At 30.5% G+C, this 72089-nt stretch overlaps 9 protein-coding genes, 1 long non-coding RNA gene, 1 other non-coding gene and 1 pseudogene across 14 annotated transcripts; 8 read left to right on the plus strand and 4 right to left on the minus strand.

Moving 5' to 3' along the window:
- Window positions 1-360: 360 nt before the first annotated feature.
- LOC104644845 (uncharacterized) lies at window positions 361-2840 on the minus strand. The gene is made up of 3 exons (XR_011213258.1): window positions 2615-2840; window positions 1363-1722; window positions 361-608 (listed from the first exon to the last, which is right to left on the minus strand). It is a non-coding gene; the product is annotated as an uncharacterized lncRNA (long non-coding RNA).
- A 5587-nt stretch (window positions 2841-8427) lies between these two features.
- On the plus strand, window positions 8428-17507 carry RPB2-2 (RNA polymerase II second largest subunit). Of its 3 annotated transcripts, XR_011213067.1 has the most exons (28): window positions 8428-9095; window positions 9899-10120; window positions 10197-10484; window positions 10581-10778; window positions 10860-10924; window positions 11004-11090; window positions 11171-11291; window positions 11373-11417; window positions 11509-11646; window positions 11731-11803; window positions 11890-11966; window positions 12054-12161; window positions 12240-12356; window positions 12470-12625; window positions 12700-12804; window positions 13000-13125; window positions 13337-13414; window positions 13502-13597; window positions 13685-13800; window positions 13882-13951; window positions 14132-14185; window positions 14277-14420; window positions 14566-14865; window positions 15147-15569; window positions 15661-15761; window positions 16703-16879; window positions 17036-17092; window positions 17193-17426. XR_011213067.1 is itself a non-coding variant. In XM_019211262.3 (27 exons), the coding sequence occupies exons 1-27, from the start codon at window positions 8790-8792 to the stop codon at window positions 17281-17283; spliced, it is 3918 nt and encodes a 1305-aa protein (XP_019066807.1). In that variant the 5' UTR covers window positions 8428-8789; the 3' UTR covers window positions 17284-17507.
- Window positions 17508-20366: 2859 nt separating this feature from the next.
- LOC101253060 (uncharacterized) lies at window positions 20367-22744 on the plus strand. Its single transcript, NM_001346724.1, is given in 4 exon segments — window positions 20367-20654; window positions 20723-20863; window positions 21826-22066; window positions 22445-22744. Coding segments are annotated over 3 exon segments (519 nt in total). The 5' UTR covers window positions 20367-20491; the 3' UTR covers window positions 22041-22066; window positions 22445-22744.
- A 90-nt stretch (window positions 22745-22834) lies between these two features.
- On the plus strand, window positions 22835-24432 carry LOC101253358 (transcription termination factor MTERF5, chloroplastic). The gene has a single exon (XM_010315548.4). It carries the CDS (start codon window positions 23199-23201, stop codon window positions 24306-24308), a length of 1110 nt encoding a protein of 369 aa, XP_010313850.1. The 5' UTR covers window positions 22835-23198; the 3' UTR covers window positions 24309-24432.
- A 1615-nt stretch (window positions 24433-26047) lies between these two features.
- LOC104644907 (RING-H2 finger protein ATL39-like) lies at window positions 26048-26998 on the minus strand. The gene is made up of 2 exons (XM_010315769.1): window positions 26972-26998; window positions 26048-26452 (listed from the first exon to the last, which is right to left on the minus strand). The coding sequence occupies exons 1-2, from the start codon at window positions 26996-26998 to the stop codon at window positions 26048-26050; spliced, it is 432 nt and encodes a 143-aa protein (XP_010314071.1).
- Window positions 26999-36691: 9693 nt separating this feature from the next.
- LOC101253665 (putative late blight resistance protein homolog R1A-10) lies at window positions 36692-40866 on the plus strand (annotated as a pseudogene).
- A 2932-nt stretch (window positions 40867-43798) lies between these two features.
- On the plus strand, window positions 43799-44621 carry LOC101253976 (E3 ubiquitin-protein ligase RMA1H1-like). The gene has a single exon (XM_004251741.5). The coding sequence runs from the start codon at window positions 43869-43871 to the stop codon at window positions 44541-44543; it is 675 nt and encodes a 224-aa protein (XP_004251789.1). The 5' UTR covers window positions 43799-43868; the 3' UTR covers window positions 44544-44621.
- A 2968-nt stretch (window positions 44622-47589) lies between these two features.
- Window positions 47590-49769, plus strand: LOC101254277 (uncharacterized). The gene is made up of 2 exons (XM_004251742.5): window positions 47590-48074; window positions 49378-49769. Exons 1-2 carry the CDS (start codon window positions 47837-47839, stop codon window positions 49605-49607), a joined length of 468 nt encoding a protein of 155 aa, XP_004251790.1. The 5' UTR covers window positions 47590-47836; the 3' UTR covers window positions 49608-49769.
- Window positions 49770-52024: 2255 nt separating this feature from the next.
- On the minus strand, window positions 52025-52097 carry TRNAV-UAC (transfer RNA valine (anticodon UAC)). The gene has a single exon. It is a non-coding gene; the product is annotated as a tRNA-Val (tRNA).
- A 4151-nt stretch (window positions 52098-56248) lies between these two features.
- On the plus strand, window positions 56249-59725 carry LOC101254570 (polyol/monosaccharide transporter 3). The gene is given in 2 exon segments (NM_001329197.1): window positions 56249-56871; window positions 58090-59725. Coding segments are annotated over 2 exon segments (1560 nt in total). The 5' UTR covers window positions 56249-56660; the 3' UTR covers window positions 59439-59725.
- Window positions 59726-59916: 191 nt separating this feature from the next.
- Window positions 59917-62159, minus strand: LOC101254875 (IST1 domain-containing protein). 2 transcript variants are annotated; one of them, NM_001346504.1, is made up of 6 exons: window positions 61916-62159; window positions 61674-61806; window positions 61436-61539; window positions 61181-61352; window positions 60966-61100; window positions 59917-60848 (listed from the first exon to the last, which is right to left on the minus strand). In NM_001346504.1, the coding sequence occupies exons 1-6, from the start codon at window positions 61954-61956 to the stop codon at window positions 60072-60074; spliced, it is 1362 nt and encodes a 453-aa protein (NP_001333433.1). In that variant the 5' UTR covers window positions 61957-62159; the 3' UTR covers window positions 59917-60071. The 2 variants fall into 2 exon arrangements, with proteins under 2 accessions (NP_001333433.1, XP_069147926.1); XM_069291825.1 differs by lacking the exon at window positions 60966-61100 and having other exon boundaries at window positions 61916-62138.
- Window positions 62160-69215: 7056 nt separating this feature from the next.
- Window positions 69216-70624, plus strand: LOC104644846 (protein EPIDERMAL PATTERNING FACTOR 1). Its single transcript, XM_010315551.4, has 2 exons — window positions 69216-69434; window positions 70238-70624. Exons 1-2 carry the CDS (start codon window positions 69329-69331, stop codon window positions 70441-70443), a joined length of 312 nt encoding a protein of 103 aa, XP_010313853.1. The 5' UTR covers window positions 69216-69328; the 3' UTR covers window positions 70444-70624.
- The last annotated feature ends 1465 nt before the right edge of the window (window positions 70625-72089 follow it).

Here is a 72089-nt window from a genome sequence, read left to right on the forward strand (position 1 = left end):
TTATTTATGTTATTATCGTTTAAGAAAAGACTCATTTATGTCATTATTTTTTAATAAAGATTTTGTACAATTATTTTTGATACGTGACCAATTATAGTTCAGTCACGTCACTAATTTTTTTAGTGAAAAAAAAAATTCTGAATAAAAATTGAATTAAAATAACACACCCAAATAAAATTAGGAATATTTTAAATTTTGGGTGTGTGGCTCAATTTTTGATCAAAATTTTGAATTTTTTTCAATAAAAAAATTGATGACATGGTCGAATTATAATTGGCCACGTGTCAAAAATGATTTTGCAAATCACTGATAAAAAATGATGACATAAATGAGTCTTTTCTTAAACGGTAATGACATAAGTGGACCAAATTTTAACGGATGACATAAATGAGTCTTTTTTAAAAAATTCATACTTTGAGCTTTTTCCCTAAAATTTAACTCTAATGTTGATACTAAATCTGTTACATCAAGTTAATTAACCCTAACATTTCAGATTGAATCTCATTATCCCACGAATGCAGTAGGGTTTCAATAATATCATCATTTGAAGAAGATCCATTAAGCAATTCCTTCACTCTTCTATACACCATTGTTGAGTCCCCAATAACCTACACACAAATTAACAAAAAGATGTCAAAATGAGCTTTAGCTTAATTACTAAATAGGTTTTGGAATTCTAGTTCTTTTTTTTTTTTAAAAGACAAGAATTTTAACTTTTGTCAATAACTGCTCTATTCTTAATCAAAAGTTTCAGATTCGAGCTTTGAATATGAAATTATCTTTGATAGAGAACATTTTTTCCTCTAAAATGAGATTTTTCAACGCAAATTTGAATTAGTTCCTAAAGTGATAAGAAGTGGGAAACCAGAAAAATAAAACTAGTTCCTCCATTCTTGTTTAGTTGTCATGATAAGATATTTAAAGAAAAAAATAATTAGGAGTATAATTAATCGGACTAATATATCCGTTATTAATTCATTAGTCTTTTGTGTATTTATATGTCTCTTAATTCTTATATAATCCTTAAGGTCAAAGTTGGAAGAAAATAATTACTTCTCTCTCAGTTTTTTAAATTAACTAGTAGTTCCTCCGTCCATTTTTACTTGCTCATTTTGACTTATTACTTAATAAAACGATAAGTTTAGTATATCACGTATAAAGATAAAAAGAATAGAACATTAAGTTTACTCTTTTATCCTTCATAAAATAATCTATAATGACACAAATGATAAATTTCTAACGTTTGTTTAACCACAAATTAAATTTCAAAAGTTTTTTTTTTTGTTTCTTTAACTATGTGCCAAGTGAAGCAGTATCACATAAAATAAAACGAACCGAAAATCAAAGCATGCATATACTTACCTTACTTTCATGGAAAATTTGCATCATAGAGTTCCCATCTAGAGAAAAGTTGGAATTAATTACTTCAAAATTTTCCTCATGGAATAACCTAATTATGTTATAAAACATAACTAAGTTATCAAGGCCACTAATCAAGATTAAGTCCATTGTTGGGCTCATTTCTTGGACTTCAATTTGAGGTGAAGATAATTTGCTAATACTTGGATTTGTATCATGATTAGCCATGCATAATAAATTGGACCTCTTTTTAGTCCTTAATTTTTCCAATTGCATTTTGCTTTTCTCTAATTTGATTTCCAAGTTTTTTATGTAAGTTATTGATGCATCTATTTGATCTGGCAATCCCATTGCTTCCTGCAACTAATTTTCATGCAAACACATAAGTATGTCACAAGAGTACGATAAATAATTCTGATTTTAATCCTCGTGATATATAATTAACTAGTTCATTCATGTAAGAAATAAGTAATAAGTATCAACTAGTTGTGAAATATATAATCATCAAATATAGAGTAACAATACTCGTTTAACATATACACGTATATAATTAGTGGTGGAACAATTCATATTTCATAAATATTCATGAGTAAAGGGGTCAAATGTGCACATTTCAATTGTATTATTCAAGTTTATTCATGTATTTATTTTCATCTTTTGAGTTTTGTATTCTTTGACCTCTAACTTATATATGTACAACAACAAGTGATTTTTCCTAAATAATTTAAAAAAATATGGTAGTTAATAGAACACTAGAATTAAATGCTATTACAAAAAGATGATTTTATACCCCTTAATCATCCCCTAAATGCCTGAATGTCTCCTTAAATAATCTATTTTAATGAATTTTGACTTATTGGGTTATGTTGAAAAGGAAGGATCCTTATCTTTGGCTATCTCGTGTATGTTACGTTCTAATTCAAAATTTAAATTCGATGAATCCAATCTGACAATAAATTTTCAATATATATCCATTGTACTTTTATAGTATCGAGTTACATGTAATAAAATTCACAAATTACATATGTATCAACATAAGTTGTATTCGTTAAAACTAATTTATTTAGTGTAATTTCATATTAGTCAATTTTGAATAGAAAAAAAATATGATTTTTTTTATCTCTCCATATATAGCTAGAATCACACTCTCGCTTTTTTCCTTTTTCGGTAATCTAAATATACAACTTTAACAATGAAAGTTCAGGGTGTTTATTATCTGAGTAACAATATAATATAGAAACTAAAGAAAAAAAACCTGAGATGGATGAGGTGGGAGGAGAGAACAAAGATGATTAAAAAGGTTTTTCATATTGCTCCTTCTTTTCTTCTCCACATATTTTTTTTCCAATCTTGATGCTGAATTACAACCTTGCACACCACTATACATTTTCTTGATCATCATCAAATATATAATATTTCTTGTTATATAATTTTTTTTCTTCTATTTCAAGAAATTATAAAAATAATCTTTATTTTGTGATAGAGATTGGAGAGATATAATAATTATTTATAAGTTTTTTAAAAAAGGCAAAAAGGGCTCCACACCAAAAGTGTATAAAGTTAGTATAAAAAGATACCATAACGTAGTAATGTAAACGTCATGAGTTGAATGTTATATTAATTATCTCATCTCTCCTTTCTCCCCACTTTCTCTTCCCCTTTTCTTAATTCCTCGTAATCGTCGGTACGTTTATTTGGTACGTGAGATAAATATAATAATTATACAAACAAAATTAAATTAAATTTATTTAATGTTTAATTTGAAGTAATTGTTGATTTCAAAATTATCTTATAAGGTAGAATAAAAAAATCTCGTGAAATATCTCAAATCATTAGAATATTCTTGATTATCTTATTCCGGGTACGAAAATAATTCGTAAGTGGAGTTATATTACCTTTAAAAAGTTAACTAAAATGATTTGAATCTTTTTTATTTTGTTGTACACTTTTATTTTATTTTAAGTTCTAATTTATTTATTTTTAATCAGAGGATAAAATGCTTACAATTTATTCTTCTAGCTAGATTCTCTAGGTAAGAGATCACACTTCCTTTAAAAAAATCATATCAAGTATATATACCAACTTTTATATAACTAGATTTAACTTAACTTAAAAAGCTTTTTTTATACATAATTTATAATGACATAGACATTTAAGATTTACTCTATTTCCTTAATTTTTAAAAAATTTTTTAAAAATAAATTATTTTATATAATTAAATAATATCACGTAAATTAAAACGCACTAAACTTTTTTTTTTATTACTAGTGATGGTGACACCAAATTGTAGTTACCGTCCATTTTAGTAAAGCAAAGCATCAAATAAAAGTATGTGTTGGCTAAAATGTTCACATTATTCTGCTCAATGTAGACGAATAACTTCTCTGTCTTTTTATTAAGACGTAGAGTTGAGATCACAATGTTAAAATCATATTAAATATATATTTATTGATCATTAACGTCGAATGATGCATCATATTTTAATATTTCGTAAAGAAATGAATCTTAAGTGTAACATAATTCAAAGTTTCTACGAAGAAAATTGAATAATTGGTTATTATTATAAGTTAGTAAAAGTTTTAAATCATAACTAATGGAAATAAAAATGATTTAATTATGAAAAAATGGTTTGAAAAATATTTTAACTTTGATCGATGTTGTTGTTACGGTATCAAACTTTATGAAGGAATTTTTACCCTTGCACTCTTTAATAGTGTATTCTAAAGGTATATATGTACTCATGTGGATACATTACTATTTATAATGATGTATTATTTATGATGTTCACGTAAATACATATATACCTTTAATATACACTATTAAATAATACAGAGGAGTAAAAAATCTTTTACAATGTTTGATATTATAACAATACTTTAAATTTAAATTCAAATATATTTCAGACATTTTTTCTAATAATCATCTTAATTACAAGAATGATATGTTTCTAACTTCTTATTTTAATCATTATCTATATATATTGAACATGATGGGATAAAATAGTCATTTTAAACGGACTAACAAAAATATATTTTCTAAACAATTAAATCCATGAATAAATCTGAATCTTGATACAATTATTATCAAGTATATATATTAATTGTAAATTTGATTTATTGAAGTGTGAGTTTCTGAGATAAATAATGTCATATTTTTTAGCTTATTCATTTTATTAATCATCAATCTAAACTTTTTTTACTTTAAATAGATTTAAATTCATTACTTGAATATTATAATATTAAAATCTTTAAAAATTAATTTATCGAATAAAAAATTTTAAATCCATCTCCACGTAAAATTAAAAAGACAACTGTAGAAATTTCGGCTGAGATTTAAAAATCAACGGTCTTTCATGTTTGATTCCATTTATCTACTTTGTGATTATGACTCTTTAATTTTTTTTTCTAAAATGATAAAAGAATATATTAAAAATTGTTGTGAATTTTGATGTTATTTTCTACTTTCGTATTATTTTTTTGTCTCAATTTATACAATACTATATAATTAAATTTAAAACTTTTAACAAAACTTTATTATGTTTATCATAATATCTTATTAAAGTCGGCGTATACAATACTTTTTTAACTTTATTTAATAAATTAAACGAAAAAGATTATTATATTTATCAAAATGTCTTATTAAAGTCATGGTATTGCTTATTATTTAGTTGCTTTTTTTTTTTCCGTGATAAAATGTCATCAAATATTTATCAAATAAAAAAACATGAAATATCTTTTAAACGAATAAAAAAAAGAAAAAATAGCGTATAAATTAACATAGAGCGAATAATACTTTCATGTTAGTGGATGGTAGGGCAATTTGGAGTAACAAAGTCAACTCATAACATTATTACCCATCCGTTCAATTTATTTAAATTTGAGTGAATTAATGTTCAAACTTATTTTATTGGCTAATATATAAATATATATTTTTGAGATCGTTATTTAATTAATTTAATATTCACTTTATAAATTTATTTTTAACAAGTTCATTGATTTTGGATAGAAAGATAGATATTGTATTTGAAAATATGGTCTTGTTAAGACCAAACATCATATGATCTTTTGATATTTAATACGAACTGTCAAATATAAAATTTGAATTATTTTTATTACTAGAGTACAAATAAAAATTATTTTAATTTTATTTTTTTGTCAATAATAATTTTTTTTTATATATGTTTGCACCTCACTCATACATGACTGAATATATATAAAAAGGGGCAAATTTTTTAGATTTATGCGTCTAAATATAAAAATAATATTTCATTCTTCAAATTTCAACAACCTACGTGAAGAAAAGAATTGAAATTTAGGTATTGCATTTGAAAGTTTTTGCCACATGTAGTATTAACTTTATTTTTTATTTTCAATTTCCAAATCTACTTTAAATAAGCTCAAATTAGAAACATAAGTTTCATATATTAGTAAAAGAAGAAAAAAAACCTCCATGATCAATTTGATAATATATATAATAACAAATCATACAAATTCATTTAATAACTTTTTAATTTATTTCACACATGGATATATCCCGTTATACTCAATTCATTTTGGCATATTCAAATTTTATCCAATCCACTCATTTAACACTATTAAAACCACCTTTGCATGTGAACCATATATATATATATATATATATATATATATTGTGATGTTAATTTTTTTAATTTAAACATGTTATGTGATAAAACTTAAAACCAAAAAGTTGCTAGAAAGAGGAATTTTTGTTTTAAAAAATATTTAGAAAAGTTAAAACAGAACAAGTAAATTAAAATGAAAAGAGATACTCTCTCCGTTTTAAAAACAATGACTTTTTTTAGTCTGTTTCAAAAAGAATGTTTTTTTTTTATAACAACTTTTCACGTGACATGTTTAAGATCACAAGATTAAAGAACAATTTTGTACATTTTGATATAATTTTAATTTAGGATCATATGATTAAAAATTTTCTTTATTTTTTTAAACTCCGTGTCAAGTCAAACTAGATTATTATTTCTGAAACGAAGGGAGTATATTTATTTGAGGTCAATTGTTTTCCTTGTGCATTTCTCCACCCTTTGCAAAAGTTTTGTGGCTCGACTTTGTTGGTCCCCTTAATAATGGACTTCCACGGCTCTTAATTTCTTCAACTTTTAATGAAATGGAATAATTACAATTAGGAATTAAGTTTTTATTTATTCTATTCTGATTAGAAGCTTCTTTTTGATAAATTTTGTTTTTATCGAAGCGAGGTTGTTGAAGGTTTATCAAGATTAATGTTTTAATTTTATAATAGTAAGATGTGATTTATCATTTATGGACGTTTATAAGATCCATCCATTTAGTAGCACTTTAGGATGACAAAAGGGAGAGGTTTAAACGAGAAAAGACTTACGGTGGATACTTATGCACCCAGAAACGAGGAAGGACGTAGTAATTGACGAAATGCTTTGAGGAGTTGAAAATAAGCATAGATTCGGAGAGTTTCGAATAGGGCAACCTTTCGAACTGTTGTTGAATCCATGGGTAGGCAAGAGACAACCTGGTGAACTGAAACATGTTAGTAGTCAGTGGAAAAGAAAGCAAAAGTGTTTCCGTAGTAGCGACGAGCGAAATGGGAGCAGCCTAAACCTTCGTATATTTCAATATCTCTGATTTAGATCTGTAAAATTATGTTGAGTATATTATCGTTGTTGAAATGAAACAATGATATCACAACAAATATATTAATTGTTGATGGGACAATGCATTATTCAATAAATCAATTTGAAGATACATAAAATTTCACTAGGAGACTTCAAAATATGAAGAACAAATATGTTAATTAATTGTTGATGGGACAATGCAATATTCAACTAATTTATTTAATAATATACAAAATTTCACTAAGAGAGTTTAAAATATGAAGAAGTAAACATAAACATTACGCTCACTCAGATTAATATGTTTTTGGGAGGCTTCGAAGACAATCAACTGATGTACCTCAAGATTTCTAACATGATCGATTCTAGATAGAGCACATAAACAAAGCAATATTCAACTAATTAATTTTACAATACATAAAATTTCACTAAAGAGTTCAAATATAAAAAATATATAAATCGATTAAAAAAAAAAAAGAATGCAGATATACATGTACTATGTCAGGGTGATATTCTACCACTAGACCAATGGTGCATTTGTCCTTGAATCTACAATTAATTGTATTTGATTTGCAATATTTGATTTGAGTTTTACCAGAAGTAAACTAGAGAAATGAATTTTGAAACCATGTGTAGAATACACAATGATGGAAGAACTAGAAATTTAATAATACTATCAAACATTTTATTCATATTAGACTATTGTTTTGACAAAATGACCATAATAATCTACTCTTTTTTTAAGGATAGTTTTATAATAGTGCAAAGTGTTCGTATATTTTTAAATTTTTTTATGGACTCAAAGTACATCAAATAAATCAAATAAATTGAGATGGAGGAAATGATTTTATAAAAATCCAATTATGGTCAAAGTGATGATTTTGAAAATAAATCACAAGTACATAAGATAGGTAAAAGAATTTCAAAATTAAGATGTTTAGATTAAATTATATTAGAGAGATATATTGAAAATGCTTCTAAACTTAAGACAAATTATTAGTTTTATCTTCGAATTAATGACCGTTTAAAAACACTCTTCTACATAATTAATCATACTTAAATACATCCTCAATCTGTCACATGATATATTAAGCGCTCTCAAACTCTTGTAGAAACATGAAACTCTAACTAAAAAACCGAGAGAAATATTAAAAACACCTCAAAATTTAGCTAGAATTTAGATCTGTATTTCACTTGTATTGCAAGATTGGATATGTATTTAAGTTCAACCAATCAAGTTAAGAGGCGTTTTTCAGACGATCAATAGTTTAAGAACGAAACTAACAATTCACGCCGAAATTAAGCCTAAAATTTTACCCAACAATAAAATTTTAAAAAACACGTGTCACTCACTTATTTGATGTGAATAAACACTATGCATAAGCATAACTATATATAGAGATATAAGCATAACTATATATATAGAGATATAAGTTTGTTTCATTATACATTTTTGCTGCGTAACAGACTTACACTACTTTTTTTCTCCTATGAATCCTCCATAGCAATAGCACTATTTCTCTGACCTTATAACTAACTCTATCTTCTTCTTCTTCTCCGCAAAAATTGAAAAACCTAAATTCTGAAAACTCTCAGTTTCACTTCTGCATTTTCTCGGCGAATCGATCAACAATGGAGTATTTTACCTGAAACTCAAATTCTACGTAAATCGGACAAGTTTTCGTCAAGTATTAGGGTTTAATTTCCCCAAAACGTTAACCGGAGAATAATTGATGAATTATAAGAATTAATTGAGCAATTAGAAACAAAATTTAGATTCTCTGTTTGTTGAAATTATACTGGAATTATGATGTATGGAGATAATGAATATGTTGATGATAGAGATATGGTGCAAGTAGAAGACGAAGGAGGAGAAGGAAGAGGTGATGTTGATGAAGATGAAGATGAAGATGAGTCACGGGAGATAACTCAGGACGATGCATGGGCTGTTATTAGTTCATATTTTGAAGAAAAAGGACTTGTGAGGCAACAATTGGATTCGTTTGATGAGTTTATACAGAATACAATGCAGGAAATTGTTGATGAAACTGCTGATATTGAAATTCGACCTGAATCTCAGCATAATCCTAGTCGTCAACCTGATTTCGTTGAGGTTTTTTTGTTCTCATTTCTTAATGGTGCTTATTTTGCAATGTAGTGTGGTTTCTTATCAGTAGCATTAGCAGTATTCTTGTAGTTTCTTGTTCTTTGATTTCAATTATCACTTGTGCTTAAGTTATGCATTACACTGAGTACACTGTTGTTATTGGATTTGTAGTATGACTCTGCTTAATGTTTGTTAAGTTGCATCTCTATACACAAATTAGAGAATGACAGCTTCATCGAATTGATTAATTTGTTCTAAACAACTGAAATCGAATCGTGAATATTGGTATATGACATTTAGGTTGCATTTAATTTTGTGATACAACAGCAGCCCCTGAACCTCAAGCTAGTTGTGGTAGATTAAGTGATTTTTAGCTACATTTCATTCCTCGCTACACCTAGATTATACCTATCATTGCACTATCATACAAGGTCTACTAACATAGAAAGCTCGTGTCAATTACTGGATCAAATGCAAGTGTGTTAGCATTAACAATAAGTCCTTGGTTAATTGGTATTGCGTATGCGTACTGTTTGCTTCCATTATTAATTTATGCTAGGACGTAATATATTAAATTGGAAAGGATGAAATGAGGAGAGTAAAGAAACAAATTACTCTTTCACTTTACCTGTATATACTTTTCTTTTCCAAATTTTGATCTGGATAGGCACTCATGAATGGTAATAAATTTTAAAAATTACTTTCTGTTTTCTCACCATGTTATAATTCTGTAAATTTTAGCAGAATCTCTCGTATTACTCTTTGATGTTAAAATGATGATTTAAGTGTTTTTGGTTCTAATTTTGCAGACGATCTACAAGATCAAGTTTACTCAGATATACTTGAGTAGACCTATGATGACAGAGTCTGATGGAGAGACTAATACTTTGTTTCCAAAGGCCGCAAGGTTAAGAAACTTGACATACTCTTCCCCGCTATATGTTGATGTGAAGAAGGAAGTAATAAAGAAAGGTCATGACTATGAAGAAGTGACAGAAAATCAGGAATTTACCAAAGTTTTCATTGGAAAGGTAGCGAAATGTGGATACATCAACTGATAGTATTAATATTTTTTATTTGGGGATCCCTTAATGCTTTGAATTTCAGGTTCCTATAATGCTTCGGTCAAGCTACTGCAGCTTGTATAACCTGTCGGAGAAAGATTTAACAGAGTTGGGAGAGTGCCCGTATGATCAAGGTGGATACTTCATAGTCAATGGGAGTGAGAAAGTTCTGATTGCACAGGAAAAAATGAGCAGTAATCATGTTTATGTATTCAAGAAAAGACAACCAAACAAGTATGCTTATGTGGCAGAAGTTCGGTCTATATCCGAGGGCCAAAACAAGGCACCTAGTGGCATGTTTGTTAGGATGCTTTCTAGGTCTAATTCTAAGGTTGTAAAACTTAACTTATTTCAAGAATAGTTATGTACTTGTTGCCATAATTCAATTTGCATTAGTTCTTAAGGAACTTTCTCTGCTTTGTGACAGGGGGCGTATGGCCAGTATATTCGTGCCACTCTTCCATACATACGGACTGAAATTCCAATTATAGTAGTCTTCAGGGCATTAGGATTTGTCGCTGACAAGGATATATTGGCGCATATTTGTTATGATTTTGCTGACACTCAGATGATGGAATTACTTCGCCCTTCCTTGGAAGAAGCTTTCGTGATTCAAAATCAGCAGGTGGGTGTTCTAGTTTTGTTGAGTTCTTGTCATATTATCTTGTTATTTTAACTAAACTATTTATCTTATAAATTTTGGTAGGTGGCACTTGACTATATTGGCAAAAGAGGATCTACTGTTGGTTTCACAAGAGAAAAGAGAATCAAGTTGGGAAATACTTGATATTCAGTGCTGAAGCTTTTGTGTTTCTCGGTTTCTTAGAAGAACTGTTCATCTGTATTGTAGGTATGCCAAAGAGATTCTCCAAAGAGAAATGCTTCCGCATGTTGGTACTAGAGAATATTGTGAAACTAAGAAAGCCTACTATTTTGGGTGAGACAATGATCCTCGATTTGGAATTTGCAAAAATTGTCAAATAACTAATGAAAGATAGTTGCATTCTTTTTTACCAGCTACATCATCCATCGTCTTTTACTCTGTGTATTGGGACGGAGGCCTGAAGATGATAGGGATCATTATGCTAACAAAAGACTGGATCTTGCTGGCCCTTTACTTGGTGGCTTATTCCGAATGGTCTGCAGTTTGTTGTAAATGTTTTGGTTCGACAAAATAAGGAGAAGTTCCTACTTATAATAAATGTTGATATTTATGCAGCTATTCAGGAAGCTAACAAGGGATGTGAGATCCTATGTTCAAAAGGTTACTATCTTAGCTCCTTTTTTGTGCTCTATCTATTTGCATATATGGAGCTTCTGTTAAATAAAGCAATCTACGTTTGTGCACGATCCAGTGTGTTGACGGTGGAAAGGATGTGAATTTGCAATTTGCCATTAAAGCAAAAACAATTACAAGTGGACTTAAGTATTCTCTTGCTACGGGGAACTGGGGACAAGCAAATGCTGCTGGTACCAGGGCAGGAGTTTCACAGGTGAGCTAATACTACTTGTATATACTTTAATTTCTTTTTCATCGTTTTCTCTTGTTTCATTATTGTATCCATATGCTTACACAGGTTTTGAATCGTTTGACATTTGCATCTACTCTTTCTCACTTGCGTAGATTGAACTCACCGATAGGGCGGGAGGGTAATTTTCTCTTGCTCTTAGAATTGACTTCATTTGTTCCTTTCAGTAGTTTCTTTGTTATCAGTGTCTTATACCTTGGTAACCAGGTAAATTGGCAAAACCTAGACAGCTTCATAATTCTCACTGGGGAATGATGTGTCCAGCAGAAACGCCCGAAGGACAAGTAACATAATACACGACACTCATTTATTGATTAAGTTTGCATGATCTTATGAATATTATAACATTTCTTCTGCTGCTGATATATTAGGCATGTGGACTGGTAAAGAACCTTGCTTTAATGGTGTATATAACAGTAGGATCAGCAGCAAATCCAATTTTGGAGTTTCTAGAAGAGTGGAGTACAGAAAATTTTGAGGTGTGCAATTCATGGAAGATGCTCATGGCTCTCAATGTTTTAAATTTTGTGACAAGTTCTGATACTCTTTAACTTTAGGAAATATCTCCTGCGGTTATTCCCCAATCTACCAAGATTTTTGTAAATGGTTGTTGGGTTGGCATTCATCGTAATCCAGATCTGTTGGTTAGGACACTGAGACAGCTGAGGAGACAGGTTATATTACCACATTAATTTCTTATCTTTCTGATTTACATACTCTCGATTGTTTGTTCCTGCAAGTTTTAGATATTTGAGTTATGAGAAATTTGACATTTGTTCTCTTTTAGGTTGATGTTAATACTGAAGTTGGAGTTGTCCGAAATATAAATCTGAAGGAACTGCGCCTGTATACAGATTATGGACGTTGTAGTAGGCCGTTATTCATAGTGGATAAAAAGAGATTGAGAATAAAGAAGAATGATATTATCGCACTGCAAATGAGGGTATATACTGTTTAGCAAGATTGTTACATTCTATAATTATTCAGTCCCATTGATCTTGCTTGTGCTGATTTCAGGAGTCATCTGAAGATTCTGGCTGGCATGATCTTGTGGCGAAAGGATTTATTGAGTATGTTGATACTGAGGAGGAAGAGACTACAATGATCGCAATGACCATAAATGTAAGAATTCATGAACTACACCTAGCTATACAATGTATTATTCCTAGTACTGACCAAAAATTTGTTGCTGCCCTTCTTCGTTGAAGCTTAATCATCCATATCTTGAGTTTAGGTTCTTCTAAATCAGGAAGTGATAGAGTTAGTGTTCTCAGACTCAGAATTTCTATAAAACAATTTTCATGTTTAATGTTTTAGGATCTTACAAATTCAAGGGTGAACCCAGATGAGGCTTATGCTGAGACCTACACACACTGTGAAATCCATCCATCTTTGATATTGGGAGTGTGCGCTTCAATCATACCATTTCCAGATCATAATCAGGTGAATCAATATGTTTTGTGAGTCCCTTCGGGTACATTTGATAAAAAAATAAGTTACTGTATTTATGGTATGTCTTCGATACATAATTATATGTTAAGTCGAGTCTGTACACCATCTTGATCTACATTCCTTCTCAAATAGTATCTGTTTTCCTCTATTAAACCCTTCCATTGGCTTCTGCTTTATTGTATTTAATTTTGACATGTTGCAGTCCCCTCGTAACACATATCAATCAGCTATGGGAAAGCAAGCAATGGGGATTTATGTCACCAATTACCAATTTCGGATGGTAGGCTAGGTTTTCTCTATGCTGCGAGCTTTCATTTGTTCAGTATTAAGTATTCGCGTTCATGACTATTTATGATTTAAATAACAGGATACATTGGCCTATGTACTGTATTATCCACAAAAGCCTCTTGTTACTACGCGAGCTATGGAGCATTTGCATTTCAGACAGCTTCCAGCTGGCATTGTAATTAATCACCAGCTTATTGCTTGTTTTCATTCTTAACTTTCTTGCTTTATAGTCAATAATCTTTTCCTGTTGGATTTGCAAAAGAATGCCATTGTTGCCATTACCTGTTATTCTGGCTATAACCAAGAAGATTCTGTCATCATGAATCAATCTTCAATTGACCGTGGCTTATTCCGCTCTCTATTTTTCCGTTCATATAGGTATGTAAGTTTCATTTCTACTTCATATGGTCTGCTGTTTCTTCCTCTGATCAAGCTCCTGTCTTTCTTTACCATCAATAGGGATGAAGAGAAAAAGATGGGAACGCTTGTTAAAGAGGATTTTGGGCGTCCTGATAGAGAACATACCATGGTTGGTTCTTTATTTTGGTCACTCTCTTCCTCCCCATCCCCACCATCCCTCGTTCTAAGGACATTATTTAGGACAAACGAATAAAAGAAATAAACAATAAATATAATTGGTATGTTTTTTATAAGAGTAAATCTATTTTCTACTTTTATAATATTGGATTATGTTTATTATTTCTTGCAGGGAATGCGACATGGAAATTACGATAAATTAGAAGATGATGGATTTGCACCTCCTGTTAGTATCGCGAACATACACGAATTTATCATTCTGCTTCACTAATATGTGCTTGGAATTTTAATCTCTGGTAAGTTCTTACTGATGCCAGGGAACAAGAGTTTCTGGTGATGATGTCATAATTGGAAAGACCACACCTATTTCTCAAGATGAGGCTCAAGGACAATCTGCAAGATACACGCGCAAAGACCATAGTACCAGTCTACGACATAGTGAAACTGGAATTGTGGATCAGGTGCTCTTGCTAGTTATTTGTGCGTCAATTTCCTATGTCCTCCATAATTAGGGGAACTCATCTCTAAAAGAGAATTTCGCATTTCTTGTTGGCCATTTCATTTGTTAACTGTCTTGTTGATAAGTTGTTTCCTTGCTTTCTATAGGTTCTTTTGACAACAAATGCAGATGGATTGAGATTTGTCAAAATAAGGATGAGATCTGTCAGAATTCCACAGATTGGAGACAAATTCAGCAGCCGGCATGGACAAAAAGGAACCATTGGAATGACTTATACACAAGAAGACATGCCATGGTCCGCTGAAGGCATCACCCCAGATATCATTGTGAATCCTCATGCTATCCCTTCTCGTATGACAATAGGTCAGCTAGTTGAGTGCATCATGGGGAAGGTTGCTGCTCACATTGGAAAGGAAGGAGATGCTACCCCTTTTACTGATGTTACTGTAAGTTCACAAAGTCTCTTCTGGAAAACAAAGATTCATATAATTGTAAAAGCAATTAAGACAATACAAGTCGTCAGATTTCTATAATAAATGAGACAAAAACTGTCTCTGAGTTGATACATTTCAAGATGAAAAAATGTACAAAGAGGTTCCTGAAATACTGGTTTATCAAATGCTATTAATGGTTAATACTAATTCACGAATATGAGATGTCAATCACTTGGAAGTTTTTTGATTATTTTGTGTAAATTGAATATGAATTAACCATTCAGTACTTTCAGGTGGATAGTATCAGCAGAACTCTACACAATTGTGGCTATCAGATGCGTGGTTTTGAGAGAATGTATAATGGTCATACAGGTCGTGTACTGCCTGCAATGATATTCTTGGGGCCAACTTACTACCAGAGACTGAAGCACATGGTGGATGATAAGATTCATTCTCGTGGCCGTGGTCCTGTGCAGATTCTCACTAGACAGCCTGCTGAAGGGAGATCTCGTGATGGAGGACTACGATTTGGGGAGATGGAACGTGACTGTATGATAGCTCATGGAGCTGCACACTTCCTTAAAGAGAGACTGTTTGATCAAAGTGATGCTTACAGAGTTCATGTATGCCAGCAATGTGGTTTAATGGCTATTGCAAATCTGAAAAAGATGTCATTCGAGTGCAGATCTTGTAGGAATAAAACTGACAATGTTCAGGTACAATCCTCCTCTTCCTGCACCACTTGTTAAACTGCAATATCCATATTGTTAAAGATCGTAAAACTTGAAACATTTTCTGAATGTGTAGGTGTATATTCCCTATGCCTGCAAGCTTCTGATTCAAGAGCTCATGTCAATGGCAATTGCCCCAAGAATGCTTACAAAGGAACTGAAACCATCAAATCGAAAGTAAGCATCCTGACAGTACAACTTGTTTCAGACTCCGGTTCTGCACTTGGTCATCACATATCTACTTAACTAAATATTTTCCCACCATGGCATTAGCGAACTGTTGGAAAGAGTTTGGAGTCTGATAAGCAGTTGCACAAGTCTCTTTCGAATGGTAAACAAACATTAGTTAACCTGGATAATCTAACTTTATTTTATCAGACATTATCCAGAGCTAATAAACTTAGGTGCTGTTTTGACATGTTTTACTATTTTTCAAAATATTTTTTGATTATACATTGACCTGATTTTAAACAGCACCAAGTGAACTCATATTAACTTTACTTTTTAGAGACTATTCGTTTGGTTATCTCCAGATTAGCACGTTTTTTCAAATTGTCTGATGAAGAGTTGTTATCTTAAAGGTCATAATTAAAATTAAGACAGAAAAAAAGAGAAGTATCCACTCATACGAAACTCAATGCATTACTAAAACAGTAAACAGAAGGATAACCATAAGATTAACAGCAAAATAAGACTAGAACATGAACATTAACAACTTGATCAACAGCTTGCTCAATATGAAATAGAATCCAGCTTATCCAGTGTCTTCTCAATATCTTCTTTAAGACTACGAATTGCTACCTTAAGCTCCTCCACATTTTCCAACAATTCATCTCTTAACAACTGAGAAAAACTGCATTCAGCATTGCAGTGCTGCAAAATTAACAGAATATTAGTATAACAAGCCTACATCCTCAAGTACAATTAACAATCCTATCAAAAAACTGCTACCAAATAAAACACACAAAAAAGCAAATGTACCTTAGGACAAGCAAAGTAAACTTGATCCTCAGTTTCTCGTGGAACTGTTACTTGGGGCACATCCAGTAATTCGTTGGGGTTGGATGGAGAAACTGTTCCTGTTTCATTGGAGTCTGCTAATCCAATTCTTTCAGCAGATGCAGCATTTGGCTTTAGAAGTTCATTTGATGATTGAGGGGACAGACCATTGTTTTCTTCTTCAACTGCATCAGTAGATTGACCATGGATCATGCCACTGTTTTCTTCTTCCTTAATACTCTCCTTGGACATCACGTTCACAGAGACTAATGGTGCAGTGTCTATCATCATCTCAGGTACAACAACAGATTCACTCAACTCTACACTATCAACAACGCACCTAGAATTCTGAGACGCAAACGTTACATCTTTCGAAATTTCTTTATCTTGATCATTTATATCAACATTCAACAAAGACTCTTCATTTCCTTCATCAACATTCTCCATCACAGAATCATCAGTATCAACTTCATTTGCTTCCAATACTTGGACATCAGTCGCCACACCAGGTACATCCCTAAAAAAGAATCCTCGTCTTTTACGATATTCCAATATTGTAATTATCATTATGAAAAAATAGATGATGATACCTTTCAATAATTTCATCAGCCATCACATCATCAGAAAACAGCTCAAACTTGTGTTCAACTGCATTAGTCAATTGTTCAGTTTCCACTCCAGAAGATTCATGTTCTTGTGAAATTCCACTAGATTCAACGTTCTCCATTATGAAACAAGTATTCGTAGACAAAACAGGTACATCATTTGACACTAAAATATCCTCATTAGATGTAACATCCAACAAGGTCACATTATCAAAAACTTCATCAATTGTGTTCTTGACTTCATTCAACTCAACCAATTCCATAGAAACTGTTATTAACAAAACATGAAAAAAATAAACAGTAATTAAAAAAAAAAAAATATGTTGGAAGACTCTATTTAAGTTGGTAAAATTAGAACAGATAAGAAAATGTACCATCAGTTTCTTTTGCCTGTGCCTTAAATTCATTAGGAACTTCTACTATTATATTCTTGCCTTTGTCAATTTTCTTGTCAACAGAAGTTGATTCATGCCAAACAGCTCCTTTAGCCAATTCTTCAACTGGTATAGTCATTTTGACAACAGAAACTGTAGTAAACTCTGCATGGAAAAAATAATAATAATAACTTCAAGTAGAATTTGTTGCAAGAGTTACTCAAAATCTTTATTGTTTATTTACTTCACGTCAAGTTAAGATTCATAATCATGTTCATATAATAGGGACGGTATTAACTATTTTCATATCGTAAAAACATAGTGGAGAATCGTAGTGCATATTCAAAAATTTACTAATGTTATGAATGAATTATTGGGGAAGTTACACTCCATGAATGTATAAATACACTATTATAAAAGTTAATACATTTATATATAGTATAACATTATATTTTAGTCTACATGACCTAATATTTTATGTTTGGATCATTTATATTAAAGATGAGATAATTAAATTTTTGAAAAGAACAAAATTACCTTCATTTTGTTTTGCTTCCTTCTTCCTCTTGGCAGCTCTCCTCTTTTTTGAACCAGATGGCATTTTTGTTTCTAATTTTTCTCACAATTTAATTTAGATTATTAATAATATATGATGAAGAATTAGAAAGGGTTTTGTGTATATATAGGTAATTATAATAAGTCTCTTAAAATTCTGTGACTGTTTTAGTTGAACTAATTAAATAAGGACGAGTTAATGGACGGTTGATTGCACTTCTCATTAATCTTAATTTATGTGTAACTTTCCCTATTCCCTAAAATTGTTGGGAACATAGAAAAAGAAATTGGTGATGCAAATGAATTGAATATACAAAAAAATATATTTTTTTTAAAATGTGGAATCATAATTTATTCCTTTTTGTTCAACCTAAGAGGACTTTGTTGTGGCTATTTTTTTTGGTGTGTATTAAAAAATATAATGACACTAAGCAAGTCTTATATGACGAACTTAACTAAAAAGACGTTAACACGAGAAATTGATGTCTGAACTTCTTAATATGATATCACATACACCAACTAAATCAACCTTATCGTTATTTTGATTTTTTTTGCTTTACATTTCTAGGCTTAAGTGAACATTTTTCTTTAAAATTCTATTACAAAATAAAGGTATATTCTTATACTTCTTTTGTTTTAAAAAAAAGATTTTTTTTTTTAGTTTGCTTAAAAAAGAATGATTTTTTTTTGTTTTTGGTAATAATTTTCTACATGACATATTTAAGGCTAAAAGATTAAGAGACAATTTTATACATTTAATATAATTTTAATTTAGAAGCACATAATTAAAAGTCTTTTTTATTCTTTTAAACTCCGTATCAAGTTAAACTAAATATTTTTTTTTTAAATGGAGGGATTAGTACTTTGTCATCATAATATCTTTTTGAGTGTTTTCCTCTATATGTGTGTTACAATGAGGACTTTTACATTTTTGGCATTTGAATCGGTGTCTTTTATTTTTTGCATTTATTTTCCAAGTAATATTTAATTGCAATTATAATAATTAAGTGTTAAGAACATAATATGGTCCTTCTGTATATTGTGAACTCAAAGCACAAACAATTTTCTTTCTTTTATATAGTGAGATACCATTTGTCTTGCAATGAATATTTTGTAAATTTTATTTTATGAAATATAATCTAGTTAGTATGGCTGTCTCCTAACATAATTTTAATCTTACAAAAATATCATAGCTGAAAGCTGTCAAAATGAATGACCAACTTGCAATTTTTGTACACAAACATTTAAAACTAACTACTGCTATATAAAAAGATTTTATTTTATACGTAAAAATATTTACTTTGATATAATTTTTAAATATCTCTTATATATTTTTATAGTTTTATCTTTTAATGTTCTTTTTTCATGTTTGGAAGTTAGAATTCTTAATTAGTTATCGTCCATGTTGGTAATTATAATAAAGTTTAAGTAAAAATTAAATTAATACTAATATAAAAAGAAAATCAATTATAACACTAAGAATGACAATAATATTGAATATTTATTTTTTAGTTTTACATTGATTTAGACAATTAAAATACATGATCTAATTTACTTTTTTTTTTAATATTTAGTCATGTAACTAATACTTACTAAACTCATTTTAGCGTGATATAATACTTTAAGCTATGATCAATTTCATTATAACTTATTAATTTATAATATTTTATTACCAGAATTTTATTTTATTTTGCAATATTTGTTTTGTGTATTATTATTTTTTATTGAATATTTTAGTGTTATTAATCATATAAATATTTTTTTGTTATTTTCTTGAGAAATAATCTAGATAGCTGCATTTTAGGACTAAAGAAATATTTAAAATACAAGTAATAATATGTTTGTATGAATACTTTATTGAGAAAACCCGAGTTTTATTGATTTGGTTAATTTATAAATTCAAAGTGTAACACAAATAATTTTGTTTGATATTTGAAAAACTCGAACTAACCCAATCATGTACGCTCCTAACGCTACTTCTACTAGACTTATTAAATTCTCTACTTGTAATAAATTAGCGTATTTTGATAACCCTGTTGTATTAACGTTCCGTCTAGTTCTTCCGTTACCTTTTTAATTTTAACATATACATAAAATCCATGAGACTTGAACAGGCTCAATAATAATAATTAAACCAAAAGCGAATTCAATTCACTTTTAGTATTTTAATTTCATTTTTGTACAATTTAATTTATTCTAATACTATAGTAGAAAAAGAAAAGAAATTTTTAACCTTCCATTTGGCCAGATGGCTTCTCTGTTAATTGCCAAGTGTCTGCCTTCACCTCCCTAACCGCCTAAACTTCCACCGGCGATATTACTCCTCCTTGTATACCCCTTTTTCCGGCAAATCTCTTTCAAAATTTACGCAAAAATGGGCAAGGAATCAACGTTTCTCACAGCAGTACACTTGAAGAAGAAACCTATGAAGAAACACACTACCACCAAACGGAAGCAATTTTTCAACAAAGTTATCGATTATCTCAAATCTGATACTTTCATGTTTGCGCCTTTATGTTCTTCCAGTTTCTCCTCCGGTAAGTTATTCTCTTCTTCCTTTGATTAATTGATTTGATTTAATGGATTTTTGTTTCGGTTTTTTCAGGAATTGAGGAAGATAGTAAACCCTTGGAAGGGAAGGATGAGAAATTGGTTAGTAAAATTGGGGATTATTTGATGGCTGATGACTATATGTATGCTCCTTTGCTTATTTCTCAGCCCTGGGATATGGTTCATGTATCTAAAGGTATAATTTAAGCTTTAGTTTACAAATATATGATCTATTGTATTGCATTTGGGGGTGTTAACAAAGGGGAAAGGGAATAGTGTGATTTGGCTGCGGCAGGGGTTCAATTTCGTGCTCATGCCCTGTCAATTCCAGTAACCGTCCTACAACATATAAGCTACTATATACACGAATTGTATGTAAGATAATATATAAACTTAGCGTACCTACTTATATAGGTAAGACTTTTATGAATGGCATGTTCGTGCGTTGAGCTAGTATGTAAGATTGATAATATAAGAAAGTACCAACTCGTGAGTCCAATACTATGGATGGTCAGGCAAACCTAAGCTCACTTCAAGTGTATAATGAACTTGTGTTACTTGAAATGGAATTTTGGTGTAGAAGGAATGTGAGCTATATATGCTTTCCATATGCAAGTGGAATGTTGTTTTGGGGGAGCTAGGTAGAAGGAAAAGAGGCTCATACCTAAAGGTAGTTTGTCTTGAATAGGAGGTGAGAAGAGTTGAGAACAAAGTGGTGAAAGACCAATGGTTTTCTTTTGTTAAGATTGGAGATAAATAGGACTCAAGCTGATGGCTTTTTTCCCGACTCTGCTAGGCAGGGGTCAGTTTTTAGGGAAGCATGAAGAGTACAAGCAAGGGAGGCCTAGGATTCACTTTATTAATGCTAATGAGGTAACGGAAACAAAATAAGATTTAAGATTTTTGAAAGATAAAAAGTACATGTCATTTTTAAATATGGATGTATATTTTATCAGGTTTATAAATATATGTTTTGACAAGTTGCAAGTTGAGATGATTGGTATGAAATACAATGCTTGCTGCGAGCAGCACACACACTATATGTATTTTTTTGTTTTGTGTTTGTCTATGTGGGGTTATTTTGTCCCACCTAAATCGAATTGCAGCTCTTCGTTCTCAATCCATGGCTATTCTTTTTTCCTTTTTCCTGTACTCTAGGATCAGTTCCTATTCAAGAAGAGGTGGAGAAAAAGAGATCTGCTGATGTGCTAAAAGGAGCTACTGGAAAAGCGGATGAAGCTGGTAGGAAAACAGTTACTGTGGTTAGCAAAGATCACCGCATAGATGATTTTCCTCATAACAAGAGCCCTATGGTCACCCGTACTCGGGTGCGTAGAGAGACTGTGAAGCACATGATCTATCAAAACTGCTGACTTTTATTTGCGCCTTACGTCCTCAGGTCTGTAATTTCTCTCATCCAACTTCCAATGCATTATTTGTATTGTAATTAATGCACCCATAAGAACCCGACAACCCCCCAGTGTGGAGCCACTGTTATTTCATCTGTCATGTACTCTATGCTTTGGTTAGAGACTTGGATCAATATCTTTCCCTTGTGCTGATCATCTGGATGAGAATGATGGTAGCCCGTTACAGAAACTCTCGGCAGTTAGCAAGTTTTGTTGTCTAATCTGCAATTCTACTTTTGAGAGTTGAGCATGTCATGTCTTAAAGGACTATGCATCCATTTAGCTACGTACAACTTATGCGCATAATGCTAACGCCAACATATATCACTTCTCCTATATATTTGTGTGTGATTCCATTTCTTTTTCAGGCTGACGACGATAGAAATATAACCAAGCAAGCTTGTGAGATGAAGATTTTCTGGTCTGATAGTGAGCGGTGCTGCTGCTTAGCTAATCAGACTCGAGATTGTTTGTTTTTCTAGGTAGTTAGTTGAGTGTTACGTTTGTAATATGATAAGTAGGTACTATGCTTGTTTTATTTGTCATTTAAATTTGGACAGTTGATGACTATTGTATACAGTATAACACTGTAATAGGTTAACGAGGTACATATTTTTATGTGTCATTTAGGTTATGGTAGTTTAATGTGTCACTCAGGTTAATGTATACAATTTCTTGCATCTAATCAATCTTGTACCAAAATCCATTTTGTAGCTTTAACCGCTCAATTGAACAGCAACGTTCCTCTTTCGGATACAACTAGCGTTGAAAAGGTTGCCAGCAATATATCGATAACATTTGAGTTCAAATAGAGTCGATCACACAACATTAACATCTATGAAAAATTGATAACGATATCATCCTTGATTCTCATTAGTGACACTCAATATCTAAATTATTACCAAACACGTTTCAACTATCAATGTTCATTTTCTTATAAAAATTTCACCAAACATTTAGAGTAATAGTTCGAATAAAAAAGTCATCTATTTTAACTTATTTCAAATAATAGAACTCATTTTTTTTTTCATAAAATAATTAGACTATAGTTGACCCCCTTATACAGTGAACCAAACATTTCTCTTCTCTTCTTCGCAAAGTTGATAGAAAGGGGTGAACGAAATGCTCGTCAGATTCAGAGGCAAATGTGAAGCTTTATCAAGATTTCACTGTTTCAGTTCTGAATATCTCTACTCAACCTCAACTCGGAACAATTTCTTCGTGAAATACCTGATCAATTCACTCGGATTCTCCAAAGAAGAAGCATTATTAGCATCTACGAAGGTAAATTCATGGAAATTTTCAAAGAAAAATCCAGATTTAGTACTCAATTTCTTGAAACAAACTGGTTTAGACAACACCCAAATGAAAATACTGGTTTCAACATCACCCAAGTTTCTATTTTACGATGTTTCCAAAACCCTAAAACCTAAATTTCAATGCTTGATGGATATCGGGTTATCCGGGTCGGATCTTGTGAATGTGATTGCTAAAGATTCAACGATTGTTGAAAGGGGTTTAGTTACTCATTTGAAACCTACTATTAATTGTCTTAGAAGAACATTGGGTAGTGATGAAAATGTTGTTAAAGCTATAAAAAGAACATCTTGGTTGCTTTCGTTTGGTGGGCGGAATGTGATGGGAACTAATTTGTTGTTGTTGAAAAACTATGGTGTTTCTGATGATTCAATACAAAAACTTGTGCTTAGAAATCCGAGGTATATTACACAGAAGCCTGAGTGGGTTAAGGATTTGTTGCATAGGCTAGAGAAGGATTTTCGACTTTCGCTTGATTCGTCTATGTTTCCTTATGGATTTCATACGTTAGCCTCGCAAAAGAAGGCGAGGTGTGAAAAAAAGCTTGAGATTTTTAAGAGTTTTGGATGGTCGGATGATGATATACTCACCATGTTTAGGAAGTTGCCTTATTGTATTGCTCTGTCTGAGGTTAAAATTCAGAAAGGATTGAGTCTTTTTATGAAGGAGCTTGGTTTTGAATCTGCTTACTTAGCTTCTCATCCGTCAATTTTGATATATAGTATGGAAAAAAGGGTCGTACCTCGGATGCAAGTCTTGAAAATTTTGGACGAAAAGAAGCTTGAGAGGAGAAAGGTGGCTCTTTATACTGTTGTGAGCTTAAAAGAGAAAAAGTTCATAGAAACTTTTGTGCTGCCCTACAAGGATCAGGTACCTGATCTGTATGAACCACTCCAGAAAACTCTGGCTCCTTAACAGATTTAGTTTACGTTTTGATACTATAGGTGCTGAGATCTTTCTAAGTTTTAAATTGTTGTCCGAAATTCATTTTTGTCCTGCTAAAGCAATAACATCATTGAAGAATTGTTTTCATTTCAAACTTGTTTTGCTTTCTAGTGGACCTTACTTACTTGTGTTTTCTGGTGTTTCCAAGAATCATTTATATCTTTATGTCTTCTTGCTTTCAGTTCGCATTTGGATAACTCAATAGCATACCTAGTTCATTAGCTCTGAAAAATGAGAAACCACGAAACGGGAGGTCACACATTCTCTACTAAGTAGAAAGCAAGTGAATTAATGGCTACAAGGATTACTAGATTACCATGATGATATATGTGCTGGTTTCCTTGAAACGAGCGTCTATTGTAAACAACCTCCCTACCATCACAAGGTAGGGGTAAGGTCTCCATACACACAAGAGGAGGAATACTTGAACTTGAACAGAACTATAATTTCTGTGATTCTAACCATACCCCATTTGGCAAAAAGTTCATATTAAACAGCTATTGTTGATGGTTGTAGTTATTTTACGTGTATGCTTGTTAAGATTGTTGATGAATTGTATGCGAAGTTGCTTGACTCACTGAAATTCAGCTGATTTGCTTTACTAAAGAGAAGGTGAGTGTAATGACTATAGGATTTGATGAATTCTCGTCATGCTTTTTTAGGGAAGGTTTAAGTGGGGTTTTTTGTGAGGGAAATTTATGCTTGTGTTTGGAGAGCATTTTGGGATTGCTTACTAGAGGAAGAACCAGTGATTTTGACTAAAGCTTTATATCGTGTTTCTTTGTTTATAGAGGAAGAGCCATTGCTTACGTGTATGCTCGTCGTACTTTAAATGTGTTTCTTCATTTATTAGCTGATCATAATAGAGAAAAGAATGGAGGTTAAATTTTGAGGGAGTGACTCTCGTTGTTTTTAAAGAAAGGGAGGAGCTTAATCAGGCTTTTGCAAGATTTGGTTCATGTGTACCTGAGTTCAAAGCAATCTAGAGAGACTTGTTATTGAATCCGAAACAGTTTAGGGTGGATGGATTTGAAGATATTTTTCAAAGTTTTCGAAACTAAGACTCCAAGTTGGTATTCTTTGCTCTGAATAGCTACTGAGATGGAAACCCAATTGATGTTTTTTTCTTACACGTGTGAAGTTCGGTAACTAAATGAGGTGCCAAGTTTGGTTCTTAAAGAAGTTTCATGGAGTACCTGAAAGAGAAACAGTTTTGACTGACATTGTTAGGTTTATATGTTGTTTCTGTTCGTCCATCTGGTGAAATCAGATATCTTATCAAGATGGGTTGTGATTGTTTGGCTACTAACGCCCTGCAAGAAGAGTTATATCGAAGCAAACCTAAACCTTGTGTTGCTTTACGATTGGCTTTTCTTTGATGAACATTGAATCTCCAGTTCTATTGCTGGTAGATTCCATATCATCAGTGACATATCCGGGGCATAGAGGTTTGTTAGTGCATCTGTTTCGTATTGTTGGGTGAAGATGTTTCTGGATTCACCGCGATTATGCAAGATTAGTAAATAGAAGAAAAGTGCTTCAATAAAGATTTGAACTTTATTCCTATGCAACCTTATTAGGTTTAGATAGGTGCCTTAGTTCCTGTACTCTTGAATTTAGGGAAATGAGTGAAAAGTGAAAACAGTAACTCTTGAATAGTATAAATAAAGTAACTTTGCTGCAGATTTAATGATACGATACAATGAAATTTAAGTAACTGTAATCTGTGACGATGGCTTGATTAAATGTCGATAGTGCCAGTGTATGCATCTGATGAAAGTGGTACTAATACCAGTACGACAGAAGGGGCATATGTTTTTCTTTGCTAGTAATAACCATGACACAATACAAGTAGCATGAAACCTATGATGGCAAGTAGGAAGAGTCGTCGTGTCATCATCATCAGCGTTGGCTTGTTCTCCTAAACAGATACAACACTCACTGTTTGTTCCTGGTGGAGTCACTGCTTTTGTTGCCCAGTAACGAGCTTCTGCATAAAACTGAGCTCTCTCTGCTGATATTTCACAAGCTCTTTCTTCGCGAGCTCTGTCCCCAGGAGCTCTCGATGCTGCTACATAACGAGCTGATGTTTCTTGAAGAAACACGCGTATGATCTTTATGAACAGATATAGCTAGAAGAATGGCTAAAACAATCGCGATTATTACTATGTTTGACATGAGTTTGGAACTAGCAAAGAGTTTTGAAGACAAGAGGCAAGGGTTTATAGTTTGGTTTTAACTTGTTGATTTCAAAATTTATGTACAAGTCATGAATATTATATATATTTTAGGTTAAAATATAAATTTAGTAGTAATTTTCAGAATATGGGAATTTTTTCTTCTTCTTCTTTTCCATGTTACGTAATTAATTATGGTAAGTAAACATTTTTTTTAAATTCAAAAAAAGGTAAACTTTCAAGTATTCTTCCAACAAATTCTTCAATCTCATGTTGCAAATTGAAGGAACACAAAATTTTAATGGGCTTTTACGGTGCGATATGTTATAGGGATTTTGACCCCAAGTAACTTCGAACAGTAAATTTGTATGAAATAACAAATTATTAATTTAAATTCAATGTTATAATTATAATTCATTCTAATTGTAATTTGCAGTATATATCTTTTTGTTTTGCCATCTGATTTGGTATACAATTCGTCATTTTCGATAGTCATTTTTATATATTTTGGTATGAATTGTATAAAATGTGTTTGAGTTTATATTAAAATAGAGAAGTGTATCTATAAATATAAATATATATATTTTCGTCTTATACACTTATAATTATATTAATATTAATTGTTTATACAATTTTACAGTGTATAAATGAATTTATACAAAACTGCACAACTTGTATAAAATCGAATGTCTATAGCGAATTATACAAATCAAAAGCTCCATGACAAACATAAAATTTGTTGTGGAACACAATTATGTAAACTATAACTATAACATACAAATATGACTATTTTATGTTTGTTATATATAAAAGTTGCTCCTTCAACCCATTTTAATCCGTCTAAATTCAGCCAATTGAATTCTCCAATTTGTCGCCTCTGGACTCAAGCTAATGAAAGGGATTGTACACCATTCAAGTTTGCTTTCATGATACCACATTAGTAGTTTTGTGAGATATTAGGTAATAGCTAAGTTGTTTGTACCATCGGTCGATTCGATTCAATTTTATGTATCATCGTTTTGATATATGGGTTTTCGGTTTTTAAATAAGCTAACTCGATAATATTATACTGAAATGTATATGCATGTTTTGAGTTTTAGAAATGAATGTGATCTCTAGCTATGAAAAAAACTTTCTTCTTAATAATCCTTATGTAACACGAATTTGAATTAGTCAGGTCATGAATTGTGATTACATTAACTCCAAAAATGTGTAGTCAAAATAGAAAATAGTTTTTATATAACATGAATCTAGATTAGTTGAATCACGAATCTCGATCTAATTAATTGACGTGATCAATGTCATGGTCAATCTAAAAGCCAGATGAATGTTGAAGATTCTTAACTTCGTACATGGCAAGGAAAATAATGCACGTATACTCATATCCCCAAAATCATTACATTTTCTCTGTCCGGTATTGTTTGTCATTGTTTTTATTTTTAGAGTCAAACTATTAAATTTTGACTAACATTTTAAGATTTATTTTTTCATCATATTAATATGCAAAAAAAATTGCAATTTATAGTACTTTTCATATAGTTTTAGAATATCTAATTTTTTGTTTAAAATATCGAATTAATTTAATCTAATTTAACTTCAAAAATTAGTTAAATTAACTTTCGAAAAATATAACACGACAAACAATTTTCTACTATCAAACATAGTGTAGAAAATTTTCAACTCCTTGTCATAAACTTTGAATAAAATTGAGTGGTTTTCAACTCCTTATCATAAACTTTGAATAAAATTTTGAGAATAAGCTCGGGAGATGCTCAATATTCAACAATGTCCTACATTTTTATAAGGAAAATTTTGAAATGTATAAATTTATGATTTTAATTTTTTAAAGTTATATATGGATTTTAATTAAATTAATAATTTAACTAAATATATTAAATAGATTTCAAGAGACAAATATAAAATATGGACCAACGATAACATAAATCAAAGAACAAATAACCACAAGAACAAACTACAACTACTATAATAACTTTATTATTATATTCTAATATTTTTTAATTTAATACTCCCTTTGTTTTTAATTGCTTGTCCAGTTTTGAATTGACACACCTATAAAGAAAACAATAATTAACATAGTAAATTTATCATTTTATCCATATTAATTATGAATTAAATCAAAAGCTCCATAGCAAAACATCCTATATGTTTTATTAAAATATAAAATTAATTTTAATCAATATTTCAGTATTTTGCTATCGAGTTGAGATATATATAAATACAATAATCACTACTTCCTAATTTCAAATAAATTAACGTTAGCTATAAGCGTAAATTTTTACTGTATATATAAACAAATTAAAATTATATCAAGATGCTAACAATTAAAATTAAATAATATTATACATTACGAAAATAGTTAATTTTAGCTACATACTATTTAACAATAGATTGAGATGGATTTTATGGATAATGATTTTTTTATAGCGTATTATGCACTTTGAAGTCAGTGAAAATTATGAAAATAATATAATACACAAACTTATCGTTTGGATATGTTTGTTTATCATTCAAATTCAACTATAAATTTTCATGTTATATTTCTGCACTTTAATATTTCAAATAACACATTTTAATCAACTTATATTATAAATAATGTGTGCAATCTATACTAGGTTCGTTACATAAAAAGATGTATATAAATTTTTTATATATTTTTTTTGTCATTGGATTACTAAAAACTAGAGAAGATCCTAAAGAATATATTTCTAAAAAACTATTCTAATTTATTTATGACTTGTCAAAAACAAATAAATATTGAATATATATATGTATATTAGATACTATTAAAGCAAAAGATAATAGAATAAAATGTTTTAAGGTACTTGTATTGAGATATTTGTATATTTTGTTAGTTATATACAAAATAGCATCAAGTGCTTAAGTCACAATTATATATAGATATTTTGTATATTTTGTTAGTTATATAAAAAATTGCTTGAAGTATATGTATATTATCTGCTCCAATCACAATTGTGTATAGATATTTATATATATTGTTAGTTATATACAATAGCATGAATTAAACAATCTACAACCCTTACACTATTATATATACGGTTAGATTACACCAAAAAAATTATAAAATTAAAGCACGCCTTTTTAATCAAATCATATACAATTGACATAGTAATTACTTACATATATACAATAGTATCAATTAAACAATATACAAATCGTATGACTTATATATACAATAAAACTACAAAAATAAATATCAAATTAAGGCACACCCTTGTTGTCGAATCATATACACTTCACAAATACAAATCGTGTCATTCAATTTTTCAAACTAAAAATTAGAATAGAGTTGTTAATATGCGATTTCTCTAATCTTGTTACTTGTATAAATAAAAACAAATTATTGTGAACCAATAGAATGAACAAAATAAAAATAATTTGTTTTCCAAATTTTCAATTATATACTATACAAATCAATTGTATATCTTCTTGTCCTTCAAAACATGAAGAACATTGAGAAAAACAGTTGTTCTGGTGTTATAAATATTGTATATATTATAAAAAAGAGAAGTTATATGCAAAACTAATACTTCATAGCAAACTAAACTATATTCATGAAATGTAATTATATAAACTATACCTATAGTGTGCTATTTCGTATAATCTATTTGTCGTATGTGAAATTTTTCCTTTAAGATCAGACTCGAGAAATAGTCTAATTCAAGAGATCCTACACCTTATATATGTAGCTTCTCAAATTTGGAAAATCAATCTTACACCCAACAATCTTTTCCTCATACTAAGTTTCATAGCCCAATATCACCATGATCCACGAGTCAATTCATGAGATTCACTAAATATGTCACCCACATCATCTGAGTATTTTATGACAATCAAGCCCAACAACTTGCTCTTTTTATGTGCATCTCTATTAATTTCGTAACTGGATTAACATGTCAATTTTTTTTTAAAAAAATAGGTGATATTGTCATTTTTTTCGTGTGTGTTAGCTCATAAATATTTTTATAATATGATTTTTCGGCGATTTCTTTAAGAAATTTTTATGGAACCCTTCTTAGGGAGTTAGGAGAGCAACACATACAATCTGATAATTTTTAGAGTCCATTTTGGACATTCAGGGGCCATTTCGTAGGAAATAGGTGAGCTTCTAAGTTTGTTTGTATTTGTCCATGAATATTTTGGTGATATAACTTTCAGATTGTTTCTTTGTGGAATCTTTACGGAACCCTGGGAATTAAGGGAGCAATACATATAATTTAATAATTTTAGAGTTCATTTTGGGCCAATTTAAAGAAACCAGACAATTTATCTAGTTTTCATGTGTATTAGCCAATGAATATTTTAGTTATATGACTTATAAACAATTTCTAATCGAAACCCTTACGAAACCCTCAATAGGAGTTAGGGAAGCTGTACGTACATTCTGACAACTTATCAAGTCAATTTTGGACATTTAAGGACCAATTTACATAAATGAAAGGATTTTCTCAGTTTTTCATGTGGTAGCCCATAAATATTTTGTTGGCTTCTAATCTTCATTCTTATCTCAATCCTTTGTTACTTCAATATATTTAGATTCCTACTTTGATCTTAATATTTCTCTCTTTTGATTTGGAAAATTCTACTAAGTTGCTTTCATTGAAATTAAAATCATCACTCTTTTGCATGTAATTAAGCAATGAATAAATATGTAATATTCAGGTTACAACTCTAGTTCCCTTGCAAGATTTATTAAAACCAAAAAAAAAGTTATATTTTCTTGCACTCTACATGTTTGATTAAACTACTAGCTTACAAAAGTTATAGCACTTGAACTCCTTTATTTGAACTTTTTTAAAAAAAAAGATATTTCTAAAGAGATTATAGGGTCTAATACTGTATGATCACAAATTTTTTCTACTTTTTTTAACTTTGGTATCTGCTTTTGTCTATATGATGATAAGGTTAGTGGAAATGTGATGGAAATAGTTATGTTGATCAGTGAATAATATCAACAAACTTATGGTGTGAAGAATCTGTTAAAAGTTAGTTAGAAGCAAGTTTAGTGTGAGTTAGTTAGTTAGTTACAAATAAATCATTAGATTAGTATTTGTATAAATAGAGTTAGAATGTAGTCCAGATTCAATGTAACAAAAATACTCTTCTCTTTGAATATACTTCTTCTTCCTCTTCTCTGCAAAATCTCTATAATTCAAACTCCTTCTATAGAGTTATCATGGTATCAGAGCCATTGATCGTAGCTAGCTTCTGCTAAAATCAACTTCAGATGTTTAGATTCACCAACAGATTCAGGTGATTTCGAAGAAGAACAACATTCAAAGTATGGCAGTTAATAGCTCTAGCGAAAGAGAAATAACTAGTAATGGTGGAGCTGGTAGTGGTACTACAAGCACAGCTTCATTTCCAGCAATTGATCATAATCATCCACTCTATCTTCAACACACTGATACTGCAGGTAGTTCTTTAATTTCCCTACAGCTCACTGGTTCTGAAAATTATGCCTTATGGAGTAGATCCTTCAGAATTGGGCTGATAGGTAGAAGCAAATTAGGATTTGTTGATGGAAGATTTCCTAAATCTAGATTCGAACCTGAATTACATGATCTGTGGGAGAAATGTAATGCAGTAGTACGAAGCTGGATAATGAATGCTGTCAGACCTGGTTTGATTAGTTCTGTTGTATATGCATCAGATGCAAGGAAAGTATGGATGGATTTGAAGGAACGATTTGATACTGTTAATGGATCTAGGATTTTTCACTTACATAGAGAAGTTCACACTCTGATTCAAGGCACTTTGTCTATTGCTGACTATCATTCTAGATTAAGGGATCTTTGGGATGAGTATGACTCTCTAATGCCATGTCCTAGTTGTCCTTGTCCAGAGTCTAAGAAGTTTGGAGAGCATTGTGAATATCAGAGATTATTGCAGTTTCTGATGGGATTAAATGAGTCCTATTCTCAACCTAGAAGTCAGATTCTAATGATGAGTCCTATTCCTACACTTAATAAAGCTTATGCACTCTTAGTTGATCAGGAAATTCAAAGAAATCTGAGTGTAGGTTCTAGCTCATCTGGTGTAATTGAAGGAACAACATTGTACTCTAACAGAAATGGAGCAAGTACATCTAAAAGCTCTACAGACAGCTTGTATTCAGGTTCTACAAGCAATTCTTATTCAGACAATGCTACATATGGATACAGTCCTCAAGGTGGAGGTTACAGTGGTGGTGCAAGTTCTTCATCTGTTGGCAACAAGAGTAGGAAGTTTCTCTTGCAGTGTGAACATTGTGGCTGCAGAGGTCACACCAAGGATCAGTGTTACAAAATTGTTGGTTACCCTGCTGATTTTAAGGCTAAAAGAAAACCTCTTAAGTCTGGAGTGTATGCAAACTAAGCTGAACATGTATATTCAAATGATTCTGAAGTTAGAGGAAATACTACTCAAAGTGCAGGAGTTATAAATGCAAATTCACAATCAGGAGCCTTCTTTACTCCAGATCAGTATAAGCAAATTTTGCAGATGTTAACTACTCATGGACATGATTCTACAGCTCAGTCTTCAGTCAATGTAGCTGCTGTTGATAATGCAGGTAGTTCTCTTAAAGCATTTCTATGTGCATATGAAGGTAATAGGTGGATAATTAACACTGGAGCCACTCATCATATCACTTCTAAGCTGCAAACACTTATTAATGCTAAGCAAGTGCATGCTCATACAGATAGTAGTGTCCATCTACCTGATGGTAAAGTGATTCATGTGTCTCATGTTGGAACAACCAGTGTGTTAGACAATCATTCTATATCCAATGTATTGTTCTTGCCTGACTTCAAGTTTAATCTACTGTCAGTATCCAAGATCACTAAAGAGTTACATTGTATGGTTGGCTTCTTTCCTGATTTTTGTATATTTCAGGACCTCTCCACTGGTCAGGTGAAGGGGATTGGTAAAGAAGAAAATGGACTCTACATACTACAGGAAGGACCAAGTCATTCTATTCCAAAGGAGCTGGTCAATAGTAATAGAGGTCTTGATCAGTCCAAGTTCAATAAAACTGTGGTTAATTCTGTGTCTCAACCTGTTGATCTTGATGTTTGGCACAAACGTTTAGGTCATGCTCCTTTTGATATTATAAGGAGGCATGAATCTCTTAAGAATCTCAGAAGTACTAGTCATTCACATTGTACTGTATGTCCTCTAGCTAAACATACAAAACTTCCTTTTCCTGTCAGCTCTCATATGTCTAAGAATGTGTTTGAATTACTACATTGTGATGTTTGGGGTCCCTATAGGGTACCAACTCATAATAATAAAAGATACTTTGTTACAATTGTGGATGATTTTAGTCGATACACTTGGATATACTTAGTTACTTCTAAAGCTGATACAGTTGTGGTGCTAAAACATTTCCTTCTTCAAGTTCAGAATGTGTTTTCCACTAAGGTTAAAATATTGAGAACTGATAATGGATGTGAGTTCTTCAGCACTGCTGTTCAAAGTTTATTGAGTGAGTTGGGAATTCTTCATCAGAGTACATGTGTTTATACACCTCAGCAAAATGGGATAGCTGAAAGAAAACACAGAACTATTCTAGCTGTGGCCAGAGCTCTCAGGTTTCAAGCCTCTATACCTCTCAGATTTTGGGGTGAAGGTGTCATGACTGCAGTGTATATTCTGAACATACTTCCATCTAGGCTTCTAGCCTATAAGTCTTCTTTTGAGAAACTCTATATGCATTTTCCATCACTTACTCACATCAAAGTATTTGGTTGCCTTTGTTATGCTGCTTGTCCAAATGTGCAGGACAAATTTTCATCCAAAGCTATTCCTGCAGTGTTTTTGGGATATTCTTCCACACAAACGGGTTATTTACTATATGATTTACATAATCACTCTTTCTTTGTGAACAGAAATGTAGTATTTCAGGAACATATATTTCCCTTCAAACATATCCAAGCTTCTTCCAACCCAATGTTTCCAGTTCTTGACATGTTACCACCTGATGATGTTTCCTTATCAACACATATATCTACAACTTCTACTTCAGACAATGTTACTTCTTCCCCTAGATCTTCTTCTCCTCTTTCAGTTGCACCTCTAAGAAGATCTGGCAGAACAAGTAGACCTCCATTATGGCTACAGGATTTTGTAACATATACTATGAATACTAGGTGTTCTTATCCCCTATCCAATCACATTACTTACTCTAACTTGTCATCTGGCTATCAACAAGTGTTACAAGCTTATTCAGCTGTAAGTGAACCTACTTCTTTTAAAGAAGCTGCCTCTGATCCTGACTGGGTGAAAGCAATGGAACTTGAAATAGCTGCATTGGAGAGTAATCAGACTTGGACTATTGTTGATTTACCACCTGGTAAGAAGTCTATTGGCTGTAGATGGGTATATAAAATCAAATTTTTAGCATCTGGAGAAGTGGAGAGATTCAAGGCTTGACTTGTTGCCAAGGGTTATAATCAGAAGGAAGGGGTTGATTATGGAGAAACCTTCAGTCCTGTTGCTAAAATGGTGACAGTTAGAGCTGTTGTGGCTCTTGCTGCTTCTAAAGGCTGGTATATCTATCAAATGGATGTCCATAATGCCTTTCTGAATGGAGATTTACTAGAAGAAGTATATATGGATATTCCTCTTGGTTTTGCTAGACAGGGGGAGTGTAAGAAGGTCTGCAAATTAAACAAATCTTTGTATGGTTTAAAACAGGCACCAAGGCAGTGGAATGTCAAATTAACTGAGGCATTAGTACAGATGGTGTTCAAACAAAGTCACTATGATTACTCATTATTTACAAAGAATGTTGATGGTGATATTGTGATTGTGTTGGTATATGTTGATGATCTACTGATCACAGGAAGCAATCATCAATTTTTGAATGATACTAGACAAGACATTCAAATGAAGTTCAAAATGAAGGATTTAGGGGAACTAAAGTTTTTTCTAGGAATTGAGTTCTCTAGATCTAGTGAAGGTATCTTGATGACACAAAGGAAGTATGCACTTGAATTAATCTCAGACTCTGGATTAGGAGGAGCTAAACTTGCTGGCACACCACTAGAAGTCAACAAAAAACTCACCTCTCTTCAATATGATGAACAGGTTCCTAATGAATGTAGCAAGAGTGACAGAGTTCTTACAGATCCTACAAAGTATCAGAGACTTGTAGGCAAACTTCTTTATCTCACCATGACAAGACCAGACTTAGCTTTCTCTACTCAAGTTTTAAGTCAGTTCATGCATTGTCCTAAGGAATCACATATGGAGGCAGCACTGAGAGTGGTTAGGTATATCAAAGAAGCTCCTGGATTAGGATTGCTAATGCCAACAGGCAACACTACATAGCTTACTGCTTTTTGTGACTCTGATTGGGGAGCATGTATGGAGACGAGAAGATCAGTTACAGGTTATTTGGTTAAGCTAGGAGAAGGATTAATCTCTTGGAAATCTAAGAAACAAGAGACAGTTTCAAGAAGCTCAGCAGAGGCAGAGTTTAGAAGCATGGCTGCTTGTGCAGCTGAAGTTACATGGCTGATAGGTTTGTATAAAGAATTAGGAATCAATGTGAGTCTTCCTGTGAATATGGTATGTGATAGTAAAGCAGCTATTCAGATTGCTGCAAATCCAATCTTTCACGAAAGAACAAAGCATATTGACATTGATTGTCATTTTGTTAGAGAAAGAATTTGTCAAGGAATGCTGAAGACAACACATGTAAACACCAAGGAGCAATTAGCTGATCTGCTTACTAAGAGTTTGGGAAAGATACAGCATGATGTACTGTTAAGTAAACTGGGAATGAAGAATGCCTTTCAACCATAAGTTTGAGGAGGAGTGTTGATCAGTGAATAATATCAACAAACTTATGGTGTGAAGAATCTGTTAAAAGTTAGTTAGAAGCAAGTTTAGTGTGAGTTAGTGAGTTAGTTACAAATAAATCATTAGATTAGTATTTGTATAAATAGAGTTAGAATGTAGTCCAGATTCAATGTAACAAAAATACTCTTCTCTTTGAATATACTTCTTCTTCCTCTTCTCTGCAAAATCTCTATAATTCAAACTCCTTCTATGGAGTTATTAAGTTAGTTAAAGAAAGAACTTATGCTTTTTTTCTGTTTTCTTAAGAACTGAAAATTTTCATAATTTGAGCCATTTTCATACTGAGAGTGAGAGATATTCCTATGGCTTATGCTGCTGTTACATCCCTTATGAGAACCATACACCAATCAATGGAACTTATTCGTTGTGATTTGCAACCGTTTTATGTAAAGCTCGAATCTTTGAGAGCTTTTATGGAGAAATTGTGTAAAATAACGGGGGATCACGAGGGGTTAACGGTGTTGGAAGTTGAAATGATAGAGGTAGCATACACAACAGAAGATATGGTTGACTTGGAATCAAGAAATGTTTTTTTAGCACAGAGTTTGGAGGAAAGAAGCAGGGCTATGTGGGAGATTTTTTTCGTCTTGGAACAAGCACTAGAATACTTTGATTCCACCGTGAAACAGTGGATGGCAACATCGGACAGCACGAAAGATCTAAAACCACATACTTACTCACTTGTCAGTTTACCTGAACATGCTCTTGAGCAGCCGGAGAATATAATGGTTGGCCGTGAAAATGAATTTGAGATGATGATGGATCAACTTGCTAGAGGAGGAAGGGAACTAGAAGTTGTCTCAATCGTAGGGATGGGAGGCATCGGGAAAACAACTTTGGCTACAAAGCTCTATAGTGATCCGTGCATCATGTATCGATTTGATATTCGTGCAAAAGCAACTGTTTCACAAGAGTATTGTGTGAGAAATGTACTCCTGAGCCTTCTTTCTTCGATAAGTGATGAACCTGATGATCAACTAGCGGACCGACTGCAAAAGCATCTGAAAGGCAGGAGATACTTGGTAGTTATTGATGACATATGGACTACAAAAGCTTGGGATGATATAAAACTATGTTTCCCGGACTGTAACAATGGGAGCAGAATACTCTTGACTACTCGGAATGTGGAAGTGGCTGAATATGCTAGTTCAGGTAAGCCTCCTTATCACATGCGCCTCATGAATTTTGACGAAAGTTGGAATTTACTACACAAAAAGATCTTTGAAAAAGAAGGTTCGTATTCTCCTGAATTTGAAAATATTGGGAAACAAATTGCATTAAAATGTGGAGTATTACCTCTAGCAATTTCTGTGATTGCTGGACTTCTCTCCAAAATCGGTAAAACATTGGATGAGTGGCAAAATGTTGCGGAGAATGTAAGTTCGGTGGTAAGCACAGATCTTGAAGCACAATGCATGAGAGTGTTGGCTTTGAGTTACCATCACTTGCCTTCTCACCTCAAACCATGTTTTCTATATTTTGCAATTTTCGCAGAGGATGAACGAATTTATGTAAATAAACTTGTTGAGTTATGGGCCGTAGAGGGGTTTTTGAATGAATAAGAGGGAAAAAGCATAGAAGAGGTGGCAAAAACATGTATAAATGAACTTATAGATAGAAGCTTAATTTTCATCCACAATTTGAGTTTTCGTGGGAAAATAAAGAGATGTGGAATGCATGATGTGACCCGTGAACTCTGTTTGAGGGAAGCTCGAAACATGAATTTTGTGAATGTTATCAGAGGAAAGAGTGATCAAAATTCATGTGCACAATCCATGCAGTGTTCCTTTAAGAGTCGAAGTCGGTTCAGTGTCCATAATGAGGAAGAATTGGTTCAGTGTCATAACAGTGAGGCTCATTCTATTATCATGTTGCGTAGATTCAGATGCTTCACACTGCAATTGTCTTTCAAGCTAGTAAGAGTACTAGATCTTTCTTTGACTAGACGTCCAATTTTTCCCAGTGGAGTACTTCTTTTGATTCATTTGAGATACCTAGCTTTGCGTTTTTATCCTCGCTTACAGCAGTATACAGGATTGAAAAAAGATGTTTCCTCATCAATAATAGACATTCCTCTATCCATAACAAGCCTATGCTATCTGCAAACTTTTAAACTTTACTTTCCATTATCCAAAGATTGTGCTTATCCTTTCATATTACCATCGGATATTTTGACAATGCCACAATTGAGGAAGCTGCGTATGGGCTGGAATTACTTGCAGAGTCATAAGCCTAGAAAGAACAGATTGGTTTTGAAAAATTTTCAATGCCTCAATCAATTAAATCCTCGGTATTGTACAACGTCTTTTTTTAGACTATTTCCCAATTTAAAGAAGTTGCAAGTATTTGGCGTCCCAGAAGTCTTTCGCCATCACAAGGACTTGTATGATTTTCTCTACTTACATCAGCTCGAGAAATTGGCATTTGGTATTTATTATCCATTTGCTGCTTGCTTTGTAGAAAGCACTGGACCTTCAGGTTCTACTCCGCAAAATCCTCTAAGTTTTCAGACGGAAACATTGCACAAAGAGATATATTTCGGGGTAACTGCACCTCCAGCTGATGTTCCAACTTTATTCTTACCTCCTCCGGATGCTTTTCCACAAAACCTCAAGAGTTTAACTTTTAGAGGAGATTTCTTTTTGGCATGGAAGGAGTTGAGCATTGTCGGTAAATTACCCAAACTCGAGGTCCTTAAACTATCAGACAATGCCTTCACAGGCGAGGAGTGGGAAGTAGTTGAGGAAGGGTTTCCTCGCTTGAAGTTCTTGTTTCTGGATGACATATACATTCGGTACTGGAGAGCTAGTAGTGATCACTTTCCGTACCTTGAACGACTTTTTCTTAGAGATTGCTGTTATTTGGATTCAATCTCTCGAGATTTTGCAGATATAACCACTCTTGCTCTTATTGATATATGTAACTGTCAACAATCTGTTGGGAATTCCGCAAAGCAAATTCAACAGGACATTCAAGACAATTATGGAAGCTCTATCGAGGTCCATACTAGCAAATCTTTTTGTAAGACGTCTTCTTTCTGGATTTACAATAACATTTAACTTATCATCATAGTAAACTCGATACAGTAATCTGAATAATAGCTTTAGTAAGTCAATTGCACCAATTGAACAAAAGTTCCTTAGGCTGTCATTGTGTTTGCTTTGAAACCTTCCAATATTGCGTAACTTCTAATATTTACATGCTCATTCTTGATTTCGGTAAGTGTAACATTTCATTTTTGCTGGCATTTTCGATAGTTTGACAACAGATGAAGATCATGATGATGATGACTTTGAGAATGAAGTTCCTTCTTGCCGCAATAATGTGTAAGTTCTTATACCTGCATGCTCATTCTTGCTATAATGTTCTCGTGTTCCTTAACTATGGGACATCTATCATATCATTTTCCATTTTTTGCGCCTTTTTTTCCTCTGCAGCAAGTAGTTAAGGTGTTTTGAGGACTAGCCAGTTCTCTGAAATAAATGTACATACATACTGTATAGGCCAGAACAGGCTTCAGTAACTTGTGTTTCCTTTCTTGGGAGTCCTAAATCTACCTCGCGAAGTAAGACTGAAGGCTAAATCCGGTGGCACCAGCAACGTTACAAGAAAAACTAGGCCACCAGTAGAAAGGTGTAATATTGAAGAGACTACTAATGTCACGATAGGTGTGCGAATCAGCAGTGTGATATTCTCTTGCTGTTTCTACTCGAATATTAAGGAATTCACTGTGCTTATTCCACAGGATCATTGTTTTAAACTTTCATACACCAATGAAGCAAATCTTAAAAAAATACCCATTCACTGTTATACTGAGAGATTCTTCTTTGTTTATGCACAAGACTCTCCGTATTCTAGAGAAAAACCTTTCGATTTACTTCCTTTTTCTTACCTAAACGATGGTGATACTTCAGGTAGGAAAAACCTTTTGATAATCATTAAGTTGATTTGAGTTAACCCTTTGACACTTTTTCTGGTTTTAAGAGATTAAAGTGAGTAACGACCATGTTGCTCAATCTATTTTTTATCCATACAAATCCAATCCATTTTCAGTCCGTCCAAATCTGTCATATGTCACCACTAGAAAAAAGGAACAACTCATAGTTGATATGTGTTTTGATAAATAGTTGGTAATACTTCAGGTAGAATCTCGCTCACCTAATAGTTCACTAGTTATAAAGTAATTTTCTGATGGACAACATCCATGTACAAAGTACAATGAGGAAAATGGTACATACAACTTTTCTCTTTGAATGAACTGATGTACACCTTATTACAATAGTGATTAAACATGTCATATACATATGCAAAGCACGTGTCCAGAGCTAGTAATAAAATAATTATAATTTGCTTTAATAAGTTAAATGACACCTATAGTGTAAAAGATCTTACGTTGTCATTGTATATGATTTAAATCCTTCCAATATTGTGTAACTTGCTATACTTGCATAACATTTCATTTTTCATCTTTTGTTTCAATAGTGAGGAATCAAATGACGATGATCGCGATGATGATGAAGATGATAGATGATGATGAATATGATGATGACCTCTAAAAGATGGTTTGTAAATTAGCCTACTCAAAATTTATATGTTTTTAAGAATCAAGCAATAAAATATTATTTTATTTTATCAAAATGAACGAGTTAAAGTGGATATTTATTTTTAGCAGTAAAAAGAAGTATAAACGAATAAAGGGGGTTCTTCTTAAAAAGATATGTCAAATCAAATGAATAAATAAAAATGGACGCGGCCACAAGAAGTATTTGATAATTATGTAGCAACATATTTTGTGTTTCCTTGTCAAAATAGTGTATGAATATCATTGATCTTAAGATTTTCTTCGTACAATAAATATTTTTTTCGTAATTAGATTTATATTTATTGAATTTTTAAAAAAAAATTCTAAAAATTGAATTTTAATTCCTAAAATGTCACGTGATTAGAGGTGTGCATTCGGTTTTTCGATTCAGCTTTATATTATTCGGTATGGATTTTTGGTTTTTGATTTTGAAGAAGTATAACTCAATTCAAACCAAAATAAATTTAGACTGGTTTGGTTTTTTCAGTATGGTTAATTCATGTCAATAATTAGAAACATAACAAAGTTATATTGGCGATTTCAAAAAAATATTATATATATATATATATATATATATATATATATATAAATTTATTTCTTAATAATATTTTTTTAATATAAATCACAAGTAAAACGTAAAACACAATACTTAAAACAATTATAGATGTCCAAACATAATATAATAAACTAAATCATAATGAAAGTAACTATAAAGGGACAAAAGTGGTATATATATATATATGTAATTTGGTTTTTTCGATTTTCATTTTTCTAAATTTGAAACCAAACCAAAAAACGAAACAAAGTAAATTCTGATTCCAAAAACCAAACCAAGAATTCAAAAAATCAATCCAAACATTTACGATGATTTCTCCAAACAAGGGCAAGCTTATCGTCAAATATCTCTTCTATTACGAAGACCGCACGATTGTGAAGCTTATCTAGAAGATGTTTTTTATTTGCATCACGCCTTTTGGGAAGAGCCACTAAATAAGTTCTAGTTTAGATGAAGGAAGTAGGATCACCTTGCCAACAGTAGAAATTCAATTCGGAATGTTTCGACTTATATTCCTACTAATGTAATTTTCATTATTGATGGACAAATCTTCTTATTCATCGACCTATTCAATTCTGAAATCAGACCTACTATTAATGTGGATATATATGATAAATGTTAAATTCACCTTTCGATTACTCTATGTGTTTACTTATTGAAAAAATTCAAATTCAAATTAAATTCTAATTTTTCCACCAATTAACATACTATGTATAATTTAATGGATTTTTTATGCTATCTTATTTATAATTATTCAAATTTACTTTATTATATATCTTTAGCATAATCAAATTAATGATTATATTACTTTGATATAATATATTATCTTTAGCATAATAATATGTGATTGAATAGGATAGGATAGAATTGCTTCCAAGTAAACAGAAAAATAATAAGTTGACAAAAGGGTGCTATTATCGAGACACATGTAGTATTTTAAGTATTTTAATTATATAATACATGTGCTGACTCGTTCTTTATAATCAATTTGTACTTTTTATTTATTTTATGTGATATTTTATTTATTAATTTTTTTTAAAAAAATATATTATTTTATTATAATTAATTTTTTTTATTTTTAATTAATAAAATACTTTACAATTACAAATATTTTCAATTATAAATTTTATATGTTTTTTTCTGTTAAATATTGTGTCAATTCAAATAATTTCTTTTATTTTTTTAATCACACCGTCCATGTGTATAAGTATTCTATTATCCTCCACTATGTCTATTCACTCATTAGTTGGATCTAAATTTAGAGTTTAGAAGCTTCTATAATAATTTTAAATTAATATATAATAATAATAATAATTTAATTTACGTGTACTTATACATATATATTGTATTATTATGAGTTCTATAATTTTAATCAAATTGATAAAGATATGTAGCTTTCTTTTTTTAAAAAGGTATTTTAATAACAAAATCGCGTTATTATAAATTTTTACACATAATATCCTAAAACCTTGTAAGTTGCCATTTTCAATATTTCAATAAAAATTATTTTTATTATATATTTTCTCCGTGATGGTTCAATAAAATTGAAATTTAAAAAATTATATCTTATAATATTAATTTTTCATTGATTCACGATGAAAAAAACGTCTATTTTCTTTATAGTATGAAACTATAGAAGTTATTTTCTAGATTAAGGTCATCAAGTGGTAGCTCCTTGTACGCAACTAGTGCTACTTTTTATTGACTAAAAGTTATTTTCTAGATTAAGATTCCTATAATGGGGCTAGTTTGTTATTATGTCTTAATTATATATCTAATATGATAAACTTAATAAATCAAATAGATGGATAAAAAATGTGTTTGTATAAAACTCCTCTCACTTAACCATGATCCATTAATATATATATTTCGACTTCATCAAATCACTTAATTATGATGAATTAGTTTATCTGTCTTAATTTATATAACACATTTATTTCAGTTCGAAAAGAATATCATATTTCGATGATTGAAAAAACTTTAAATTCATCTATTATTCTTAATGACGTGATTTATAACCATACAAATGGTTAAAGATTTGTTGTACACCACATACTTCAAACAATTTCATTTTTTTGTGAAATATTATATCAAATCAAACAGTATCACGTAAATTAAGATAAAACTAGTAAATATGATATAGTGTTAGTTAATAATGTGTAGGGCCTTTTCTTTTTGGCCATGATGTTGACAAGTGACAACCTTAAGTATCATTTTTTTTTGCAAACTACTATTCTTGTCCTTATAAATTCTCACTTCTAATTGTATTCTAACTATTTCTTCATCTTGCCAATCACCAAAATAAATCAATACAAAGAGAGGCAAATATGGCCTTAGAACAAATTTTTCAAGACCAAATAGTGGAATTTGATCAACGCGATAATTCTTTTGAAAAATGGAAGACAAGCAATCTCGATAAACTTGAAGAAAATTCACCTCAAGGTTTCGAGTGCAACATTTGTCTAGATCTTGTGCATGATCCTGTTGTTACATTATGTGGTCACCTCTATTGTTGGCCTTGTATCTACAAATGGATACATTATAACGCCTTATCATCTGAAAACATCGATAACAAACAGCCAAAATGCCCTGTTTGCAAAGCTGAAGTCTCACAAAAAACATTGATTCCACTCTATGGCCGCGGTCAAGCTACAAAAACATCAACCAAGGCCATGAGTCTTGGTCTAGTCATACCACAAAGACCTCCTAGTCCGAGATGTACGAGTCACGGACTAATAGATAATAATAATATTTCTCCTTTATCTCATGATGATCATCGAAATCATATAACTTTAGAACATATGCTAAGTCCTGGTGGCACGACAACAGGGGAAATTGTTTATGCACGAATGTTTGGGAACTCATTGAATACTGATTCGTATACATATTCGAGTTCATACAGTCCAAGGTTAAGAAGACAACTATTACAAACGGATCAATCACTTAGCAGAATCTGTTTTTTCCTATGTTGTTGTTTAGTAACATGTCTTCTCTTGTTTTGATCATCTTCTTCGCGTGTTTACACAATGTAATTATATTTAGTAACGCGATATATTATATGAATATACGTTTTTGATCAATGTAACATGTGATCACCTGTAATTTATATAGATAACATTATGAATTTTGAGATAGACTCAATCGAAATTGTAAGGATGACTCGAATCTAATCGCAAAGGGACTAAGAAGGACTATGATTTTTTTAAAATTTTTAGGAAAATTTAAGGAAAACAGGACTCAATGTACAAGTACAACAATAATAATTAAAAAAATTAAAAGTAATTCTGATCACTTAACTAAGGTTTTGATTTGCGATATATGATTTAATAAAGTAAAAATTTAGATAATCAATTTTACAATATCGAAAATAATGTCTAAACTTTCCTCTCTAGAGATATGGAAGGTTCTATTAAGAAGACAAAATCCCACTTAAGAGACCAATACCATTTGACAGCACATCTCAGCCATCACTCTTTTCGTTTTAATTTATTTATTTGCGTTTTAATTTATTTATTTGATTCTGACTTAATAAAAAGTAAGTAAAAAAGTAAAATAAACTTTTAAAATATATGATTAAAAATACATAAAATATAAAAAAAATAATTATAATCTAAATATTCAAATTGAAACGGAAAGAACAGTTTTCACGTCTAGAGAAAGTAATGAATATTCAAAGATAAAAGCAAAAGGATTGAAAAACAAGACATTCAAAATCAAGGCATCAACATCTCAAAGAGAAATAGGCATAAGCCACCTCTCTTTTTTTCTCACACTCACTGTTCGAAATATGCATTGGAATCTCAATTAAATCCGGATAGCATGATACAAAGCTCATTTGAGAGTGACGTTCTCAATAGAATTTTCTTCATACGAAAAACTCAGATTTGAAATTTTTAATTAAAGATTGAACAGTTTCACCACTGCGGCTATGCCACCTCTATCTCATATGCCAACTTGTCATTATCTGTTTGGCTAGGTTAACAACAGCAATTGCTGGTGGGTGGTGATTGACATGATGGCTGCCGTCTGTGGAGATTTGAGAATTGCTTATGGTGAGAAACATCTTATTTTAATAATAAAGCATCTATTTTTAATACTTTAAAATTATTTGAAAGCATGTCACCTATGATAATTGTTGTATAGGTATGAACACCTTAACTTGGTTTTAAACACTCAAACTCGTCTTCATTATATCTCATTACATTCGATGTTTAATATAATGAATGAATTTTAAAGGTGTTCAGATGATTAATTTGAATATATGTTGAAGAGTTTAGCAGGAATAGTGTGAATCGAGTTAAGGTATCTATATATACATATATAATGATAGAATTGAAATATTTACTTGTAAGCGGAGGCCAAATTTAAATATCAATATAAGAAATTATGCCTTTCGAACTAGTGGTATACAAGTTGATGACAATATGCAATTTTAATTTATCTTTTTTTATTTGAAAAAACAAATTAAAAAAACATAATTTAATTTCTACAATGAAACATGATTAAACGTCCAAGTAAACTTGAAAGGTAAATATCTGATTGTATGAATGATAACTTATGTTTTATTTGGTAAAAAATAGATATCTTCAACAATTGTCTAAAGATTTCCACTTACTAAAGTTAGTGTAACACTAGTGAAAGCATTTTAAAACATTTGTTGTCCACTTTGATGAGTTGATATCCACCTAATCCAACATCACTTACACTACATAAAAATGATTGTAATTAGCACTAAATCTTATATGGGTAATAGGTTTACGCTCTATTTTAATCATTGTTACTTATTGTTTCATAATGTATTGTATTGTATGATAGATACAATATTTGATTAAATTGTATTATTTGATACTGTTTAATAATATTTTAATTGTTTAATTTAACTGTATCGTACTGTATTGTAATTTATTAATTAATAGAGAGTAAAGGGTAAAATAGTATTATAAAATATAGATAAGAATATAATCAGCAAAAGAAATTCAATAACAACGGAAACACACCAAATCAGTTGTTCCATAAAATGAGAATTTTCATTATTACATAACAACGAATTTATCAATACAATACATTTCAAGTTATAATCAAAACTAAATAACATTGAACTTTAATTTTTCAATATGATTAACTAAAGCATCAATATAGTATATGCCTCGTTAAGATCATTTTGAACCACACATTATAGGTATACCAATTATTGTAATGTGCAACTTTCTTTTCTTCAAATATATATAAAAAAAAATGACTTTTGTTCCCTTGATAATGTCATAAAGCATCATATTCTTCTTACCAAAACTAGTGTTTCACCATTCCATGCTCTTTTTACCAATCACAAAAATAATGTCATGTCCCACTATCATTGCATAATGGCCCCAAAAAATCTTCTACCACTTTTGATTCATTATTGAAGTTTGACGAATTCAAATATTATTTTTAAGTATTTTAGTTTGGACGAATATAAAATTGACAAACATCTCATATAATTAATTAATCTAAGACGTAGAAGTTATTCTGAACATCATTATTGTAAAAATAAAAAAATAAAGATGCAGCAAGATAAGCCTATTCTTCAAAAGGCAGACTTATTTGAACAAACCCAAGAAAATTCCACCTAGCTACAACCCATCTTAAGAAAAAAAAAACCAAACATATTTTATATATTTCGATTATATTGATAAAAATAATTTGGTCGGATAGTATGTATGGATAAGTTTTACTTTAAATTAAGTGAATATAAACAGATTGTCATATACAGGCTTACTTCAATTGTCAAATATATTTTAATTCAAGTGTTCTCAATCAGAAACACTTACTTAAGCTTATCAATAAAAATATGTTGTCTTATTTTTGGAGGCTTGAACAACGTATCTAAATTGAATTGCGTTATCCTATTAGAAAAAGTAAAATTTATTTTTGATTGAAGTAGGAAGAAAATAATATCGAAACGACCTTACTAACCTTAAGGAGAACTTAAAAAATAAAACATAACATGTCCAAAAGTAAATCAATCCCTTGGATTACTAACAAAAGAAACACCATTCAGACTGATAAGTTAATTAATACATGAATACAAATTTATATATATTAATAAACCATGTAAAATAAAAACAATGTACATAAATAGTTTCTAGAAATAATTAAAATGTTACAAATATATAAAAACTTTATAGTAAAAAAAATAAATAAAGTAAAAACTTTTAAAATAACAAGAGGAACTAATTTTCTTTCCAATAATGACCCTAATAGATTCTTGTTAACCTAAAATACAGCAGCAAAAACAGAGAAATATGAAATCGCAGAAATGGCAGAGATAGTTGAATTGCAGAGAAATTCAGCAAATTGGGTTAAGGTGGTTGACGATATAGTGAGAATAGAGAAGAAAATTTTCCCCAAACATGAATCTTTAGCTCGATCTTTTGATGAAGAACTGAAAAAGAAGAATTCTGGGTTACTCTACACTCAATTTGGTGAAGAAATTGCTGGTTATGTTATGTATTCTTGGCCTTCTTCACTCTCTGCTTGTATCACTAAATTAGCAGGTCTGAACAATAAAAACCCTTTTCATTTTGTTTAATTTTAGGGTTTGGTTCGATTTTTCGCTGCAATTGCCAATTAGGATTTGATTCTCTGCTATTTAAGTGTTTTTATTGAAATTTGCAGTGAAATTGTTGTTAGATTACTTGTAAAAAACTTATCTTGAGCCAAGTGTCTATTGGAAACAGTAGCCCGTTAAATTATTTTTGAGTCGAGGGTGTATTGAAAACAGTCGCTCTTTAACTTATTTTTGAGTCTGAGGGTGTATTGGAAACAGTCGCTCTAACTTATTTTGAATCGAGGGTCTATTGAAAATGACGAGGTAGAGGTCAGGTCATATATAAAAGAGCTTATAAGTTTAATAACTGGCTAAATGGAAACAACATTATAGCTAGTGGAGTTTTCTAGTATGTGTAACTATTGCTAAGCATGTCAATGTTTGTGGTGGGAGAAAGTTTTCGGATACTTTGTTGCGAGAAGCATTATTGTGCTTGGAATTGTAGTTGATACTGGTCTATGAAGTTCGGATCAATGTGACTTACAGTTAGGTCGGGATGATGAACTTTTGCGTGATGAGGTAGAATTTATCGGATTGGATAGGACCAATGTGATTTATGATAGAAGTTATGATCATGCGGAACTCTAATGTGACTCTTTGTTAATGTTTTTTCGTATGAGAAAAGAACAATCAGGAGTGTGAATGTGACTACAAAAAAGTTGGCTTTTATGTATGAATTCGTTTGCTGAACAAGTTTTGTTCTCTATGAATAGAGAGGTCGGAAAAATTGCTTCTGTTGTTTCAACGTTTTTCTCTGTAGCTTGGATTGGATGAAAGTGCAGCATTTCTAAATTAGAGAGCTGTTACGTAGTTTTCCCCTCCGAGCAAGCTGATATGTTACTATTGAGGAAACATTGAACCTTGAAATAGCTAGCAATTGTTTTTAAGGAATTTTGCAGGAGAGTTTAGTTATATCTTTCTCTGATCGTCATCATATTGTATCGCCATAGGGAAAGGCAGAACGTGAATTGATTTTTTATTAGTATATATCCCCGATAAGTCAGTGAAGCATTGTCCATCATTGCATAGAAGAGAGAACTATCTTTCATGTGATGTTTATTTTTCAAAAGAATTGCTTTCGTTCTGCTGTTATGAACTTTTTATCGTGATCTTTCTGCCTGTCTCTCTTGTTGTTCACTGGCCTGAATGAATCAACACAAGTCAAAAAACGAGATTCACTTACAATATTCCTTCTGTTTTGGCATTTTTCGTTTTGTTTACTGATGCGTCGTTCTTGTGGAATACATCAGTTAAAGAGAACTACAGGGGACAAGGCCTCGGAGAAAAATTACTGAAGGTAGCAATCGAGAAATGCAGAACAAGAAACGTTCATCGGGTATCGCTTCATGTAGATCCTACAAGAGCTGCAGCCATGCAGCTATACAAGAAACTCAGATTCCAAGTGGATACTCTTGTGGAGGGCTATTACTCTTCAGATAGAAATGCCTATAGAATGTATTTGGATTTTGACATGGAATAATAGCAATAATGATGTAAAGAGAAAATTTTATCTTTCCATGATCCTGCAGCTGTCTCATATATATGTTTTTTTTAACATAAACATCAACAACGTTAGGGGCTGTTCAAAATCGAATCGAAATTGATAATCAGAATCGAAAATAAAGTTATTGGTTTACCAGTATTGGATGATTGATTTAGCGATTTTAATAATGGTTTTGAGTTTTTTTTTGTTATCGGGTTATTGATTCTTAATGGTTTGAGGTTTTTTTTTAATGGGTTAACAGATAACCCGATAGTAAATTAAACAATTATATTTATACCATTTTGTATATATAGTCCTTGACTTAGAATTTGATTTCCTACTTTTATTTTTCGTTGTCTCAAGTATTTGGTTATTCTACAATATAAAAGTGTTTATTTTTTAGCAAGATGTAACTTGTGAACTTATGTGCATGGTTTATTTAATTTGTCACATTATTTCTAAGGTCTCATTTGTTTTCATTATGATTAGAGCTATCAATATGGGCTAGCCCATTCCATCCGGGCTAACTCATACAGGTTTCAACATTTTACGAGTCAAGCCCAAGCTAGCCCATTTTTGGTGTGGGCAAGAAAACGGCCGGCCCAATCCACAAGTACGTGGGCTACAGGCTCGCCGGGCCAGCCCACTTTTTTAAAATTATATTATTTTTAGAATTATTAAATTAAATTATAAATTATAATTTAAAAATATTATCATGAATATCAGCAAAACAATATAACATGATGTTAATGCTACTATTTTTTAATCAAATCCACAATTAAAATTATTTTTATAATACTTATTAAGTTTTCTTTCAAGTAAAAATAGAAATATATAATAGAAATATTAATCTAATTGTTTTGAGTTTTGACTCTCTTTAATTTTAAATTTTAATATTATATTATATTTTTTTAATTAATTTTTATCGGTCCACGGGCCGGCCCTACTGATATTTCTCAAGCTCTACAAATCAACAGACTTATTCAGACCGGCTAAAAATCTCTTTTCTCAAATGTACTCCAAAAATCGTAGCCCAAACATATTAAATCTCGGGTTAGGCCAGACCGGTCCAACAAGTCTAGTCCATATTGACGGCTCTAATTAAGATTAAGAGGTCTGAATCTGAATACACATCTGAATATTAAGATTTGCATTAAGACCGAGTGTCATAATCTGAATACACATCTGAATATTAAAATGTGGTCTCTAAATTTGAACACTAAATAATTAATGTTATTTGTTTTAGATATCTAAATGTAGAAGCGAAATTAAGCATTATATTAATAAAATATTATAAAATTTTCATTTCAACAAAATATGTAACTTTTGATTTTAAAGAAAAAGTTTTAAAAGTTCTAATAATCATATGATTTGGAGTACTATTTTTTCATTCAAAAACTTTCATAAACAACAATACACCAAAAAATATTATTGCAACCAGTGTTCTTGGAACAAATCAATATAAGAAAATTGTTAATATAAAAAAAGTTACTTGAAAGGATTAATGAATACTTATCAGTTGGAAAAAATGGTGTTTGATTGAGAAAAATGAGAAAGAGAGTTTTTAGTTGTGAGATAAAAAGGCACATTCAAAGCAGAGAAGTTATAATTTATTATTTGATAACTTATCAAATGATGTCGAATGTTGTTAAGAGTCTCTTACAAATCTGATTCATTCAGAAATCTTAAGACCCATTAAGAGGTTTTTTAAAAAATAAAACAAATGAACTTAAAGGGCTAAATGTGAATTATTTAGATTCAGACTTAAAAACCAAACATACTTAATGGACTGAATCTGAATGATTTAGATTCAGACCTCCATTAAGTGCAAACAAATGAGACATAAGTGATTTTCATTTATTTATTTATTTTGTGTCAAATCTTAATGGTTAAACCAATAATGATAAAAAATCGATAAACTAATAACCAATAAGTCAACATCTTAATGATTCTATAATGATTTAACATCTCTACAAATCGATAACAATAAGCCAAACTGATAAATTTTAAAATCGAACCAAATTGATCGATTCGCAATCCTAAACAACGTACTGGGGAGAAAGGCGTTTATGCAATCTACCCTATCTTGTGAAGATAGAGTTGTTTCCAGTAGACACTCGGCTTAAGTAAAGTATATAAAAAACAAGCATGTAATGTAAATATAGTAGTGAAGATAGAAATTCAGCTTAAGTAAAGTATATAAAAGAAAATATAAATATAGTAATGAAGAAGTCATGATGAAATTTGAAAACAATAAAAAGGAGATCGTGTTTTCAATAGACAATCGGCTTAAGTAAAATATATAAAAGAACAAGCATGTAAGTATAATAGTGAAGAAGTCACGTTGAGAACATTTCAATAAAGAGGAGAAACACGTTGTCGTCGACAAATCAAAAATAGCAATAAATATTATATGTTGCTGCCCAGGATCGAACTGGGGACCTTTAGTGTGTAAGACTAACGTGATAACCACTACACCACAGCAACTTGTTATCCATTTAAATGCATAGTTAAATTATATTTATTGTTCTCCTTAAACCTTTTTAAATATTTATTTTGGTTTTGGTTGGTTCAATTTTATATTGGAAAATAAAATGTAAGAGATATTTAATGTACCTTTTAAATTTGGAGTTTTTTTTTTTCTTGAATCATCTTTCAGCTATATATATATGGTCACATAGGACCATTGCATCCACAAAGATCAATAATTTCACTAGTTGAACAAATCGGATATCATTTTATTATCGTTATTTTTTTTTTCAATTATTACTTTTAATAAAGGGTTAGTATATATATTTTTTCTTCTCAAACATCAATTATGAAATTATATTAAATATATTATTCTTATTGTGTTTTAAATAATAAATTTGACCAAATAGACGTCATATGTATCATGATAAATCCAAACAGTAAAACTTGAATTTGATAATTATTTTATTTTATTATTTTATTTTCGGATAGTTGAATGTATATACAAGATTGCCCTAAGCTAACCTCAATTTGTTTGTCCTACTAAGTAAAAAGTAACGAAAAAGATGGTTTACAATGAAAATCTAATTGATAAAAAAAAAAAAATTATTTACCGTGTATTCGATATCATTAATCAACCATATTACACCTTTATAATCTGGAATCTTTTGGTAAAGTGTGTTAAAAAAAATAACGTATGAATTAGATATATCTACTAGTAATATCGGAGAAGGGGAATTGAGGGGGATACATAGATCAACAACACTCTTTTAGAAAATCTTTATAAATTTTTCACAGCCCTTAAGAGTTGGATCTTTATGTCCTCATTTCCTTTCTCAAAATGGCAAGACTTACAGTATTTCTGTATATTTAAGTTTAAATATTTAAAAATATTATAGGTTCTTGCTATTTTGAGAAGGGGACGAAGATAAAAGAGGCAAATTAAACAATTTTTTTTAGATATAAACTTTATGTATAATATCTTGTCTTTTTTTATTTTTATCATGATGAATTCATATAGAGAGAGCAATGAAAATTTATAGTGATAGGAGAAAATGTGAAGATCTAGAGGACATTAATTACAATTAATCTATTCTAAATATTTTTTTTATTAAATATGAGATATTTTGCTAATAATTTGACCGTGAGACGATGGATAAAAAGAATTTATTTCGGTGGAAATAAATAAATGGAGACATGACTAGAATAAACATATTATATGTACACATACATAAAGCAATTAAATATGTAGTTATAATAAAATATTTAGTGTAATTTCACAATTAAAGTTACGAGATAGGTTATATATAAGTACTTTATTTCTATCTCATAAAGATGAAAATGATGTTGTCAATCATTGAGGAGGAGGATGTAATGATGTGAATCATTACTTAAATAGAATTTTGGACTATGAAGTAACTATTTTCGATTTGTGTTATCAAAATCACAAATTACTGATTCTAATAAATTGTTCAGAATTATGAAGTAACTGAAATTTATAAAACCAATAAGAGAGATGAACAAAAATTTAATTCACACACTAAAATCTGTAAGAACGTACCAAAATTTGAAAAAAATCTTTTAAATCGATAGAAGATCAAGTCCACTGAACACACAGTGTCCCCTTAAGAAGATTATTCCCCTCTAATATTCGAGGTTTGATTTGGAATATAACCTCCCAGGGTGAAATGATCTTAATCAGCAGAGTGTAAATACCAAAAACTCTACTGTCAGCGAATCAATCCACAGCAGGAAAGTAGACGAAGAAAAATGTGTGCAGAACAAAAAAAGAAGATCAGAAAAAATCGTTGGAAATTTTCTGAAAAATGAGTCGTATTTATAGGCAAGAAGAATATGTTCTGAAAGGTTGCAACCCTTTCAGAATTCACACAATCATTAATGAAAGTTTGCAACCTTTCAGATGGTACTGACTGTTCCTGAAAGTTGCAACCTTTCAGAACAGTTATGGCGGAAAATTCAAATAAAATGGAAAAGTTAAAATAAAATGGGCCGCGCGCGGATTCGAGTCGGGTCGGGTTAGTCAACTAAAAAGTTGAAATATTTCGGTTAATTTTCAACTTCTGTTATCAACTAATTAATTGAAAATATTTTTTTGGCCATTTAATTAATTAATTAATAAATAATTAAAACAAACTTTGTACAAAAAATAATCTCTTGATCGATTGCCGAAGCCGAGAGATGACGGCACGATGAGGGACAAATGCCTTTTCATTAAAGCATAAGAGGACTTTTCAAATTCCTCTCCTTTCCTCTATTTTCCATCAATTCTTTTGCTACATACTCAACAGTAATTTGATAGAAAATTGAAACAACATCTTTTTGCATGAAATGGTTATTGAACGTGTAACGTTGTGAGTTTCAAGCCTTGACAAGTTATTTACGCGGGCTAGTAAAATTGCATAAAAAAAATTTCAATCATTATATGTTTGATAACATTAATGATTGTGTTGAACAGAAATATAAGTATATATATAGCTGAAACTGATAGAGCATTACTATAGTATGTTAAAGTTCCCTTTGGACTAATGATTTTTGAAACTACAGTCTACACCATTAAGGCCACCAAAAAATCAATTCTTTTTTTGGAAACTATTTCGAATTGAAGTTAAGGTGCACGCCATGTTTGCAGTTAAGATATAAATTTCTGGAATTTCAATATATTTGAAGTTAATTCTTGACCAGTCAAATTTTAAATTTGTGTATTTACTTTATCACCACCAAGTTATTTGCAAGAGTAAGTGCAAAGAGATCATTTGAACCCTTTTGACAAAAAATCGCACTATATATACTGAGTCAAAATTATTTTATATTTATATATCTTTTAGTGAAATCCATATATAGTTATTGAATTTTTTTTCTCTGATTCTACTGAAAGTGAAAAAAGTAAGGATAGAGATGCCCAAACACAATAAAAATATGTATTTTTTCTGCGATCCCCATTTCTTGACGATGATTTCATAGCTTAAATATTATTAGGTAATTTGACAAGAATATTTTATTAGAGTTAATGTTCATTTTTGAAAGAAGAAAAAACTAAACTTATAGGCTCAAAAATGAATATACGAAAGGGAAAATGATCTGATATACCCCTCAACTTTGTTATTTGGAGTTGATATGTCTCTCGTTATGAAAGTAGCTCATATATACTCTTACTATTGTAAAAACGGCTCACATAAGAGTATAATCCAATCCTAATTACTTATTTGAATCGGTTTGGATTTCAATTTCTTGAAATCCAAAAAATCTAAATTGAATTTATCACCGCTAGTGCCTAGTAATATGAACGGCCTAAATGTTCATCCTTAGCTGAACACATGATAAAATATTTTCAATTAACATTTCTAATTCATTTATATTTCGTAAAAACTTTTATATTATATTATACAAATATCCATTACGTTAATTACAAAAAATTATATCCTATTGATCTTTTAATTATACATATTAACTTCAATTGAAATGCAAATAACATATAAGTTAAAAACATCCACATCATGCCAAAAGAGGAGTGTTGAAATTGGAAAGAAAAAGAAAAGAAAGAGCAAAATTTTAGATCACAATGCATATAAAAAGGCAAAGTACATTAAAGTATTACGCAAAAGTATAGCTTTGATAATAATGGAAAAAAAGTGAATGAGAATATTATTACAAAATCAATATACTACTCCATTCATTTAATTGGTTTACTTTACTATGTAAAAGTAAATATTTTACTTTCACTCATTTAATCAAAATGTAAGAGATATGTATTTTATTATTTTCATTAAGTATTATTATTTATTTCCTAATAAATGAGATGACTTATGATAATTAATAGTTATATAATAATAGTAAATATATATTATTTCATTTATTACTTTTTTTCATTTTTATTTATATGACATTATTTGAATTGATAAAATTTAAGAAAGAAGCTTTAAAATTTTTGAAGTTTATGATTTAAAATATTTCTAGACCCAAACTTAAGTTATAGTTGTTAGTTGATGTCAGTTAAGAATTGTGTTTATGTATTATATCTTTTTACATCACGTTTACGGTAAAGAAATAAACATGTATAGACTCAGAGGTGATAATAGCTTCAAAGAAACTTCCATTGAGTAGACTTACTTGAATTGATTTACCAACCTGAAATGTGCACAAAATTTGCCAAGTCTTGCGCTGTATTGTATATCATTGAAAGTTCCAAATTCTTTAATTTTTAAAAGTTAGATGGTCATTGGTCAAGGCAATGTAAGAATTTCACTCTAAAGACAAATAAAAATTGTCCCACTTGTCTTGTTTCCTTTTTTTTTTTTTTAATTTCTAGATCTTGATTTTGTAACTGAACCCAACTCCCAAAATCCAATCTTGCTGTTAAAGATTGGATTTTTAGGGTCAAAGTATCTGTTAAACCTTCAAAGTTGCTGTTTTTTCAGTTAAAGATTGGATTTTTGGGTCAAAATATCTGTTAATACCTTCATAGTTTCTGTTTTCATAAGATTGGATTTTTGGGTCAAAACATCTGTTAATACCTTCTAAGTTGCTGTTTTTTTTCAGTTAAAGATTGGATTTTTTGGGTAGATGGGTATGACAGGTGTCCAGGAAAATGGACATGGGGAAATGGGTATGTCAGATTTTCCATTGGGGAGCAAGAACAAGTATAAAAGAATGGATTCTGTGTTTACAGATGATGATGATCAGTATCAGTTGGAAAAGAGGAAGAAGAGTACTAGAAAATATGTTTTTGGTTGTGCTGTTTTTGCTTCACTTAACAATGTCCTCCTTGGTTATGGTAAATCTTATTACAGTTTTTACATGTCTGTTGTTCTTTGCTTCATGAATTATGAAATCAAAGTATTAGGAGTGTATGTGTATTGATACTTGCTGTGAGATGTTCTTATTCCTAAAGATTGACTTTTTTTTCAAGATTTGTGTTTTGAGCTTTGACTTGTGATATACTAGTTTGTACTAGATTTTGAAACTAAAAAGGAATGTGTGTGTTACGTAAATTGCGACAGAACGAATATTAATCTAGAGTAGTGGTGATTATATATGCAGTAAATTTAGCAAATGTGAATGCTTGTCTCTGGAGAAAATGTATGTGATTCAAGATTGAAGCCAAACAATCTTTTGGGCAGTGAGAGAACTGATATTTTTTTTGTGTAACAATATGGTTTCAATCTTGGAGTTTTAAGTGATGATATTTTGATTGATTCATTACATCTAATCACATATTGGGGTTGATCTTTTCTGACTTTTAGTTGTGTGACCAAATGAGAAATCATTCCGTACATATAGGGGATGTATAAAACCTTACATCAAAACTTGTCATAGGAAGGAAGGACTCCCTTCATTACGAGTCGATAAAATGAACTCTAGAACAAAAGCAAGTGACTTCCCTCAATGAATACATGGATCATAACAAATTCTTAGACTAGGCATTGCAGACCTGTCATGTCTAAAAAAGTCCGCAACTTGCTAGACAGATCAACTAAAGTAGATACTTGAAGATCCTATACACTTTGAGAAGCACGGGGAGCAATTCGTTAGCAAGTAACAACAATGTTGTTATCTTCTCTAGCACAACGCAGCAAGGAGAAGTACAAATGGATGGAGCTTAATTGCATTAATAATGTATTCTTTACTTTTATGGATTCAATCAGGGAAATGTTTAACTAATAGTCCAGTTTCTGCAAGTTCTAGTTTGTTATTAGTGGAGAAATAACCTGCTTTATCTACTGGAATTCAAGAGAAAGTGTGAGAATTCTCATCTAACTTTTACTAAATACGTGTAGTACAAGTGATATAGTACATTATAGTTCATTTTGAATACGTCTTTACCCAGTTTCAGAGTAGCCGAAAATAAATCCAGGGTGGGGATTCTGGGGTACAAAGAAATGCTTTCGAATGTATTCATCAATTCATGTAGCTGCACGCTGGTCGCTGTTTCTTTATAAAGTTTATTGACAAGTTGAGGTTTGATTTCAATGCTTATGTTTTCAATTTGCAGATGTAGGTGTCATGAGTGGAGCAATCTTATTCATTCAACAAGATTTGAAAATTACAGAAGTTCAACAAGAAGTTCTTGTCGGTGTTTTGAGCATAATTTCACTTATAGGTAGCTTAGCTGGTGGAAGAACATCAGATGCGATTGGTAGAAAGTGGACGATGGGGTTCGCTGCTGTTATTTTTCAAATAGGTGCAGCTGTAATGACTATTGCTCCTTCGTTCGAAATACTAATGGTAGGAAGGATTTTAGCTGGTGTTGGCATAGGCTTTGGCGTCATGATTGCACCCGTCTATATAGCTGAGATATCACCAACTATTGCTAGAGGCTCACTCACATCATTTCCTGAGATTTTTATCAATCTAGGCATTTTACTTGGCTATGTATCAAATTATGCATTCTCCGGTCTTTCAGCACATATAAGCTGGCGGGTAATGCTTGCTGTTGGAATTCTTCCTTCAGTCTTTATTGGAGTAGCTCTCTTCATCATCCCGGAGTCACCAAGGTGGTTGGTTTTGCAGAACCGAGTAGAAGAAGCAAGGTTGGTTCTTATGAAAACAAATGAAAATGATTCGGAAGTTGAGGAGAGACTAGCCGAGATACAACAAGCTGCTGGAACCGCAGACACAGACAAACCTGTCTGGCGTGAATTGTTAAGCCCCTCTCCTGCTCTACGTAGGATGCTGATCACAGGTATTGGAATTCAATGTTTCCAACAGATTACCGGAATTGATGCAACTGTTTACTACAGTCCCACAATTTTTAAAGCAGCTGGTATTGAGGATGAATCAAAGCTTCTGGCTGCTACAGTTGCTGTGGGAGTCAGCAAGACAGCATTTATATTAATAGCCATCATTCTCATTGACAAAGTCGGACGAAAGCCACTGCTCTATGTGAGCACAATTGGTATGACTACATGTTTGTTAGGTGTGGGGATCACTCTACTTTTAATGAAAGAAGGATCAATCAGCATCGCGCTAGCCATACTATTCGTTTGTGGGAACGTAGCATTCTTCTCAGTGGGGATTGGACCTGTCTGTTGGGTTTTAACATCAGAAATCTTTCCCTTACGACTTCGAGCTCAAGCATCAGGGCTCGGAGCAGTAGGTAATAGAATGTGCAGTGGGCTGGTCGCGATGTCTTTTCTCTCTGTTTCCCGTGCAATAACAGTTGGTGGAACCTTCCTAATCTTTTCAGTAATCTCCGCACTGTCTGTTGCATTCGTGTATAAACACGTTCCAGAAACGAAAGGCAAATCGTTGGAGCAGATAGAGTTGTTGTTCCAGGATGAATACACATTTCAAGGAGGTGAAGTGCAACTTGAAGATGTTGAACATCTAGTGCAGAAGTGATACAAAAGTCCTTGTTGATTACATGTTAAACACACTGATTGAATTGAATCATTATTCATTTGAGTGGTGAAGTTTTGGAGTGGCTATCTGCAAGTGCCACTACAAGAGAAGCCACAGAGATCACACCATACATCGATTACTTATAGTGAAACAGATACAAATATCGAAGGTTGAGACAGGATATGTAACCTCTTATTTATCGAAAGAATCCATGTTGAACATTTTTCGAAATATATATTGTTTTATTGGCTAAATGAAATGAAGAGGGCTACTTCTTTGGCTGTAAATGATTTATCTTTGTAGTGACAATTGCTGCATCCAAGCATAGTAACAAACAGATGATAGTTCAATCCCTACAAAATAAAACAGGGAATCCTCTGTTCATGTCCCATAAGGCCTTCAGTGTGGAATTAAACGAGAAAGTTCGCTCTAATGTGATAGCCCACAAACTACACAGGAAAGATATTTCAAATAAAAATTTCATGGTCAAACGTTAGCTTATTTTCACTCAGAAAATTCGAGAATGTTTACAGTTGGGAAATGTAATTTCATGCATAAATCTAACGAATTTTGTATAACAAGTAAAAGGAAAGATACACTCAACAAACAAATACACACATACATTCCTTTCTGCTAGCATTTTTTCTTTTGCAGTTTTTCTTTCTTGAGAGCCTTGAACATAGCTGCAATTTCATCGTAATCCGGGAGCTTAGGATGGACATAGCTTTTCAACGACGATTCTTCACTAGGCTTGTGAATTACTGGAAAAGAATTTGATCGAAGAAAGTTGTCCGCGAGGTTATCATTAGGCCTTTCAACTGGCATAGTCCTTGTCCTCGTATAAAGTTGTCCGCGAGTTATTGCTGGTGCTGATGATGAGAATGTAAACGAACAACCCTCCAAATCATCCGTCATGAATGATGCATCCTTCATAGCGATAAGTCTCGTCTTTTTCAGAGGGGAAATACTCACATTGATATGATCAGTATCCATCTTTAACATTAAGGGAAAGAGAGGTCCTCTGAACATGAAAAGCCTCTGATCTTGAAAGTTTAAGTCTTTGCTTAGAATAGACTCAAACTCCTCAACGTCGTCCTTATAAGCTAATTGATCTGTCGTTTGTCCAGATATAAAGCCATTGGTTCTCCAAAACTCTCTTTTCATTACAAGCTTAGGACTAGAAATTGTACATTGAGACGAATAATCACTACATCGAACAGGATTTGATATTCTTTCCTGCTCATTGTTCCTCAAACAATGAACTGAACCTATAGAAGTTTGCTCGATTGCTGATAAATAATCCGTAGAAGTTTCATCAGTTGCAGATGAACAATCAATCGATACAATATGTGCTTCTGTCGCGATGTTGGAATTCTTCAATCTCATTTCTCTTCTCTTGTTACCAATCACCTACACATCTCAAGTATCACTTTTTGTGCGTGTATTATGATAAACAATTACTGATAGTTCAGGTAGAAAACGTTAACACTAAAGCTATCGAATTCGTAAACAGCCTAACAAAATTACCTGTTGTTGATGTTGTGATTCATTTCTGTATTCAAGAAGTAAAGGTCCTTTTTGAAAGCAAATCCTTGCTATTTCATCCACTAATTTATATTTCACTTCATTTGAAACAGACTTTATACACAAGTTCTGTTTTATCTGTTATATATTAAAAGAACAACAAAACTTACAAAAAGTTACAACCTCAACTAACTCATTATAGTAAATTGTGGACAAACCTGATGGTTCACAAGATTTCCAGGAAGTAATTCAAGTGCAGATGTTTCGAATTTCTTCCCATAACGTTGTACGAAGAGCTTCCTTATCGTAGGAAGCTCTGGTAAATTGCCAAGTCTCGTAGATGCAAATACGAGACTTGACACTGCTTCATTGATGTCATTTGGACAATCTCTGAATCAAAACAAAGATCGACAAGTATCAGATCACCTAAAAGATAACTACAGTAACTACTTGTACATATATTAATTCCTTACTTGTGTCTACGTATATATGGAAGATTAATGAGGATAAATTCACAAAAATTCTCCAATAAATCATATACTACCAACATATTGTCATCCATAAATAGTTGATCAACCTGAAAATAAAAAATAAAAATTCAACTTGTTACATGGACTAATAATCCATATATCTACTAACAACACGTGAATTTTTTAGATGTACATTTCTATCAGAACGTTGTTAGAAATATAAAATTTTCGATATACGTACCCTATCAAAGACAATTTGGTAATGTCCATGTCTAAGTAGTTGCCCTAAATCATCTTTCAATTGCTTAACAATGCAACTTCTCTTGTTCTTCAACAGTTTAAGCCGGCATTTAACTCTTTTAATCAAATTCTTACTGCCAGAAAAAATAAATTAGTAATTACGTTAGACAGACGCTCTGTCTAGTAGTATAAATTCATTAAAAAGAAGAATTATAATGAAGTGAAAATTGAAATTGTACGTACCATTTAGTAGCTTTTCTCCATCCAAAAATTACATCAAACATGTTAACAAAAATATGTACGATACAACAGGTAACCTTAATACGTAGCGATAAATTGATCGACACGAGTGAACTATTTATTGTTAGAGAATTATTGTGTCAAGTGAATGATGAAAATGGAAAAGATGAAAGAGCATGTGTGTTTTTACTTTTTTAGCTAAAAGAGAAAGTAAATATTTTTGGTTGAAGAATATATGAACTGAACCACTAGTAATAAAGTTTGTATTTTTATATAAAGTTTAGTTTAAGGGGAAAAAAAAGGTAAAAAGATGAAATTAACGAAAAATATTAAAAGCAGCTTTATTAACTACTACTCCACTATACTCATAAGTCATAACCATTATCCCATTAATTTTTTATCACGTTCGTTAATCCCCACAACTCATTTCACTTATCCAAAATAATAATAATAATGATAATAATAATAATAAAAAAAATTGTATGTTTGTTAAGCATAAATTACGGAGATAACAATATTAGGTTAATTTTTAAATTGTAAGTCTTTAACTCTAAACTATGGTGAATCGAATTATTTGATACTTATTGACATTACGATTTGAAAAAAAGTACATCTAAATTATCCTCTATTTTGCTTAAAATGTCATATTTTCAGTAATTTATTAAAAAGAAATAAGAGTCAATTTGGATAAAAAGTGGCAACAATAACTTTAAATATTTTTCTAAAAAATGAACTATTTTAAAACAATCTCAAGTTTAGAAAATGACTAATATTTTGAACCAATCAAAAGAATGATAATTTGATAATCTTTTCAAAGAGTGATTGACATTTAGCCAAGACAAAAGAACAAAAAAATTTGATAATCGAAGTTTAGAAAAAAATATAATACATATATATATATATATGATCTTTCACTTTGTATGAGCATAAGTAAATATTTAAATTTATATAAAATTAAAAAATTAAACATGCGTTCATCCTACATGACACTCTACATGTATTATGTTAGATAAAACATATCGCGTGTTTACTTGTTTATTTTGAATTATAGCATTATCATTTGCTCATGTCCTAATTAAACGCACGCTCTGATTTCTTGTCTATTTTGGTGGTCCTGTTGGGGGTCAAAGAAACAGTTCATCACCATTTAATAAACCCCTTTTGGAAATTAAAAAAAAAAAAAGCCAATATTTATTTCTAAAAAATAAGATTTTTTTTTTAATTTCCCATTCAGTCTTCGATATCAAACAGTAGAGCCCGTTAAATTTGGATTTGTGCATTGGAGGTTAAAGCGTTCCCTAAGAAAGACAATTTTGTGTCAGGAAATTCGAATTAAAAATTGCGTAATTAAGAATGAAGGAGTACTTACCACTCTATCACAACCCTTATTGATAAATAAAAAATAAAATAAATAGCGTGCCTTTACATTTTTACTTTTAACATCGTCAAAACTTTTTAACTTATTTTATCGTATTTCGATTAATAAGGTGAGTATTTTTTTAAAAAAAAAATATATATATATATATAACACAAAGTGGACTGTATCACATTAGTTTGTAGGCAAACAACTGATAACGAAGTAGGCATAATGATTGCAAGCAGTGGTACTAAAAGGTCATATTCTTATAACCTTTTATACTTTTATACATTTCTTTTGCAGATAACTATAAGATAGTAATCATAATTATTCCTTAATTATATTCTCCAACACAATTTGATTCCCTTTTTGATACATTCGAACGTAATTTTTTCGTCTAAAAATAAGGATAAAATTTGTATATACATATATTTTCTTCGTCAAACAATTTTATTTATAGAATTACACATAACTTATTGTTGTTATGCTCTATAATATGACACCATTAGCTTTCATCACAAATTTTGTGACGGTTATTTGGTGGTAATTAATATAATTATCGCTATATTTTTATATCTATGAGTTACAATAACAAGTACGAATATTTATCTTCAATATCTTATTAGTTTATTCTCTATCATAAATATCACAATTAATCTGAAAAATTATATAGTTCAAATTCTAAATTTATCACTATAAAATGTTAAAACATGAATTTCCCGAAATTAAAGAATGAGAAGAGGAAAGGGGAATGGAAAATAGAGCCAAAGATGAGATCAAACTTCTCTCGCTTTTTTCTTTCCTATATATCTCAATAACTATGAAACACGTATTAAATGGATTTTATCTTTTTAAAAGAAAACAAGAATTAAAATTAATTTCTCACCGACAAAATAAAAATTTAAGTAATCAACTAGCTGAACTACTAAAATTCTTGAACAACATCGGATTGGATGTTTGTTTGCCTAAAAAATTTCATTCATCATTCACAAATAATTTATCTTTTAACACAAATAAATGTTCTATTACATATGAAGATATTCTATTAATTTCAATAAACAATTAAAAAAAATAAAAAAATAATCAACAACATTTTATGACTCTAGAAGGAGAAACACCACCAATACCAGAATTAGAATTAGTACAAGATTTTATAGTATGAGCCCTCATAAAAGAAAAAATAGAAATCATAGCACATTTAACTTTTAAAACAATTTTCTTCAATTTCTTTTTCCTTAAATTCTTTGAAGATTCCAATTTATAGCTTTGCAAAAATATATTTCTTTTTCTTGCCCTTTCCCTTCTATAACTAATTGAACTCAACATAATTGGACTACTTCTTTGTTTTACACTCCTTTTTAATTTCATAATTGTTCTTCGAACACTATGACTACGATCTTCATCATTTTGCATCGAACCTTCCATGTTTTGTGGTTGATCCAACGGTTCGTATCGATCCACCCGTCTGCTAAAACTTAACGGGGTGTTTCGTACCAGACTTGTCATAGCTAGCGCTCTGATTCCACGTTTGCTCTGCTTTTTAAACTTTGGAAAATATTTGGTATATGGAGAGATTTTGGTGGTAGAGTATAGTTTTAGCTATGAATATATTTATATAAATCAATTGGTCTTTGATGGATTGTGTATTTATTTAGTTAAATTATTGATGATATTTTAAATGTGTTTATTTGACTCTACTTGCCAATTTTTTAGTCTAGGTAGGCGGCTTGGTTGTTTGGAAAAATTAAATGATTTTAGTATAAGAAAATGACAAAAATGATACATTAGTTTTAAAAGTAGGTTCAAAATAGCCCATATAAGTATCACTTGAATAAATTTTGGCCCTTTAAATTTACAAAATAATGAGTAGTTTTGATCTTCTAAAAAATATTTATCACACTTTAATTGTTATTCCATCCTTATTAATATGATATAATCTAAATTACAAAAGTCAAAATTCTTGACTGTCTATTTGAACATATGATTTTTAGCATCTTCGATAAACTTAAAAGATTAAAATTATTTTTAAAAAAATTAACATACACTCAAACATGATGGATCATTTTTGTTATTATTTCGATATAGTATTGCAAATATTAAAATTGGTAGTCAAAGTCAAGAAGGTCATATTCAAAACATTTATTGGATTAGTTAGAATTTAAGAAAAATGTAATTAATGTCAATTGTTTTCACTTCATATAAGTCAATATAAAGAATGGGCACTAAGTAATACTTAATAAATAAGAAAAGAAATAAAAAAGAAACTTCTTTCAAGCACAAAATATTTGACTACATATGGTCATCTTGAAATCAAATGTTACTTTGGGGAATGTGTTTGTTAAAAAGAAATATTAGTAGAAACAATTGATGGTCGTTGGTCGAATTTAATTAAAAATTTATTCGTAATGAGTAATTTTGATAGAAATTGAATAATTTTGATTAATTTGGACGAAATTGTAAACCAAGGGATATAGTTGTTAAGTATTATAACAACAAGATAATAGTCTGACAACATATGATTTTTTTTCTTGTTTATAATGTTCATCGGCTGTTTTCGTATATATTTTGATTAAATCAATAAAAAAAATTATAAAATTTCGTAAAATTTTAATAAGAATATAATTATCAGCTACCGTGTTAAAAAGTGTTTTGGTCCTAGTCATGTATGTCATCAATATTTATTTATCCTAAGAATCATCGATAGGGTCGCTATTTAACTAAATCTCGTTGACATTCCATAAGTGAAGAAACAAGACTATACTATATTCTAAAATATATTAATATATTGTAAAATGAAGCAATTTATTTAACTAAAACATTTAATATATCTAGAAGTTGAGCTAATGGATGTAATTAATTAAATCCTAAAACATTGAATTTATGTTTTTAAAAATGACCGTCGGACAACATTGGATCCAAAGTATTATTTTTATGAGAAAATCGTATAAAATAGCAAATTAATAACCTAAATTAAATAGAATAGCTAGGGTTTGATTTAATTGTGCTCCATAAGAAACATTATCTAAAAATTGCCAGCGTCTCTCTCCCAGGAATCTCGCTCGCCACTCTCCATTCTCGCTCGCCTCTCTCGCTTTATACACAGAAGTGTATAATTCTGTTTCTGTGTTGTATAAAGCGAGAGAAAATTGTATATACACATGCAAAAATGTATATCTTCGTGTTATACACTTAATTATACAATTTACAAACATTTTACTTCAAAAATTGCAGAGAAAAAGGCCAACGAATTATACAATTGCGAATTATACAATTGTAGTGAAATACAATTTTCTCTAGCTTTATACAACAAAAGTCTATATATTGTGTTTATGTTTTTGTATAAAGCGAGAAAAACATATATCTTTTTGCTATAAACTTATAATTATGCAATATACATATATTTTAATTCGATTCAACTATATGCAAAGCAAATTATTTAATTGCAACGAAATAGGCCAGCGAATTATACAATTTAGGCCAACGAATTATACACTTGTATATGTATAGAGAATTATACAGTTTTTATGTTTGCTATGGAGCGCAATTATGCAAAGTTTGCTATATTATACAAATATGAATTTTTTGTTTGCTATATGTGAAAGTTGCCCTATTTTTATTCCACTAGATTAATAAAATTTTGCTTAATATACAATATAGTAAGAAAAATAACAGGAAAAATGCACAAGTACATCCTCAATATATGCTCGAAATTTCAGAGACACTACTATACAAAGGTCCTATGATCCCCTGAGCTTATTTTGTAAATAATTTTCTATTTTTTTTTTGCCAACGTGACACTATCTTGTAGGTCCAGCGCGTGTTGACATTTTTTTTCAAGCGAATGCCACATAGGCCGAAAAGGGGTAGAAAATTAGTTATAAAATATGTTCAGGGAGTAATCGGACCTTAGTATAGTATAAGTGTCTCTGAAATTTCGGACGAGGGTACTTATGAATTATCCCAAAATAATATATAAACTAAATCATAGCATAGTTTTGGAAGAATTTAAGCACGTGTTTTAATATTTTTGAAAGTGAATAATAAGTGTATACACTGAACATCAACCAAATATTACGGCCCATTATATATAGATTGGGCTTCTCCATCACCATGAAGCCCAATATGAAATTAAAAAGAAAAGAAAAGAAAAAAACAATATCTAATTAGATTGAATTTTGTGGTGTTGTTAAAAGAGAATTTTTTGTTAATAACGTTATTTGCATCTATATTTATGAAAAAAAATAATGAGATTTTATTTCATTATAAAATTGTAAAAGTATTTTGACTTTGAAAATTTAGCAAAATATATTATATTCATGTATACATGATAATAGTGAAATACATTCGCGCAAGTAATAAGTGTACTCACACGCATACAATATACAAAATGCATCATATATATGCTAGTAACAATAGTGAAATACATTTTATATGTGCACTTAGTAAGTGTAAGTAGCTTCTCATATAAAACATATTTGTTTAATCATATCCATTCAGATAATAAATATATTCGTATAATTTATATCTTTTACATGCTTTTTAAAAAAAATCATAAACAAGAGGAAAAATTAAAATAATTTACCATTTATCTACTACTCTGAAACAAACTTTTTAAAACTTATTAACTTATTTGAACTCTCAAAACAATTAAAAGTGAATAGAAGATAGTAATATTTTTTTTCTAAAACATCAAGTAAATATTTATATATAATCAAGTGAACAACATATATAAAACGAATATATATATATATATATATATATATATATATATATATATATATATAACTTCAAACTATCGTTAAATAGATAATATAGAACCTCAGTTTGATGTGTCAAAGCAATTCAATTAACTTGTTAAAACATGTGAAAATATTCACATGGGGTATGAACATTTTATCAATTTAAGTAATCATAAAAGAATACTCTAATATTTAATAAAAGTAATAAATACATCACATGCAATAGAAATCACATTTTGGAGTTTTTCTTTAATTTTGTGTGAGTAAAAACAAACATTTATAGCAGTCACATTTGAGTACACTAAGCTCATAAATTTACTATATTTACTTTTCATCTTTGAGATCATGTTACCATAATTTTTACCAATATAATATTTATTATAATATATGCTTTCTTCATTTAAAGCTGGTCCATGAAAATTGACAAACCTACTTCAATTCACCATTCAAATTTTCACGTTAAAACAACATTTTTTTTTTGGTCATAGTAAATCTTTGTACCATAAATTAATCACCATACTTCACAAAAAAAAAAATTAAGAAATATTCTCTTTGTCTAATTAATTATAAAATTAAGATAATATTAATTAATATTTCTCATTTTTCCCTTAGAATTAATTAAAAAGATATGAATTAATCGCATAATATTTGTACGATCAAATCATTTAAAATATAATTACAACTATATTTGTTTAATAAAAGCATTGTCCGGGTAATCAAGTGGAATTAATAAGCTTATAACATATTAAATTACGTTCATAATGTAAGAAATTCATTACACTATCAATTACTATAATTTAATTTAGTCGAATAATAAAAAGTTTCCTTCTAAATTATGTTATTAGTGATCCGATTGAGTAAATATATATCTCTTGGACTGTACCCTTTTGGCAACAATAAATATATATATTAATAAAGAGTGTAAAAAATTTTATCGACATTAGTTAATTTTCATTGGATTCAGTGTCACTATTGACTTTTCGAGACATTTACAAAGAGTTCTAATTGGCGCTGAAAATATATATTTAGCAACAAGTAAGCTATTACCGTTAAAAATAGTTTTTTGATAAATGGAAGTGTGTCAAAGTGTGATTCACAGGGTTCTCAAGCCCTATGAGTGTAAATGTGCCTATTTCATGTGACCTAGCTTATTGTTATATCATCTCTCACTCTTGCCTGTGACTTGATTCAATTCTCACCTCTTTTAAATATCCATTCATTTCTTTCTTTTTTCCTTCAACAAAACATTATAATATCAAACAATAAATTAGGTGATCAAAGAGCTTAAGAAGAAGAAGAAAAAACAAAAACAAATTAAGGATGTATACAATGAGGAGTTTCAAGTATATTGCAATTATGATCATTGTTTTTCTTGTTTTCCTTCCAATTGTCATGAATGCAAGGCAAATTCCCAAGATTAACTCATGTATGATCAACTTCTTTCTTCCAACCATTTTATTTCTCGATTACTGAACTTGATAGTTATTATTTCAGAAAATCGTAATATATTTGTGAATATTTGAAGAATCAACTTTTTAGTTTTCTTTATCAACAAACAATTTTATAAACTTCATTGATGAATAATTACTTTTTCATTCAAATATGTATTTTATTTTACATGACACACTTTTCTTTGGTAGTTTATTGAAAACAAAATGTTATTTTTTTATACTTGCAAAGAATTCAAATGTTAAACTTTCATTTTACATTAGAATGAAATTTTTTTATAGTCACACAAATATTATAACATGTTTAAGATCACAAATTATAAGTCTTTGTTTTCATTAAATTGGTGCCCCATAAACTAAAATTCAATTCTTCTCATACAAACTGATATAAGTTAAACAACTTTTCTCATATTAATATAAGACTAAAAAAATAGTAGTACATCCATAAATATTAATCAGAGTTCACATAGTTTAACTATAAAAAACATGAAACGTGAAAAATATCTTATAAGGTGAATAGAGAGTTTGTTTCTAAGATTTTTATTCAACCTTTATTAGTAATACATTTACCGGTCTTCAAATATTTTAGTATAAAACTACTATGTCCATAATTAAAAATGACTAATAAAGTCCACCTACACTCTACCCTTTTCATACTTCACGATTTCTATTTATGTGATCACACTGAATATATTATTGTTATCGTAATATTCTTGCTTTCTCTTAATTACCACATAAACTTTGTGCTAATGATGCTCATTTTTTTTTTTAATTTTTTTAGATGAAAGACATATGGTCATGGCAAAAAGAGCATATACATTGCAAGTAGCAGGATCAAGATTACCAGATTGTTCTCATGCATGTGGATCATGTAAACCTTGTAGATTAGTGATGGTTAGTTTTGTTTGTTCATCATTAGAAGAAGCTGAGACTTGTCCTGTTGCTTACAAATGTATGTGCCATAACAAATCATACCCTGTACCTTAATTAATTAATCATTAGTTTTTTTTAAAAAAAAAAATAACTATATGTTAGTTATGTTATCAATTTTCCAACTAATATCATATATGTTACATATAGTACTTCTTAATATCCTTTAGTTCCCTAGTGTAGGGTCTAATTTGTAGGATCATTTCTCATATGTACTCAATGAGAGTTTCTTCTTTCATTTTTTTTAGTCGCAAGATACATCAATAATCTGTTAAATTTGTTAGTAAATTTCATTAGTTCTGATTAAGTATTTAAACATATGATTAAGTATTCTCTTACGAAATCTTGGAAAAGCTTCTCCACAATATATGTGTATTCTCAAGTACATGTTGCATAAATAAGTTAATTACTTAATTAATAAGTCGTAAAATCTCAAAGTTTGTTCCAATTGATTTGTACATCATGAACAATTAAAGGAAGAGACATATTTTGTGATTAACTTAATGTATCAAATTTCGCTCTCTCTCGCGCTTTATAAAAATATAAATTATACATTGTATTTTGTATAATCTGTGTTTGTATAAAGAGAGAAAGACAAAAAAGAACTGGGTGGGGGAATATTTATATTGTGTAATTATAAGTGTATAGAACGAATAGATATATATATTTGCATGTGTATATACAATTTTCTCTCGCTTTATAATAATAGAAACATAATTTATACATTTCTGATAATATAAAACGAGAGAGACGAGCGAACAAGAGAGGGAGAGTGAAGAGCGATAGTTTGAGGGAGAGAGGTGACTGACAAATACTTTGCTACAGAACTCAATTAAATCAAAGTATTTTTATAGCATTTAATTTAAATTATTAGTTTGTCACTATATACAATTTTTTTTCATTTATGTATCACAAAACAATTGATACGGATTGTATATCTATGCATTTATTAAGAGGTGATACATCGTAAATATTTGTATCTATATATGTTTCAGTTTCAAAGCTAATATGTGTATTTGTTTGAAATTGAAACCGAGAGAGAGAGTGAGGAGATTATGTGTTCGTATATATGTGATTTGTATATCTTAGTTATTGAGATATAACTCGCTCACCTCTCTCTTCTATCTTTCGAAGTCTATTTTCTTGCCTAAAGCATAAAAGGTTTATATGTCAAAAGATTAAAACCTTGTACCAAATTAAGAAATTGTAAACCAAATAGGACAATGATTATTTACTATATCAAAAATGATTATAGCATCAATTAATTTTTACTTGTCGCTAAATATATATTTTAAGTGGCAATAAATACTCTTTGTATATGTTTCTAAAACGTTCAGCGATACTGATTCCAATAACACTTAACTAATGCCGATAAAGACTTTTAACACCTTTTATTAATATCAGTATTTATTGCCGCTAAAAAATATTTTTATTATGGTAATTCTCGAAATTGTCTCAGCCAAACTTCATACTTCATAGTTTCTGCCCATGTTTATGTAAAATTTACCAAGGACTTCTATCAATTATCTTTTTAGAAACTAATTTTATTTTCGATAGGCTCTATTGATTATATACTTATTTTTTCGATAAGCTAGGCTCTATCGATTATCTAACAAAATACATGATCAACTGTCTTCCTCTAAGCATAACACGTTTAGTAGTGCTTATAATTTGATTCCCATAGTGGATCACATAATTTATTT

The sequence above is a fragment of the Solanum lycopersicum genome, chromosome 12 (genome assembly GCF_036512215.1).
Source record: "Solanum lycopersicum chromosome 12, SLM_r2.1".
NCBI classification, from domain to species: domain Eukaryota; kingdom Viridiplantae; phylum Streptophyta; class Magnoliopsida; order Solanales; family Solanaceae; genus Solanum; species Solanum lycopersicum.

Coding starts and splice junctions, on each gene's coding strand:
- RPB2-2 (XM_019211262.3), top strand. CDS start 8,790: ATGATGTATGGAGATAATGAATATGTTGATGATAGAGATATGGTGCAA. Junction 10,925..11,003: donor ACAAGAGAAAAGAGAATCAA/GTTGGGAAATAC, acceptor TCTGTATTGTAG/GTATGCCAAAGAGATTCTCC. Junction 11,647..11,730: donor CCAGGGCAGGAGTTTCACAG/GTGAGCTAATAC, acceptor ATGCTTACACAG/GTTTTGAATCGTTTGACATT.
- LOC101253358 (XM_010315548.4), top strand. CDS start 23,199: ATGCTCGTCAGATTCAGAGGCAAATGTGAAGCTTTATCAAGATTTCAC.
- LOC104644907 (XM_010315769.1), bottom strand. CDS start 26,998: ATGACGAATTGTATACCAAATCAGATG. Junction 26,453..26,971: donor ATTGTATACCAAATCAGATG/GCAAAACAAAAA, acceptor CTGTTCATAAAG/ATCATACGCGTGTTTCTTCA.
- LOC101253976 (XM_004251741.5), top strand. CDS start 43,869: ATGGCCTTAGAACAAATTTTTCAAGACCAAATAGTGGAATTTGATCAA.
- LOC101254277 (XM_004251742.5), top strand. CDS start 47,837: ATGGCAGAGATAGTTGAATTGCAGAGAAATTCAGCAAATTGGGTTAAG. Junction 48,075..49,377: donor TTGTATCACTAAATTAGCAG/GTCTGAACAATA, acceptor GGAATACATCAG/TTAAAGAGAACTACAGGGGA.
- LOC101254875 (NM_001346504.1), bottom strand. CDS start 61,956: ATGTTTGATGTAATTTTTGGATGGAGAAAAGCTACTAAATG. Junction 61,807..61,915: donor TGGAGAAAAGCTACTAAATG/GTACGTACAATT, acceptor TTTTTCTGGCAG/TAAGAATTTGATTAAAAGAG. Junction 61,540..61,673: donor ACCAAATTGTCTTTGATAGG/GTACGTATATCG, acceptor TTTTATTTTCAG/GTTGATCAACTATTTATGGA.
- LOC104644846 (XM_010315551.4), top strand. CDS start 69,329: ATGTATACAATGAGGAGTTTCAAGTATATTGCAATTATGATCATTGTT. Junction 69,435..70,237: donor AATTCCCAAGATTAACTCAT/GTATGATCAACT, acceptor TAATTTTTTTAG/ATGAAAGACATATGGTCATG.